General features: G+C 49.7%; 1 protein-coding gene and 2 pseudogenes across 2 annotated transcripts; 1 reads left to right on the forward strand and 2 right to left on the reverse strand.

Annotated features, from left to right (window-relative positions):
- Positions 1–6,916: 6,916 nt before the first annotated feature.
- MYBL2 (MYB proto-oncogene like 2) lies at positions 6,917–58,042 on the reverse strand. Of its 2 annotated transcripts, XM_058433042.1 has the most exons (15): positions 57,936–58,042; positions 55,554–55,691; positions 47,149–47,242; positions 39,960–40,031; positions 38,930–39,022; positions 34,716–34,936; positions 29,523–29,685; positions 21,331–21,618; positions 18,175–18,588; positions 16,923–17,062; positions 13,406–13,505; positions 11,864–11,977; positions 10,370–10,474; positions 8,126–8,275; positions 6,917–7,447 (listed from the first exon to the last, which is right to left on the reverse strand). In XM_058433042.1, exons 2-15 carry the CDS (start codon positions 55,586–55,588, stop codon positions 7,319–7,321), a joined length of 2,118 nt encoding a protein of 705 aa, XP_058289025.1. In that variant the 5' UTR covers positions 55,589–55,691; positions 57,936–58,042; the 3' UTR covers positions 6,917–7,318. The 2 variants fall into 2 exon arrangements, with proteins under 2 accessions (XP_058289025.1, XP_031999175.1); XM_032143284.2 differs by lacking the exons at positions 55,554–55,691; positions 57,936–58,042 and adding an exon at positions 53,922–54,135.
- Positions 28,585–28,983, forward strand: LOC116461502 (large ribosomal subunit protein eL30-like; annotated as a pseudogene).
- Positions 58,043–68,749: 10,707 nt separating the features above from the next.
- On the reverse strand, positions 68,750–69,392 carry LOC116461412 (large ribosomal subunit protein uL15-like; annotated as a pseudogene).
- Between the last annotated feature and the right edge of the window lie 1,764 nt (positions 69,393–71,156).

The following is a 71,156-nucleotide window of genomic DNA, read 5'->3' on the forward strand; positions in this document are numbered from 1 at the left end:
TTCCACTCCTAGATATGTATAAACCAGATGTGCACGAGAGTTCACCAAAACCTGAGGATGAGATGTGCATAACAGCTCTATTTTTTTTTTTAATGTATAAGTAAACTTTAATTTCGAAAATGCAAACTTGGAGAGGGCAGACAGATCACACACAAGGCTACCACTTCACACTTGGAGGGTGGCACAGCAGCCGGGCAAAGGTGCTCCTCACTTCTCAGATGGTATGGCAGCCAGGGAGAGGTGCTTCTTACTTCCCAGACTGTGGGGTGGCTGGGCAGAGGTGCTAACAGCACTACGTGTAATAGCCAGTCTGGAAGCAATCCACACGTCCTTTGAGATAATGGGTAAATTGTGGAAGTCACACAATGAAAAATATTGTAAATTTCAAAATTGAGAAGAGTAGACTTTAAATGGTCTCACCACAAAAAAATAAGTATGCGAGGTAATATGTTAATTAGCTTGGTTTAATCATTCTACTATGTATGTATAAAAGTATCAAAACATCACATCATACCCCATAAACATATACAATTATTTGTCAATTAAAAATAAAATTGGCCAGGTGTGGTGGCTCATGCCTCTAATTCATCCCAGCCCCACTTTGGGAGGCCGAGGCGGGAGGATCACTTGAGCCCATGAGTTCAAGACCAGCCTGGGCAACAGTGAGACCCTGTCTCTATAAAAACATTAAAAAAAATTAGCCGAGCATGGTGGTGCACCTGCAGTCTCAGTTATTCGGGATGCCTGAGGTGTGGGAGGATCACTTGAGCCCAGGATTTCAAGGCTGCAGTGAGCCGAACTCACATCACTACACTTCAGCCTAGGTGACAGAGTAAGACTATGTATAAGATAAAATAAAATATAAAAATATATATATAAAATAAAATAGAAAATAAAACAAAACGGTCATGAGAATGAACAAATGATAACTACCCATATCTACTTGGATGAATCTCACATAATGTGAAATTCTGTTGACATAATATTTAATGAAAATAAAAAGGTAAAGCAAAGCTGGTGTTTGATGTCAGGATGGCGGTTACCCTTCGTGGGTGGAGAGGGGGTTTCCAGTGCTGCTCTTGTTCTGTTGTTTGATCTGGGTGCTGGTTATGCGAGTCTGTTCACTTTGTGAAAACATATCCACAGCCACGTGGGATTCATGTACTCTTCTGTAGGAATATTGCACTCCGATGGAAAGATTTTAACTGAACCTCTATCTAATGCTTATGGTTTTTTTCTATGGCACCATACTCCTACCCTGGCTGACAGGTATTGTCAGTGGCCTCTGCCATCACATGGGCTGCAGCAGGGAGGCACCTGTGGCAGGGAGGCGCACGGGAGCTGCACACTCCATGGATCTGGTGCTCCCCCGGGGCCGCTGCAGCTGCCCAAATCTCAGCTGCCGACCCAGGCCTCCGGCTCCACAGAGCAGGCAGGAACTCTGCCCCACTGCAGCTGCCCAAACTGCAGCTGTGGATCCAAGCCTTCCCCTGCTCTTAGGGGGGCTGGGAGCAGGGAAGATCTGCCTGTCTGGGTGCAGCTGCAGCCACCTGACTGGCGACTGCAGACCCGGGCCTCCTGCTCCACAAAGTAGGCAGGTGCTGGGGACAAGCAGGATCCCCACCCCTTCCAAGTTGGCGGGGTGGGAGCTCCCTGGGTACAGCTGTAGTGGCCCTTCCAGGTGCAGGACCTGGGCATCTCTGCAGCCTGCATTCTCAGGCGGGGAATGCTCCCCATCCCTGCAGGCTCAGGGGTGTCTGCTCCTGCTGCCTGGACTCTCTCCTCTCCCGGCGCCTGCTCCATCTGGGAGCAGGGTTGGGGCCGCACCCCAGGGGCCATGAATGGCAGTGGGAGTCAGATTCCTGGGCAGAAGGGGGCGGGTCCCCAGTAAGGCCCCTCCTTCAGGCCAGGGAGGCCTAAAGGCCGGGAGCCAGCTGCCAGTCCCGAGGACCGGAGTGGGGACTTGTGGTGCCCCCTCCCTGCTGCCCATGGCCACCCACGGAGCAATCAGCATGCACTTCACCCCCTCTGAGGTCTATAAAATCTTGAGCTCAGCCAGAGCAGGTGAGAGGACAGAGAAAGGGATGACCAGCTGCAGAGAGAAGCTACTGTCTATGCTGATAACTGGAGATAACGGGACAAACAGTAGCAGAGAGGAGCAACCTCCTCCAGGGACTCCTCTCTGCTGAGAGTTAACACTGCAGACCATCTGCCTACAGAGAGAAGTTACTCACTGAGGGTCTCCTGTGAACTGTTGTAACACTCAATAAAGCTTCTCTTCATCATGTTCACCTTCCACCTGTCTGCATACCTCCTGGACACAGGACAAGAACTCGGGTAAAGGTGCCATCAGCCACAGATGTTTCTGGCCAGAAAAGTGACAACCCAAAGATCCCTTAACAGTATGTCACAGAGGATGGCATGGAATGGGGCATACTAAAATGCCAGACTTGCTGTCCAGGATTGGGCTCAAGTCCTGACTCAACCACTATCTACCATCTTCCCTCCCAGCACTCACCTACGTGGGTACTAATTTCTCCTTTGCAGGGTATATTGTGTGTAACAAAGAAATGAGAAACTAACATCTAAAAACATACTAAGTAATAACATACTAAGAGCCCATGTTATCTGAGCACCAAGTATGTGCCATGTTCTTCCCAATCCCTTCAACAAGTCTGAAGTTGAAGGATTCTCCCTATTTTACAGCCAAGGAGCCAAGGCTCAGTGCATTAAAGAGACACACAGCTCCCAAGAGCTAAGCTGGGTTTACACCCAAGTCTGTCTGATCCAAAGTAAGAGCTCTACCCAGGACTGCAAGAGGACCTGGGAGAGTCTGCCAGATGCCATGAGCCACATCTCTCCCCAGTGCCTTCAGCTCTGGGGAACAAGACACAGGTATGGTCACAGTGGCTTTGAACTCCAGAATCCTTCACCCCATTCATTTCCCGCAAAGTTCCTGGAACCCTAGGTCTCCTGTTTCTCCCCAACCCTGTTGAGCCCATGGCTCAGTGTTGATTTTCCTCAGTGATACACCAAGGTCTGCTGAGAAAGTGGCTAATTAAGACTCCCAAACTACTCCTGGCCTATCAAAACAGGTTTACGGCCTGCTCCTGCCCCAGTCCCTGCCTTGCTCTGAGAAGCAGGACACTTTATCATTTATCCTGGACCACACAAGTACTCACATATCCCAGTTCCTCATGCCAGCATCTGTATCAGTCAGGTTCTGCTGTGTAACAAACCATCCTCAATCTTAGGGATTAAAGCAATACTGATTTATTATTCTCATGACTCTGTGATCAGATGGGCAGTTCCTCCAGTCCGGGCCAGATCAGGTGAGGCTAGATGGTTTAGGGTGGCCTTACTCACATGTCTGGAGTCTCAACCAGAACAACTAGAATTCTCACCTCCTTCAGCAGATTCTCCCAGAGTCCCACAGAGGCAAAGCCAACCACATGACCCACTCATGGGAATAGCTACAGGGAGCAGTGATCCCTTGGGAGCCATTGCTGGAACAATCTACCACAGCCTCTATATCTGTGAGCCTCTCACCTCCAGGCCATGCTGGCCACCAAATGCCAGACAATCATCTGGATCTTGCCAGAACATTCACCCTCTGCCATTTTTTTTTTCCAAGATAGTTTTGCTCGTTGCCCAGGCTAGAGTAAGTGCAATAGCGTGATCTCGGCTCACCACAACCTCTGCCTCCTGGGTTCAAGCAATTCTTCTGCCTCAGCCTCCCAAGTAGCTGGGATTACAGGCATGCGCCACCATGCCTGGCTAATTTTGTATTTTTAGTAGAGACGGGGTTTTTCCATGTTGGTCAGGCTAGTCTCAAACTCCCGACCTCAGGTGATCCGCCTGCCTCGGCCTCCCAAAGTGCTGGGAGTATAGACGTGAGCCACCACGCCCAGCCTCCCTCTGCCATCTTAAGTAAGCCTCATCTTTCCCTCCTGCCTGTCCCTCTCCCAGGCTGACCGCAGCGCCTCCACTCCTGTACTACCATCCTGAACTCAGGCCCTCTGCCCCTCAGCGCTATCTGGCTAACTCTCTCTTGCTTGCCACACTAGTCTGGGAAACATCAGGCCTGGATCAATCCTCATGACCAAGTTCCCCAAACTCATGATCAAACAGCAGCTGGGCCCCCAGCACCTCCTGAGTGGCAACCAATCTGCCTTCCCATGTGGGCTCTCCCTGTCCCCATGATGGCCAGGAGCTGTGTCAAATCTGACTCCTCTCCACTTTCTCTGAGCAGATGACTGGCCTCATGGTACCCCCTGCTTTACTTCAAAGTTTGTGTTCCCTCTGGCACATTTTATATCGATTGGTTGGTTTATATCTGTCTGCTTTTTAGAATTTAAGCTCCATGGGCGGGCGCAGTGGCTCACACCTGTAATTCCAGGACTTTCGAAGGCTGAGGCACGCGGATCACAAGGTCAGGAGATCGAGACCATCCTGGCTAACACGGTGAAACCTTGTCTCTACTACATATACAAAAAAAAAATTAGCTGGGCATGGTGGTGGGTGCCTGTAGTCCCAGATACTCAGGAGGCTGAGGCAGGAGAATGGTGTGAACCCAGGAAGCGGAGCTTGCAGTGAGCCAAGATGGCACCACTGCACTCCAGCCTGGGCAACAGAGCAAGACTCCGTCTCAAAAAAAAAAAAAAAAAAAATGAAGAATTTAAGCTCCATGAGAATAAGGTAGTTTTTTTGGTTTTTGTCTTTTGAGACAGGGTCTTGCTTTGTCACTCAGGCTGGAGTAGAGAGGCACAACCACAGCTCAAGAGATCCTCCCACCTCAGCTTCCTGAGTAGCTGGGACTACAGGCATGAGCCATCATGCTACGTTTTTAACATTTTTTGTAGAGATGGGGTTTCACCATGTTGCCCAGGCTGGTCTCAAACTCCTGGGCTCAAGTGATCCTCCCACCTCAGCCTCCTAAAGTACTAAATTACAGGCATGAGCCACCACACCCGGTCTGGTTTCTATCCTTTACTGCTGTACCTTCAGCACTACAACTATGCCAGACATGTGGGGGTAGGGTTGGAGGGTCCCTCAGTAAGTGTGGTTTTGTTTTTGTTTTTGAGACAGTGTCTCCCTTTGGTTCCCCAGGCTGGAGTGCAGTGGCATGATCTCGGCTCACTGCAGCCTCCACCTCCTGGGCTCAGGTGATTCTCCCACCTCAGCCTTTCGAGGAGCTGGGACTAAAGGCACATGCCACCATGCCCAGCTAATTTTTTGTATTTTTTTTTTAGTAGACAGAGGGTTTCATGATGCAGCCCAAGCTGATCTCAAACTCCTGGACTCAAGCAATTTGGCCTCCTCGGCCTCCCAAAGTGTTGGGATTATAGGCATGAGCCACCATACTCGGCCTAGTAAGTATTTATTTAATGCATGAACCAAAGAACAAGCCCACAGCACACAGAGCTCAGTGAGGATGGTATGTTAAGCTTGCTGTTACCTGCAGCCACTCTGTTCTTTACAGTCTCCTCCCTCCAGGACAGGAAACGGACTCAGGGCAGTCCCTGGGAATGAGCAAGACCTCAGGCAAGACAGGGCATGGGGTACAAGCCCCTGGAGCCTCACAGGCGTCAGCTCAGAGTGTAGCCAGTCAATGCCCTGCATGTGAATCACCCACTGGTGGTTTGTTAAAAATCCCTTTTTGCAGGCTCCATCCCAGGTACCTGACTCAGAGGGCCCAGGAATTTTCATCATTAACCTGCAGCGTACTGCATTTGAGTTTGACAAAGTTGTTCCACCGAGTCTTGGTGTGAGCTGTAGGAGACAAGGTAATGCAGTCTCCATCCTCACCGTGGGGCATAGGTCATCCACCTTGGGTGACCAAGGCCTGTAGGGAGCGGCCAGTGACAGAGCCTGGGGAAGAGGTTGGGGAGGGGACAGGCTCCAGGCTGACAAATCACAAAAGCTCAGGGCATGAGTTAGGTGTGGTTCATCTATGGAACCTGCAGGAGCATGCGGCCCAGCCACATGGGCTGCAGGGTGCTGGGTGGGAAGCACAGAGTCCCCGCTCCTCCTCGGCTTTAGATCAAGAAGTGGGACACTGCCAGGACCAAGCATGGCATGCCTGCATGTGAATGGACAGGAGTAGGGGGACCGTAGGTGGGAGCTCAGCAGGGAGAAAGGGGTGTGTCTGAGGCCAGACACATCTGAACTCTGGCACCCTAATTAACTCAGTCTCCATCCCTCTAGAGTTGGCCGCATCTCTTGCCCCAGGTGAGGACCTGCCCCAAGTCCGCTCAACCTCTGCCCACAGGGATGGCTGTGTGCCTGTCCCATGAAGTCTGCTGCTGAAAACATCACTTCCTCATTTAGACATTCTCAGACTTGGCATCTCCCCCTCTTCAATCCCCAGTGACTCTTCCCAACCACCTGCCAAGCACTGTGCTCTGTAGCCACAACCCTAGGGATTTAGGGCCACAAGGGCAGAGGCTCTGGCCCATCCTGGCCTCCTGCTCAGCCTTGCCCAATGGGGCTAGAGGGTTCTGCCCAGCTGCCTTCACCCCTCTTCCTTGCTTACTAGTCTGACCTGGGGGCCAGGCTCAGCTTGAGGCAGGGGCTTGTTAGTGGGCAGGTGAGCCACCCAAGGCAAGGGCCAGACAAAGCCCTACTGCACCAACCCATCGTCCTCCTCCACCCCCAGTCTCTGCCCACCCCTGCCCAACCCCATGGCTAATAGTACTCAGAGCTTTGCAGAGATGCCCACTGGGTGCAGAGATGAGAGAAATTGCTCTCAGCTCACTGTGCCCCTCTGTGGAAACAGGGTCAAGGGCTTAGGCCTGGGCTGTGCCGATAAGGCTGGCCTCTGAGGATGAGCATTCAGGTCCCTATATCCCAGAAGAGGCCCCTAGGTCACCAGGGAACCATGAGCAGGGCCCAGTAGAGAGGCAGAGTCCAGATCAGCACAAAGACAGAGGCAATTTTATTCTTCCAAAAAAAAATGCACCAAGACAGGGTGAGCACAGGAGCACCCCTGGCCACGTCCCCCATCCTAAGCAGGGTCTGAGATGAGGCCAGGCCTGACCTGGGCTTGGGAGAAGCTGACTGAGCTCCCTGTGGCCTTGGGGAGGGAACCAGGCAGACCTGGGAGTGGAACTTTGTTGTTAGCACCAGGAGCTGCCCACAGCTGGGCTCGGCGACAGGGCAGAGCACGGCCCTGTTGCCTCCACCTGAGAGTCTGGGGAGGGGCTGGTGGCAGAAGGCTCCCTGCAGGAGGTCACCTGAATGACTCTCAGATTCATAGACCCCCTCCGCCCCCACAACCCCTGTAAACATGAGAATGGGCTCGTGACACCCCAGCACCTCAGGACAAGATGAGGGTCCGAGATGTGTGGCTGGGCTTCAGGCGGCCCAGGAGCTGCCGGGCTTTCTCCTGCATGAAGAGCTGGTCCCTGGTCCCCCCGCAGGCCACCGTCTTCCAGGCACTGGACATCTGGGAGGAGGCAAGAGGGTTACCATCCAGGCAGGGACTATGTGTTCCCAACAGACCCTGATGATCCTGGCCAGGGAAGGGTGGAGTTATAAGCCTCCTTCCCCTAAAAGCCAGAGCCTTCTTATTTTCTCTCCACATTCCCTGTGACCCTGGACAAGTCAATTCCTGGCTGTGGGCTTCCTCAACTGTAAGTAGGAAGCTGGACAAGGAGACATGGCCATGCACTGCCCGCCCCCGCATGCAGCACCACCCTCGAGGAGAAGCCACAGCCAGGAGGTGGGTGAGAAGGAGCAGTGAGATGGGTCAGCAGCCTGAAGCCAGCCCCTGCCTAAGGACAGACATGTACTCAGCAAACCAAATACAGGGATAATGACTTAGTTACAAGTGAAACCCAGGCCACAAAAGAGAGAGTGGCAGAATGGGGGTATCTCTACAGAATGTAGGGCCAGGGAAGGCTTCCCCCTAAGGAAGCAGCATTGAGACTGAGATCAGAAGAGTAAGTTAAGCAAATGCAGCCACGGGAAGTAGCAGGAAGAACACCCAGGCAGAGGAACAGCCTATGCAAAGGCCCTGAGCTAAGAAGGCGGGCACTGCAGGACCCCCAGGGATGGCCAGCACTCAGCCCTGAGCTAAGAAGGCAGACACTACAGGACCCCTAGGGATGGCCACAGCACTCACGGGGGCAGGTGTCGTGAAGTGGCTTCGGGGCTTCTGGGCCACTGCTGCCTTCTCAGGCTTGGCCTGCAAGAAGCCCTGGTTGAGCAGGCTGTTGTCTTCTTTGACACCTGACAGGGTGAGGCTGGAAGAGTTTGAAGGGGCAGTTGTCGGCTGAAACCAAAACCAAGTCAAGGAGTCACCATTTTGCCAGAAGCTGTGAGAGGGAAAAAGAAAACCCGCAATCCCACCCCAGCACCACCACCTGGCTGCTGAGACCTGAAAGAGGATACACACTTTTCCAAGCCTCAGTTTCTGCTTTCAGATGGGGAGTTTACATGAGCTTAATCTTACTTTATACTTAAAAGATTAATTAAAGGGCCAGGAGTGGTGGCTCACGCCTGTAATCCCCGCACTTTGGGAGGCCGAGACAGGCGGATCACGAGGTCAAGAGATCGAGACCATCCTGGCCAGCAGGGTGAAACCCCGTCTCTACTAAAAATACAAAAATTAGCTGGGTGTGGTGGTGGGCACCTGTAGTCCCAGCTACTTGGGAGGCTGAGGCAGAAGAATGGAGTGAACCTGGGAGGAGGTGGAGCTTGCAGTGAGCCGAGATCGCACCACTGCACTCCAGCCTGGGAGACAGAGCGAGACTCCATCTCAAAAAAAAAAAATTTAAGCAAAGAACTTAATCTTGTTCTAAAGAACTTTCTTACTTAAAAAAAAAAAATCAAGTAATCAAGTAAAGAAACATTTGTGTGCATTTCAGAGCCTGATTCAGTGATGTGTCTGGAGGCACAGTCAGGTACTTGGGGGCACACCAGCCCTGGGATGGGTGCCGTGCAGCTCCCAGGCCATAATAACATAATCAATAAATGTGGAGTATTACTGAGCATTATCGAGTAATAACATACTCAATAATGCTGCCTTTGTCACATAAAGCCTTAGGAGGAGCCAAGGCTGTTCCTAGTTTTCCTGCCACCAGAAACATCCACAAGCATCATAAAGACGCAGCTTTAACCCCAAGCACAGAGGAGTTGCACAAAGCCCCTCCCACGCCTTTCCAGCCTCTCTGCTCTGCTTGGCACTGTGCCCTCCTGACTTAGGCTTGGCACCCCTTTTATAGGCTTTTAACTGGGGCTCAGGGAACCTGAAAGATCCCAGAGAGCAGTGATGGTGTCAGAACTCAAACCCAGGCCCACCTGACTCAATCTGTGCTCTTCACTCCCTGCAGTGACGTTTTTTTCTTTGCAGTAACCTGGCTGCAGGTCCCCAGCCTGTCAGGGACCCCTAGCCAGGACAAGGCTCTGCAAGGACCATGAGGGCAGCAGTCTACTTGGAAGATCAGGCAACCCTTAACCTTTGTTCATGACGCCGCCATGCCTCTCACTGCCTCCCCGCTCTGAGCCAGGGCAAGCCAACTCACCCCATTGTGAGCAGAGAGAGATCAGGAGCACACCCTGGCTTCTGGGGACCCAGGCTCTGCACAGGCAACAACCCCCTTTCTGAGGTCGACCTGACTGTAGCACCCGGCATAGCAAGTGCACTGGCCTGGGGGCCGTATAGCACCCATCCTAGGACTGATGTGCCCAAGTGCCTGGCTATACCTTAAGACACATTACCAGGCTGGGCACGGTGACTCACGCCTGTAATCCCAGCACTCTGGGAGGCCGAGGCAGGCCGATCACCTGAAGTCGGGAGTTCGAGACCAGCCTGAGCAACATGGAGAAACCCTGTCTCTACTCAAAATACAAAATTAGCTGGGCGTGGTGATGCATGCCTGTAATCCCAGCTACTTGGGAGGCTGAGGGAGGAGAACCACTTGAACTTGGGAGGCGGAGGTTGCGGTGAGCCGAGATGGCACCATTGCACTCCAGCCTGGGCAACAAGAGCAAAACTCCGATTAAAAAAAAAAAAAGAAAGAAAAAAAAAGACACATCACTGACCCTCTCTGGGAGGATGCTGGAGACCCAGACACATGGTTTTAAAACATGTCCTAGCCGCGCAACTCTGCCAAACAAAACCTTCTGTGAGAGACAAGCAGAGCTGCTGACTGAAGCCATGAGTGGGTGCCCAGACGCACCCTCCCTGATAGCCCCTCCCTGCAGAGCCCAGCGTTCCAGAAGCCCAGTTGGAGGGTCACTACACTAACTCTACCTTGAGGGTCCTCTCCAAAACTCAACAGTTCCAAGGGGCAGAAACCTTCCAGGGAGAACTCATCCTCCTGGGGGCAGCTCTGGAGTGGGATGGGGGTGGCTGAAGCCTTACCAAGGACAGAGACTTGGGCAGTGTGGACATCATCAGCTTCACATCCTCATCCACAATGTCAAGAGCCAGAGACTTCCGGACCTTCTTGATGGGGCTCCGCCGCAGCTGGGGGTTTGCAGATAGAAGGGGGTTAGGGTGAGTGTCTGGATTCCCCATGGTCAGCGCCTGGATGGTCATGGCCATGGATGGTCACAAAACCATGCCCTGCTGCAGTGCAGACTGGAGCAAGGCCCAGCTAGTGGGAATCTGCTGTCAAAAGAATGGGGGGGGCTGGGAAAGTTAGGCCTCATGGCCCCATTAGACTCTCTACCCAAGGTAGACCCTGTCCTGCCAGGTGCTGCAACAGTGAACAGGAACACAGCATGAACCTCCACCACAAAGTGACCTGTTCTCACCCTAAATGGACCAGACACAGCCCCTCAAACAGGCCCAGCAGAGAATCATCCCAGTAACACCTAAAATACCACCCACAGGCCAGTAATATGGGAACACAAACCCCTCTACAATGCCTAATACAAGCAAGGAATGCCCCATTCCTAACCATGCACCTCACAGAAGCAGGTCCAGGGTCTGCTCCGATACCACGAAGCAGCTCTGAGAGTCACACCCCCACTCCACCCAACAGTGCACTCAGCAGGAGCTGCCACGGCTCACAACCATCCCCACCACCAAGGAGAGGCCAGGGAGGACCCTGGAGGCCAGAGGCCAAGTTCTCTCCACCTGCACATGGGATGCCAGCTCGGGCAAGTCCCACCCAGGCTGACCGCCCACCTCCCCTCCTTATCTAACACCCTATACATCCCACCGTTCCCAGCTCTCCCTTGAGGAGAGCAGTCTGGGAAAAAGGAGCACAAGGAGACTCGAAGGGATAGCGCACTGTCATGAAAGCTAACAACACAGTGGGAGAGAGGCTGGCATAGAATGGAGGCTTGGGACAGTCCCTTCCCTGCTCCCCTGCCCAGGAGTCCCTGCAGACTCCACCTCACCTGAACCCATCCCCCCACCCCCAGCTCATACAGCCTGACACTCAGCCCAGCGCTGCCTGGCCTGACTGGCTCATCCTGACCGCCTCACCTCCATCCAAAGGATTCCCTTGGAACCTCCCTTTCTGTGGCCCTTGGTACCCTGTAAATTCAGTCATGGTGTGTCTGTCTAGCATCTGTCTCTGCCCCCTGACCACTAAGGGGAGATCCAGTCTGGGTCGTAATCGCTGCTCCATCCACCACATCCAGCCCAGCCCCACTTGAGCAGGGTCAGAACACAACGCTGGAGAAGTAAGTGAATCCTTCAAAGCGGAGCAGGGGAGGGTCCCAGAGACACTGTCCTTATCTTGTCAGTTTCCTCGACAACCACCGTGAGAAAGGGGGCAAAGGGGACATGCTGTGCCCCCATTCTCCCCAGAGCCTCACTTTCTACAACCTGTCCCCAGATGCCTCCCCCATGCCACGGCTCCAATTCCCCCTGCCCAGGCTCTTCCACCCCCAGCCTACTCACCCCAGGCTTCCTCTTCTGCTTCTCAGGCCTGACGTCGTCCTCGATGATGAGTTCGATGCCAGCCTCAGAGCGCAGCACCTCCTTCAAGTCCTCCTCCAGGTGCGGGGTCTGCGGCTGTGGGTAGGCATGGGGCAGCCCACGTAAGGCACCATACTCGGGCTGTATGTGTGTGGGACTGTGGGACCAACCCAGCTGCAACTGGGCTGTCCTGGGTAAGGCAGGAAGAAGCCCTGACGCCAGGATGCAGATCTCACACACACCATTCACAACCACTAACTTCTGCCTTGGACAAGCAGCTGATGACCTTGATTCCCGGGGGCCTGCCATGGCTGGGAGCAGCCCAGAGATGCACAGTAACCCTCACACAGCCCTGTGCAATAACTGTCATCTTAAGCAAGTAGAAACAGAGGCTCAGAGATCAAGAGCCTGGCACACAGTCACACAGCTGCTGAATTAGGACCCCGACAGCTCAAAATCCCAGGCTCACTCAACCCTTTGTTCCACACTAATGGGGGCTCTCAAACCCATTTCCCTTTCTCAGTCCCGGGGGTTCCAAGGACCTCTCCAGCTTCAGGCAACAGAGAACAGGGGAGGGAGAGTGCTACTAAGAGCAAAAGGTGCAAAGCACAGCCACTCCTCATAAGTCATCCGAAAAGCCCCCGCAAACTTTTAATTACAGCTGCCAAGGTCATGAGATTTGCCCTCATATCTGTTTGGAGAGCATGCAGATATTTTAGTACAGAGGAGCCGAATCTCCACTGCAACAGGAAAGGAGCACTAACTAGTGCCTCACCTCGGCTCATGTAGCCTGGTCCGTGGAAAGTCTGCTTGACTTAGAATCAGTTTCATGGCAGGCCCAGGGGAGCCTCAGCCCCCAGCCACCTTGGGCTTCATAGGAGGCTCCACGCAGTGGAGAGAAACAGCAGGGGGACCCACTGCAGACCTTGTTCACAGTCCAGTGCCTCCACAACCATGCCTTTCTCTCACCCTCCACTGATTTCTAAAACACCTGTGTGTTTCAGAAAGCCCAAGGTGCCAACTCCTTTTTTCATAGAGAAAACACAACCATCCCATCAACTGGGAAGAGTAGGGGAGAAAGGCAGCCTGCACACTGCAGGAAAGATGTCCCCCAGGGGCTTTCCGGTGCTCTGTAGAGAACTGGGAGTTGGTCAGAAGACAGGCCAGAGCAGCAATTTGCCACTTCTCTGAACTAGGCCCAGCGCTTATCTTTGCCTGAAAGTGTTTAAGTTATTTGTATTTCACATCAGTCTCCCCCATCCTGAGGCTGAGTGTCACGGGATACCACCACGTCTCCAGCACCAGCCAGCGCCTGCTTGCACACTCAGGTGCTCAGGAGCAGTCCGAGGAAGTGACAAGGAGCAGCCTCGGCTTCCCCATTTATACTATCAGGATCTCTGCATCTTATCAGGAGGAAGAATCAAATGAGACCTCAGAGGGAAGGGTCCTGTGGACTGAACATGGTTGGATGAACCGAAGGGATCCCACTGTGCAGAGATCCGTGGCAGCGACCACACCACGTACCAGGGGCTTCAGGGGTCCGTACTTCTCCAGGGCGTTCTTGAACGGGGTTGGCGTGTGGGGAGTGTTGTCCATGGAGTACTTCTGATCTGGGGTTACAAACCTGCCAGGGGCCAGAACGGGGGAACCAGTGACAGGATAGGGGCCGACGCCAGGCACTCTGCTGCCCTGGCTCCACCTTCCCCCAGTGTGACCTCTGGCCACAGTACAGGTTCTCTTCCCATCCCTCTCCCCACCCTGCAGGTCAAAGTCAGGGGCTCAGGGGAAACAGAAGGGAGAGGGGAGTCTAAGAGGGGCCAGGAGCCCCAGACGGGTGGCAGATAGCCGAGAATGCTGCTCAGTCATGGTCCAGACTTGGGACTTTCCAGATAACAAGGCAGTCCGTGGCCACACTTCAGGAACAGTGAGAGGGGCACGGAGCAAGTTGGGAACCCAGGAAGATCCCATCCTGCCCAGCTCTCCCTGGAGAGCCTGTGTGAGAAGGATGGTGGCAGCACAATGGGGAAAGGAGGGGTGAGAGGTGAGGCCAGCATCTTCCCAGGTATCCTGAGAGTTCACCAAGGTGATGGACACGTGGAGGGAACCCTTCAGCAGAGCAGAGAAAAACCCAGGATGGTTTGGTCCAGAAACAGAACTGTAAGATGCTTCTATCAGATGTAGACCCACCATGGTTTATTTCCGCCTGCCCTGGAGCAGGGGGGCAGAAAAGGCACCTCGCGCCCCAGAGCGCCAGGGCTGGTGGTACGGGGCTGGGCCAGGCTGGCTGTGGGCAAGTGTCAGCTCTGAAGGAAGCTACCAGGTTCCACAAACATGAGCCCTTGTGTGCTGGTATGTGACCTTAGTCACCTGGAGATGCCACCATGGCTGACTCTCATGGCATAACCAGGGCACTTAGAGGATGAGAGAAACACCCCAGGTAGCCAGGGACTTGGGTGATGAGGCCAACTCCTAGAAACAGCAGCCTGGGGCCTGGCTGCCTCCACTTCCTGCAGCTGGCCAGCCACTCCACGGGGAGATAAAAAACTAGAACAAGTGCAGACCATTCTTTTCTTCCTTCCTCAGGACCTAGAGATTAGTCAGGGATCCACAGTCTCTTCCCAAACCCTTGTTATCCCCCATCTGGGACACACAGAGATCCCCCTCTGTAAGGAAGAGTGAAGACAGATAAGCACAAGTTAAATGTACACATCTTACAGTTCAAACCCCAACTCACAGGGGTGAATCTGAGCCACTCAAGCATCTCCATGGGACATGGGAGTTTCTGAGGAACATGAGGAAATTCCAGAACCTCTCTAATTCGTGGCATCAACAAGGACTAAGAGCACACATGTGGCCAAAGGCGGTGGTTCACGCCTGTAATCCTAACGCTCTGGGATTAGTGTTAGGCTGACAGGAGAGGATCACTTGAGGCCAGGAGTTAAAGAACAGCCTGGGTAACACAGACTCCACCTCTACTAAAAATTAAAAAATCAGCCAGCCATGGTGGTGCTTGTAGTCCCAACTACTCCAGAGGCTATGGTAGGAGGACCACTCAAGCCCGGAATTCGAGGCTACAGTGAGCCATGATTGCACCACTGCACTCCAACCTGGGTGACTAAGAAAGACCTTGTCTCGGAAAAAAGAAAAAAAGAGTGTATATACACACATTAGAAAACTCAGGGAGAGGCCGGGCCTGGTGGCTCACCCCTATAATGCCAGCACTTTAGGAGGCTGAGGCGGAAGGACTGCTTGAGTACCAGAGTTCAAGACTAGCCTGGGCAACACAGTGAGACCCTGTCTCTCAAAAAAACAAAAAAATTAGCTAGGCATGGTGGTGCACACCTGTGGTCTCAGCTAGTTAGAAGGCTGAGGTGGGAGGATCGCTTGAGCCTGGGAGGTAGAAGGTGCAGCGGGCCATGATCACACCACTGTATTCAACCTTGGGGACAGAGTAAGACTGTCTCAAAAAGAAAACTCAGGGAGGCAGGGAGGCTGACTTGAAAAGAGAATTCAAAAGATTGCTTGGAGATAAAAAATGCAGCTCTGTAAATCAGAGAACTCACCAAGTTGGAAACCACAGACAACCAAACTAGTGAATCAGAAAACAATCCCATCATGTTCTCCGCAGATTAAGGAAATGGCTTAAGATGACGAAGAGGTGTATGAAGACGAAAAAGACACAGAGACTAATCCAGCCTATATATGAAGGAATTCCTAAGGTAGGAGAAGGGGCAGACAGGGAAAGAAAAACTAAAGAAATAAACACTTCCTCAGCTCAAGGTTTGAATCTTTAGTCTCATAATGAAAGCCGGGGGGAGAAAAATAGAGAAATAACACACCACCATACAGCCTGTCAAATTTGAGGGATAACTAAAGAGACTCTCTACAAAGCAATAACAGCTGGATTACAGCTCACGCCTGTAATCCCAGCACTTTGGGAGGCCAAGGCAGGCAATTTGAGTCAGGAGTTCGAGACCAGCCTGGCCAATATGGCAAAACCCCATCTCTACAAAAAAAATAGAAAAATTAGCAAAAAATATAAAAATTAGAATTCATCGTCAGCAGGCTCACACTACATGGTTAAAGGATGGCCTTCAGAAGGAACCAGATGGAAATATGGATCTAAAGAAGAATGAAGAGCACTGGAGATGCTTCTTCCTATAGAAAAAAGGAGTTGGAAGGAGGCAGCAAATGAGGCCACATGGATGAGAAAGAAAGGGAGAGAGAGAAGTATCAATGCCTTTTGTAGTGACAGCATGTGTTTAAGGGCTTAGATGCGAAGTCCAAGATTCTGATTTGAACGGACAATCATTTCTCACGAAACCTATCTAAGTCACGCTTTAGATCATCTCTTTAGACCGATTTTTTTTTTTTTTTTAAACAAACTAGAAAGAGAGTCACACTTTGTCACCTAGGCTGGAGTGCAGTAGCCAATCATAGCTCACTGCAGCTTCAAACTCCTGGACTCAAGCAATCCTCCCACTTCAGCCTCCCGAGTAGCTGGGACTACAGGCACACACCGCCATGCCCAGCTAATTAAAAAAATTTTTTTTGGCTGGGAGCAGTGGCTCACGCATGTAATCCCAGCACTTTGGGAAGCTGAGGCAGGTGGATCACAAGGTCAGGAGTTTGAGACCAGCCTGACCAACATGGTGAAACCCCGTTTCTACTAAAAATACAAAAATTAGCTGGGTGTGGTGGCGCGTGCCTGTAATCCCAGCTACGCAGGAGGCTGAGGCAGGAGAACTGCTTGAACCCAGGAGGCAGAGGTTGCAGTGAGCCGAGTTGCACCATTGCACTCCATCCTGGGTGACAAAGCAAGACTCCATCTCAAAAAGAACAACAACAAGGTGGAGCCCGAAACTATATTGATAAAAATGATAAATCGTGGTGGCCAGAAAGGAGAGGGCTTTCTTAAAACAGTCTTCAGTGTTATTCCAAGGGTGCCCCCTCCCCACCGTTCCACCAGTGGTCCTGAGGCCTATGGTCTGGTGTTGCTGAGGGAGAGGACGGCGAAGGTGGGGGGCACTGCAGCACTCACGCAGCATGTTTCTGGTGCAGGGGTGTCTTGTCCCGGTGCAGTGGTGTGGTGACCACCACCTTCTGGCTGCACACTGGGGTGGATGTCAGCGAGGGGCTCTCCAGCTCCAATGTGTCCTGTTTGTTCCAGAAGTTCAGAAACTGCCAAAGAAGAGAGAGGGAATGAGACAAAATGATGTCCTTATAACATTATAAAATAAGAGGTTTTACAAGAAAAAATAATAGATTAGGACACAGGTGACCACGTGAAGACACAGGAGCCGCCAGCATCTATAAGCCAAGGAGAGAGGCCTCAGAAAAAACCAACGCTGCTAAATTTCTTGTCGAATCCACCGAGTCTGTTGTACTCTGTTAAGCAGCTGGAGCAAACCGACACAGGGTCTCTCTCAAAATGCCACTAGCCATCCTGACCCGTGATGAGAGGGTCGTCTCCTGCACCGGGCCACCTCAGGGCCTCGCTCTCTCCCACAGCCTCACAGGAAGAACAGAGCTAATGAGAGCCAAAGCCCTAAGTTATACCTAGGCCCACCAAGGCCCTGCACCACCCCCCACCACTCCACACATCCACTCTGCCCTTCCTTTTCTGTGCCTTTGGTCAAGGTGCTCAAGGAGACCCAGCCCAGACACCTCTCTGCAGGAAGGCCAGGTGCCCCCTACGACCTCTATCTCAGAGAGACCCTGGCACCCATCCCGGTTCCCGAGGCTCTGTGTGTTACTAACAGAGCACCCAGGGGCAACACCCAGAACAGTACGTTCTCAGTGACTTCGCAATTGCTATCACATGGCACTTCCCACACTCTATTCTGTTAATTCATTACAAGCCCATCCCCAGCACTGGCTATCCCAGGTCTTTCCAGGTCCAGGCAGGGCCAGCCAGTGCTGGGGACAACCCATCATCTTCATCTTTGCTCCCCAGTGCTGGCAAGTCAGCTATGAAATAGGTTCCACACATGGACTGAACAAACACGACAGTTCTCTTTCTCTCCTTCATTACCCAGTTACCAGCATCCTCCTCCTCCTCCTGGCAGTCTTCCTGAACTTGCCCAGACTAGATACACATATGCAGCACCATAAACCTTCTCTTTCATCCTGATTATCACATTTTCTGGGTCTTTTTTAGTTAACTGGTCTTCCTACCAGAGCATAAGCTGCATGAGGGCAGAGCCAGGTGTGGTTTTGCTCACCCTTGCCCCAGCACTGAACACTAGGTGTCTGTACCGACCCAATAAGCAGCCAGAGTGGGGTCCACGCACCTGGGAGGGCGAGAAGGGCAAGGTCTTAACAGGTGTGCTCTTGGGTGTGAGGCTGTTACAGGAATCCAGGAAGGACAGACTGGTGCTATTCTCAGTGACAGGGGACAGAGCCACACGCCTCTTCCTCTGCCGCTTGAGCACCGAGGGTGGCGTGCCAATGCCAGAGCCCCCGACTTCAGTGCTGGGGGAAATGGGGATCAGCTCGCCCCGGCTGCTCCGGCTCAGGTCTGAGATGGTGTGGCCATCCAGGCGGTACTCGGTCACGCTGGGCACCGGGGTGGCAGGCTGGCGGGGTGGCAGGACCTGCTGCTGATGTGACGCTTGCAGCTGCACTAGGCTGTTGTTGATACTGTCCTCTGCAGATGGTTCCTCAGGGAGGTCAAATTTACTCAGGTCACACCAAGCATCGGGGTCCTGTCCAGGGAGGGAGGTTAGGAATTGCAATTACTATGCTCTTAATACAAGAGGACTCATTCATTAAGGGAAATACGTAAGTGTCAAGTCTGATCCCACAGCCCAGGACCAATCATTAATATTTCATGCATTTCCTCAAAGTTTTCTATGACTACACATCTGTATTTTCATAGATTCTTTTTTTCTTTAAAGAGACAGGGTTTCACTCTGTTGCCTAAGCTGGAGTACAGTAGCACAATCACAGCTCACTGCAGGCTTGAACTCCTGGGTTCAAGTGATCCTCCCGCCTCAGCCTCCCGAGTAGCTGGGACTACAGACATGTACCACCATTCTCGGCTAATTTTTTATTTTTTATTTTTTTTTGAGACGGAGACTTGCTCTGTCGCCCAGGCTGTAGTGCAGTGGTGCAATCTCGGCTCACTGCAACCTCCGCCTTCCAGGTACAAGCCAATTCTCCTGCCTCAGTCTCCTGAGTAGCTGGGACTACAGGCGTGTGCCACCATGCCCATATTGGCCAGGCTGGTCTTGAAGTCCTGGCCTCGGGTGATCTGACCGCCTTGGCCTCCCAAAGTGCTGGGATGACAGGTGTAAACCACTGCACCTGGCTTCAGCTAATTTTTTAAAATATTTTTTATAGAGACTGTGTTTCACTATGTTGCCCAGGCTGGTCTCAAATTCCTGGGCTCACGTGACCCTCTCACCTCAGCCTCCCAAAGTGCTGGGATTACAGGCATGAACCACAGTACCCAGCCTGCAGATATTTTTATAGAACGAAATATAGAGCATTGAATGGGATGTAACTCATCATTGATCCCTCCTTGGGGCAGCTCACAAAAGTTGTTTCCAATCCCCACAATTCTGCTAGGGAAGCATTACTTTCCCTTTCATACCAAGGAAGCTGAGCTAAGGGGATTCAGTCTTCCCGAAGTTACTCAGCTTCTAGAACAAGCCCATGAGTCACTACAGGTTTTCCCTCCTTTACCCAATAAATCACAACACAAACCAAAAGACTTCTGGACACAGAGGCTTCCACTTTGGTCTTTGGGTTCTGGCCTCTGAGTGGACCCAGACACTAAAGCCGAAGTCTGGTTCCCTAGAGTAGTTCACTCCTGAGGGTGGAGGCCAGCTGGGGGCAGGACCGACCTCAGGCCCACACCCCAACTCAGGGAGGACCCAGCACTGACACTGTCTGGTAGACCAGAAGTACATCCTACAAGGACCACTGAAGTGGGCAGAGCAGAGGAGGGAAGACAGGATTTCCACACATGCAGTAATTCCCCCAACAGGCGCTGAAGGTCATCATGGAAAGAGCCTGAGCTCTGAGCCGGACAGCAGGGTCTAACTCCTGTTCCTGGAGGTCACCGGCTGTGTGAACCTGGCCAAGTCTCCTAACCTCTCTGAGCGTGGGGTGCTCTCACTGTTGATGAGTCCACTACCCACCTCACAGGCTGTTAAAGACCAACTAAGAGCCTACACATTAGTTAGCAAGTGATGGGCCTGGCACGTGGCAAGCACTCCAATGTTAGGTACTGTAATTACTCATTAAGCACTGGCTCCGGCAATCAGTGGGTGCTCAATACAAGCGAGCTGTGCCTGCCAAGCAAAAGAAAACAGAACAGTCTGGGGTAAAGGGAGGTGATGCTGTGGTACACACAGTGTGCCAGGCATAGAGGGACCAACTCTCATCTCAACACTCTCCTCAGGGCTGGGGGGAGAGATGGGGCCCAGTGCTTGCTTCAGAGCTGTGCTGAGAATCTAAGAACGTGCTGGTGCCTCTGACACTCCCTGGAGGTGGGGGCACCACAGACAGACCCTGCAGCTGGGTCCAGTCCCAGCCACTGGGGTCAAGAGGTGAGACTTAGAGTAAAAAAGGCCTGAGTAGATGGCCCCCCAACCCTTCATTAGGTAGTAGCAGGAGCATAGCATGGCAGTCAAGACCACCAAGTATACTTGCTGTGCAACCTTGGGTTCACTACTTGACCTCTCTGAGCCTCAGTCTCACCTACAAAACAGAAATGACACACCTCACAGGATACCATGCAGACTGTATGTTAAGCTCAGACCCTGGCAGTTAGATGTTCTAGGATGGGACACCTGGGTGGGAAGGCAAACACGGACCCCCATAATGAACTCCCCACCCTAGTGACCAGGGCTCTGGTCTTTCACCTCCCAAAACCCGCTCTATACAGCAGGCCAGGCCGATGCAGCCAGGAGCTGGGGTGTCACACCAAGAAGCCCTCCTCAAAGGACACAACCCCACAGCCAACACAGTAACCACAACACGGGCTCAATGGCTGCCCCAACCCTGAGTAACCAGAACCCACTCACCACTCCAAGACCAGCACAAAGCCTTGGCATTTCCTGGGCTCCTCTTCAGGGAGACCCAACCATGTGTGATGCCACAAATACCACGCTGTCCTGTGCTGTCACCTGCCAGTCAACCTTTAGGACTCAGTGCAGTGCCGCCTCCTCGGGGCAGACTTCCCACCCCACCCTGTACCATACATAGAGGTCAGATGCCACCACAAACTCCTGCTGCACACACCGGGAGCTCCCCAAGGATAGGGACTGCATGGTGACGACCCTGGTGTCCCCAGCCCTTGGGTCAGGGTTGGGCACTCAGCATCAAGTCAGTAACTGTTAGCAGGGCGATGGAATGAGCAAAAGGATGTGGGCCTGCGAGAGAAGCACTTCCTGCTAGGGATGTTCTGTGTCCACTGTGAAGTGTTGTGACCAACATACCGACTCGATCAAGTCCAAGGCTTCAGAGAGGCTAGAGCCCACAGCAGGGATGAGGAGGTTAGCTGCCTCCACCACCCACTTGTAAGGCAGGCTCGTTTCCGGCGGGGAGCCTTCCTGGTCCTCACGCTTCGGGAATTCCTCCAGCGGCTCTGGCGTTCGCACTGCATCCAGATCTGTAGGGATGGGCTCCTGCTCCTTCGATGTGGTGCCTGCTGCAGGTTCCTCCTCACTGCTTTCCTCCTCCTTTATGGTAGGAGGGACGGAGGGCCAGTTGGTCAGAAGACTTCCCTGTAAGACACAAGAGTACACCATTTGGATTTCGCTGAGATATAGGCTATATAGTAGTTTCCAGCTAAAGCACACAACCTGAATCTAAGAAGGAAACTGTGATGAACCCAAATAGAGAAACATTCTACAAAATAATTAGCCATACCATATACTTCAAAAATGTCAACATCATGAGACTAAGTAAGGCTGACTAAAGGGAAAGGACAACTAAATGCAATGTCTGGTCCTAGATTGCATCATGGGCAGGGAAAAATGGAATATAAACTGTAGATAAAGATCCTGAATTAGGCTTAAATTCCCTGGATTGAATATAACTTTATTGTGGTTATGTAAGCAAATGGCCTTATTCTTAGGAATCTATGCTACATAACTAATTCTCAAATGGCTCAGATGAAAGAAGTAATACACAGAGGTTGGGTGCAGAGGCTCACGCCTGTAATCCCGGCACTTTGGGAGGCCGAGGTGGGTGGATCACCTGAGGTCAAGAGTTTGAGATCAGCCTGGCCAACATGGTAAAACCCTGTCTCTACTAAAAACAAAACCAAAAAAAATTAGCCAGGTGTGGTGGTGGGCACCTGTAATCCTAGCTACTCGGGAGGCTGAGGGAGAATTGCTTGAACCTGGGAGGCAGAGGTTGCAGTGAGCTGAGATCGCATCATTGCACTCCAGCCTAGGTAACAAGAGCAAAACTCCGTCTCAAAAAAAATTAAAAAATAAATTTTTAATGCTTAATAAACATTAAAAAATTAAAAGACCAGGTACAGTGGCTTATGCCTGTAACCCTAGCACTTTGGGAGGCTGAGGCAAGTGAGTCCCTTGAGTTCATAAATTCAAGGTTGCAATGGGCTATGATCACACCACTGCACTCCAGCCTGGGCAACATAGCAAGACTCTAATAAAAAAAAAAAAGCGGGGGGAGGGGGCTGGGTATGGTGGCTCACACCTGTAATCCCAGAATTCTGAAAAGCTCAGGCAAGAGGACCCCTTGAGTTCATGAGTTCAAGGTTGCAGTGAGCTATGATCACGCCACCGCACTACAGTCTGGGGTACAGAGCAAGACCTTGACTCATTAAAAAAAAAAAAAAAAAAAATCACGCCTGTAATCCCAGCACATTGGGAGGCCAAGGCAGGCAGATCACGAGGTCAGGAGATCGAGACCATCCTGGCCAACACAGTGAAACTCCATCTCTACTAAAAATACAAAAAATTAGCCAGGCGTGGTGGCAGGCGCCTGTAGTTCCAGCTACTTGGGAGGCTGAGGCAGGAGAATGGTGTGAACCCGGAAGAAGGAGCTTGCAGTGAGCCGAGATCACGCCACTGCACTCCAGCCTGGGCGACAGAGCAAGACTCTGTCTCAAAAAAAAAAAAAAAAAGGCGGGGCGTGGTGGCTCACACCTGTAATCCCAACACTTTGGGAGGCCAAGACAGACAGATCCCTTGAGCCCAGGAGTTCAAGACCAGCCTGGGCAAGATAGGGAAACCCCATCTCTATAAAACAAACGAACAAACAAAAAGTGAATTTTACTGTATGTAAATTATACCTTTATAAAATAAAGAAAAAAGCTACCAAACTGGGAAAAAATAGTTACTACATGATAAAGGAGTAACATCCTTAATATACAAATAAAATGTACAAACCAGTAACAAGACCAAAAAAAAAAAAAGACAACCAAGCCAAATAACAAATTGAGGGGTAATTTGTTTGTTACTCACCCTCATTAATAGTAAAAGAAATGAAAACCAAAACAATGAATCAAAACATCACATTGCACACCATAAATATATGCCATTTTTTTTTTTTTTTTGAGATGGAGTCTCGCCCAGGCTGAAATGCAGTGGCGTGATCTCGGCTCACTGCAAGCTCCACCTCCCGGTTCACACCATTCTCTTGCCTCAGCCTCCCTAGTAGCTGGGACTACAGGTGCCCGCCACCATGGCCGGCTAATTTTTGGGGTTCTTTTTTTTGTATTTTTAGTAGAGAAAGGGTTTCACCATGCTAGCCAGGATGGTCTCGATCTCGTGACCTCATGATCCGCCTGCCTCGGCCTCCCAAAGTGCTGGGATTACAGGCATGAGCCATCGCGCCCAGCCGTTGTTGTTTTTTGAGACAGAGTCTTGCTGTCGCCCAGGCTGGCGTGCAGAGGCACACTCTCAGCTCACTGCAACCTCTACCTCCCGGGTTCAAGTGATTCTCATGCCTCAGCCTCCTGAGCAGCTGGGACTACAGGCGTGCACCACCACACCCGGCTAATTTTTTATATTTTTAGTAGAGATGGGGTTTCACCATATTGGCCAGGCTGGCCTCAAACTCCTAGCCTCAAGTGATCCGCCCACTTCAGCCTCCTAAAGTGCTGGGAATACAGGCATGAGCCACAGCCCCTGGTCAATATATGCAATTTATTTGTCATTATATTTTAATAAAGCTGAAAAAAAAAGATCAACTCCAAAGTAATTCAATCAAATAAGAATATGATAATGCATTTGTTGCTCATTAAAATTGGCAAAGTTTTTTTTTATATAACCATAGCTGGTATTGACAATAAGGCTGGAAACAAGCAGTCCCATATATTGCTGACAGCAGGATTAAACAGTACAATCCCTTTGATAGCAATTCAGCAATGCTTATGAAAACTTCACATGTCCACGCTATTTTACCCAATCATTCCACATCTATAAAATCAACCGGCCGGGCACAGTGGCTCACACCTGTAACCCCAGCACTTTCGGAGGCTGAGGTGGGCAGATCACGAGGTCAAGAGATCGAGACCATCCTGGACAACATGGTGAAATCCCGTCTCTACTAAAAATACAAAAATTAGCTGGGCATGGTGGTGCATGCCTGCAATCCCAGCTACTCGGGAGGCTGAGGCAGGAGAATCACTTGAACCTGGGAGGCGGAGGTTGCAGTGAGCCGAGATTGCGCCACTGCACTCCAGCCTGGCGACACAGCGAGACTCCGTCTAAAAACAAAAAAAATCAACCACACAGTTCAGCAAATGTACAAAGAAACTGAACAATGATGTTCATTATAGCATTGATGGAAATAGTAACAGATGTTCAACAATATAACGGTTAAATAAGATACGGCAAATTCAGGAATGCTGGAGATCTGAATACACATAACAACATGGAAAGATATGTTAAATAGAAAAAGAAAGTTGTAAAACAGTAAGACATCATCTAATTTTAGGCCCGGCACGGTGGCTCACGCCTGTAATCCCAGTATTTTGGGAGGCCAAGTGGGCAGATCACCTGAGGTCAGGAGTTTGAGACCAGCCTTACCAACATAGAGAAACCCCAATTAGCCAGGCATGGTGGCACACACTTGTAATCCCAGCTACTCGGCAGGCTGAGGCAGGAGAATCACTTGAACCCGGGAGGTGGAGGTTGCAGTGAGCCAAGATCATACCACTGCACTCCAGCCTGGGCAACAAGAGCAAAACTCCGTCTCAAAAAAAAAAAAAAGTTGAGATGAGCAGGCTCAGCCTTCTGCATTGCCCAATTCTATACGGTTGTTAAGTTTTTGCAATGATCACGCATTACTTCTGAAGCAGAGGAACCAATTTTATAACAGCAAGCACTGACCAGTGAGTGGAGGAAGTTGGGAGTGGTCCCATACACGAATTAACAGGCAAAATTCTTCTGGCAGCAATCTAACAAAATGTATTAAGAGGTTTTTTTCTTTTTAAGACAGAGTCTTGCTGTCACCCAGGCTGGAGTGCAGCAGTGCGAACTCGGCTCACTGCAACCTCCGCCATGCCAGTTCAAGTGGATTCTCAATTATCATGCCTCAGCCTCCCGAGTAGCTGGGATTACAAGCCTGTGTCACCATGACCACGTCAGCCTCCCAAAGTGCTGAGATTACAGGTGTAAGCCACGACAACTGGCCTGTTTGCATTTTCAAAGACAGAGCCTCACTCTGTTGAAATCCTGGGCTCAAGTGAACTTCCTGCCCTAGGCTCCAAAGTAGCTGGAAGTACAGGTGTGTGCCACCACATCAGCTTTTTTTTTTTTTTTTCTGTAAAGACGGAGTCTCCCTATGTTGCCCAAGCTGGTCACGAACTCCTGGTCTCAAGGAATCCCCCCACCTTGGCCTCACAAAGTGCTGGGATTACAGGAATGAGCCACCATACTCAGCCAAAAGGGTTCCCCCCACCACCATATATATTTGTCCATCTCTAGGAATTTCTCAAGAAATAACTGCACAAAGAAGCAGTCATTTGGCCACAAGGGTGACTATTAGCGTTTTATCTCTAATAACAAAATACCAGTAATATCCTTATCTTCATCAGTAAGAAACTAGTTAAATAAATAGCACACCAGAAAGACAACACTGGAGAGAAATGGGTAAGGCTGAAATCAACACAGTCCAGGCACGGTGGCTCATGCCTGCAATCCCAGCACTTTGAGAGGCTGAGGCAGGTGGATCACCTCAGGTCAGGAGTTTGAGACCAGCCTGGCCAACATGGCGAAACCCCATCTCTACTAAAAATACAAAAATTTGCCAGGCATGGTGGCAAATGCCTATAATCCCAGCTTCCCAGCTACTCAGGAGGCTGAGGCAGGAGAATCACTTGAACTCAGGAGGTGGAGGTTGCAGCAAGCAGAGATGGCACCACTGCACTCCAGCCTGGGCAACAGCAAGACTCTGTCTCAAAAAAAAAAAAAAAAAAAAAAAAAACTGACCTCCTGTGCTCAGGGTTATGGTTATGGTCTGGGGCTTGGTCCCAGCCCAGCACAGCCAGCACTCCAGACACTCAGTGTCAGGGGACAAAAGCCAAGTCAATAACTGGCTTTCAGCACAGTAGAGTTTTTAAGAGACTAGAGATCTGTTCACTCTGTCCTATGCTGAAAGTCTTCTATGAGTCGGCTGATGCCCACTGTTTCTCTTTGTGGAATGGAGACCTTTTCTTCAATCAGAAGTAAAAGATCAAAAGCATACTACTCAGATGTACAAGAAATTATCAGAAGTAGACTCCTCTGGTTAAGAGATGCACATGGAGTTGAAACTAGAAAAAGAAGTCGTTTTACTTTTCATTTTATACCTTTCTCTACCATTTGAAAGTTACCTCATAGGTGCATTCATATTGGGAAATCGAGAGATATTCTCTAAAATTGAAAAATCAAGAAATAGAGGCAAAAACACAATATATCACTCTAGCAGGGCACTGTGGAAGAATTGTAGCTGTCAACAAGTTATCTCTACTCAGTAAGAAGAGGGAAAAAGATTTTTTTAAATTATTAAATAGTTCACACCATGACAGAAAAGATTAGAAAATAACAAAGGACAATTGTGTTACCTACCACACATCCGGCATCATCAAATCTTAATGTTTTGTCATGCTTGCTTCAAATGTTTATTTATTTATTATTTTATTTTTTTGTGACAGAGTCTCACTCTGTCACCCAGGCTGGAGTGCAGTGGCGTGATCTCGGCTCACTGCAAGCTCCGCCTCCCGGGTTCACGCCATTCTCCTGCCCCAGCCTCCCGGGTAGCTGGGACTACAGGCACCCGCCACCACGCCCGGCTAATTTTTTGTACTTTTAGTAGAGACGGGGTTTCACCGTGTTAGCCAGGATGGTCTCAATCTCCTGACCTCGTGATCCACCCGCCTTGGCCTCCCAAAATGCTGGGATTACAGGCGTGAGCCACTGTGCCCGGCCTTCAAATTTTTATTTTATTTATAAATAAAAGCTGGAGTGCAGTGGCGGGATCTCCACTCACTGCAACTTCCACCTCCCAGTCTCAAATAATCCTCCCACCTCAGCCTCCCAAGGAGCTGGGACTACAGGTGCACAAAATCACACACAGCTAACTTTTTTTACTTTTTATAGCAATGGGGTTTCACCATGTTGCCCAAGCTGGTCTTAAACTCCTGGGCTCAAGAGATCCATACGCCTTGGCCTCCCAAAGTGCTGGGATTACAGATGTTAGCCACCACGCCCTGCCCAAATTTTTATTTTGAAAAATAACCTTTAGAGATATAGTTAAAAAATATAAATAAAAACTTTGCTCTGGTGTATAGGACAGTGGATGTTAACATAAGTATATACTGATTTCATTTTTAAAACTGCAAATGTAGCTGGGGCATGGTGGCTCACGTCTGTAATGCCAGCACTTTGGGAGGCTCAGGTAGGTGGATCATTTGAGGTCAGGAGTTTGAGACCAGTTTGACCAACATGGTGAGACCCCATCTCTAAGAATACAAAAATTAGCCAGGCATGGTGGTGTGCACCTGTAATCCCAGCTACTCGGCATACTGAGCTAGCAGAATCGCTTTAACCTGGGAGGCGGAGGTTGCAGTGAGCTATCACATCACTGCACTCCAGCCTGAGCGACAGAGTGAGACTCCACCTCAAAAAAATAAATAAAAACTGCAAATGTAGTGCCAGATATGGTAGCTCACATCTGTAATCCCAACACTTTGGGAGGCCAAGGAAGGTGGATCTCTTCAGGCTAGGAGTTCAAAACCAGCCTGGCCAACGTGGTGAAACCCCATCTCTACTAAAAATACAAAAATTAGTCAGGCGTGGTGGTGCATGCCTGTAATCTCAGCTACTCAGGTTGCTGAGGCATGAGATAACTTGATCCCAGGAGGCAGAGGTTGCAGTGAGCCAAGATCACACCCTGCACTCCAGCCTGGGCATCAGAGCAAGACTCTGTCTCAAAAATAAACAGCCTGCAAATGTAATACTATAGGATTTTAATTGTTAATTTCTAGAAAAGTCAAAATTATAGAGACAGAAAACAGATCACAGTGCAAGGAGCTAAGGGCCGAAAAAAGGCTAGAAAAGGAGCACAAGGGAATTCTGGGGTGATGGGATCGTTCTATACCTTGACTGTGGCAGTGGTTACATGGCTGTATGCTTTGTCATAACTCAAAACTGTTTATTAGAGTATGTAAATTACAACTCAATACATTTTTTAATTAAAAAGATAGAGACGCCTTTCTCGCTCCCCGGCCATCTTAGCAGCTGCTCTTGGTTGGGGGCCGTCCCGCACCTAAGGCAGGAGGATGGTGGCCGCAAAGAAGATGAAAAAGTCACTGGAGTCTATCAACTCTAGGCTCCAACTCGTTATGAAAAGTGGGAAGTAAGTCCTGGGGTACAAGCAGACTCTGAAGATGATCAGACAAGGCAAAGCGAAATTAGTCATTCTCGCTAACAACTGCCCAGCTTTGAGGAAATCTGAAATAGAGTACTATGCAATGTTGGCTAAAACTGGTGTCCATCACTACAGTGGCAATAATATTGAACTGGGCACAGCATTTGGAAAATACTACAGAGTGTGCACACTGGCTATCATTGATCCAGGTGACTCTGACATCATTAGAAGCATGCCAGAACAGACTGGTGAAAAGTAAACCATGCAAAATTTTCCTTTAATAAAATCTGCTTGTTAAAAAAAAAAAAAAAAAGATAAGAGACAAGGTTTCACCATGTTGCCTGAACTGGCCTCCAACTCCTGGGCTCAAGCAATCCGCCCGCCTCGGCCTCTCAACTTGCTGCGATTACAGGTGTGAGCCGATGCACCCAGCCACCTCTGATTTTTTTTTTTTTTTAATTGCAAACATGCTTTCAGTTTTAAAAAATTAAAATGAGCAACAGGTAAGAAGGAGGCCACCAGCAAGGAGAGATGGAGGCTGACCAGCAAGGAGAGATGGAGGCTGAGGATCTCCTTAACTAATTCACAATTTTATATAATCCGCTTGCTCTGCTATCCTTCATCTGCAGGCAGACAAGTGCCAGTTATGTGCAGAAGTGTCACAAGGCCCCAGAAGCACATGGCCCACTTTTAGACTCTGTGGTAGAAACTGACCAATAGCTGTGGACAAGGTGTTCAATGAGATGGTGTCAGATGAATGTGAAATCAAACCAAGCCAAAGGCTGAGCAGCTGTCTCACCTGGCCTTCCGTGGGCTGGGCACTCTGGAGGCCGTCCTTGTCCTCGAGCTCCAGCAGCAAGTACACTGGGGGCTTGCAGTCTTTGGACTCACTCAGGAAGCCTCCTGTGTCCACCTTCCTTTTGATGGTAGAGTTCCAGTGATTCTTCACAGCATTGTCTGTCCTGCAGGGGGCAGCAGGGGGCCTTTGAACCCCAGCTCTGTGGGTGGGGTGCCACCAGGCACATCACTAACCTCCCTAAGCCAAGTTCCTGCTCCTGTAAATGAATCTTCCACTAGATGAACTCTAAAGGTCTCTTTCAGTTCCAAGATGAAGTCTCACGAGTCTCTAGCCCTAATAATTTACAAAGCATTTCCACGAAGCTCTGTGAAATAAGCAACTGAATCTCTCAGGCTATGGCAAAAATTATAAAACGACATCAGCTATTGTCAGGTTCAGGTAAAAAAAAAAATTTTTTTTTTAATTAAAAAAAAAATGGCCGTGTGTGGTGACTCACCACGCCTGTAATCCCAGCACTCTGGGCGGCCTAGGCGAGCGGATCACCTGAGATCGGGAGTTCGAGACCAGCCTGACCAACACAGAGAAACCCTGTCTCTACTCAAAATACAAAATTAGCCGGGCATGGTGGTACATGCCTGTAATCCTAGCTACTTGGGAGGCTGAGGCAGGAGAATCGCTTGAACCCAGGAGGTGGAGGTTGTGGTTAGCCAAGATCATGCCATTGCACTCCAGCCTGGGAACAAAAGTAAAACTCCATCTCAAAAAAAAAAAAAAAAAAAAAAAAATTATAAGGCCAGGAACAGTGGTCATGCCTGTAATCCTGGCACTTTGGGAGGTGCTGGGCGTGATGCCAGGTACCTGTAATCCCAGCTACTTGGGAGTCTGAGGCATGAGAATCGCTTAAACCCAGGAGGTGGAGGTTGCGATGAGCCGAGATCACGCCACCGCACTACTGCCTGGGCAACAGAGTGAGACTCCATCTCAAAAGTAAATAAAAATAAATAAATAAAAATGAAAAATTTTTAAAAAATTATAAAACTGAAGATATGTGCTTGGAACTCTCATCCCCTTCCCTGCCCACTTCGAATGTGTAGAAACCATAAGCAAACACTCACTGCTCATTTCCACTGAGTCTCACACTGACCTCAGATGCAAGGCCTGTTCACCTCCCACAGACTGATAAGTGGCCAAAGAGGGCAGAAGGCCCACAACTGTTCACCTCCCTGAGCCTTGGTTTCTTTATCTGGAAGGTCAGAAGACTACGTCATACTCTATCACTCACTAAAGATTCAGGGAGGAGACACATCTACAGTAGAACAGTAGCATAAAGCACAGAGTAGATTAGCAGAGAAACATGTAGTAATAAAGGCATAGAGTAATACAGGAGGATGGCATAGTACCACAAAAGTGTATAGAAGTATAGTGGTGAGAAGCAAGCGGCAGGTCAGGTGCGGTGGCTCACACCTGTAATCCCAGCACTTTGGGAGGCTGAGGCAGGTGGATCACCTAAGGTCAGGAGTTCAAGACCAGCCTGGCCAACATGGTGAAGCCCCATCTTTACTAAAAATACAAAGGTACTGTGCTGACACACAGTAGTCACCACCTTCTTTGGAGTGCCAAGCAGAATGTTCTTCCCTTGAAAAGTGAACAGAGAGTAACAGCTTAACTGAGCACCCAGTCTAAGAAGATATCCTCGGATCATTTGCACTCTAAGCCCTCAGGGACGCAATGCTCCTGGGCAAAGGTGTAGGGTAAGGGGTGCTCCTGGTGCTTTGCCCAGATCCTCTGTCCCTACAGCGAATCCAATTCCCCAGCTGCCGGGCATGCTGCCGACGGCTTCTACTATGACTTTATCTGCATAACAGCCCTTGGAAGCAGATCACCAGAGGTCAGGAGTTCAAGATCAGCCTGGCCAACAAGGTAAAACCCCATCTCTACCAAAAATACAAAAATTAGCCAGGCGTGGTGGTGCATACCTGTAATCCCAGCTACTCAGGAGGCTGAGGCAGGAGAATCACTTGAACCTGGGAGGTGGAGGTTGCAGTGAGCTGAGATCACGCCACTGCACTCCAGCCTGGGCGACAGAGCAAGACTCCGTCTCAAAAACAACAACAACAACAACAAAAAAAACGAAAAACAGCCCTTGGAAGGCACAAACAAAGATGCCCCTGGAGTTCCCCGACCCATGTACACATGTGCCCTCCTCACACATACATACCTCACATGTATACATGTGAACACACACCCCTTGGCCTTATAGCAGGCCAAAGCTGGATTTTCCAAGACCCTGTCCCTTGTTTGGCCCTTTCCCTACTTTTCTCCACTCCTTCCCTCACAGGTGAGAACCTTTCCAAGAGATCCCATGCACCTGAAACTGAGTCACAGGTTCCACTTCCAGGGAACCTGACCCAAAACACCTTCCCAGCCCTCCCACTCCCCAAGACCAGAGTCTGCGGTGCCCCAAGCTATAGTGAGACTCATTCTTTTGCTCGCAAACAAAAAGCACCACTATGTGCCTGGCATTATTGTAGGCACTGGGGATCCATCGGTAAATAAGACAGGTGGCTGCCACTGACAGTTAAATCTAGCAGGGGAGATGAATGTTATCTCCAGCTACAGTTGGGGTACACAGTACTCTGCAGACAGGTGTGGGCACAACACAGAGGTCACCAGGGACCAACCACAGTCTGGGAGAACAGAGAAAACTTCTCTGAAGAAATAGCACTCCCACTGAGAACTGAAGGATGAGAACACATTAGCTACACAATAAGCACAAGCGGGAGTGCACTGCAGGCCGACAGAGTAGCACTAGGAGCTCTGAGAAGAGCTCAGGGTTCGAGGGACTGAAAAGAGGCAAAGCAGCTAAAACCAAGTGAGCAGGAGTGACAATGGATCAACGTGAGGCTGGTGGCACCTGTGAGCCAAACAGGCCATGTGGGGAAAGAAGCCAGAGTTTCCAACCCAAGTGGCAGGGGAAGCCCCAGAAAGATGACACATTCAAGCTTGAGCTTTGAAAAGGGATCATTTCAGACTTTGGGGAAAACACACCATCTGGCATTTTCTCTCCCTGCCAGGACCACACTGCCATGACAAAAAAAAGGATTCAAAATAAAGCAAGGCAAAAATTCACAAGGACAAAGAAAAACAGGTAGAAGACAGCCACTAGTAAGAGATTTTTTTTACAAGTTTTCAGAAGATGGAAAACAGGGGAACAATATCCAGCTTAGGGCCAGGTGCAGTGGCTCACACCTGTAATCTCAGCACTTCGGGAAGCCCAAGGCAGGCAGATCACCTGAAGTCAGGAGTTCAAGACTAGCTAGCCTGGCCAAGATGACAAAACCCCATCTCTACTAAAAATACAAAAATTAGAGTCAGGTGTGGTGGCGAGCGCCTGTAATCCCATCTACTCAGGAGGCTGAGGCAGGAGAATCACTTGAACCCAGGAGGCAGAAGTTGCAGTGAGCCAAGATCATGCCACTACACTCCAGCCTGGGCGATAAGAGCAAAATTCGGTCTTAAAAAACATAATATTGACAGAGAGGTAAGCTATTGAAACCACAAAATAAGAACAGGGTGCCAGGCCAGGTGTGGTGGCTCACGCCTATAATCCCAGCACTTTGGGACCAGCCTGGGCAACACAGGGAGACCCTGCCCCTACAGAAAATTTCAGAACTAGCTGGGTATGCTGGCATGCACTTGTAGTCCCAGGTCCTTGGGAGGCTGAGGCAGAAGGATTGCTTGAGCTCAGAAGGTTGAGGCTGCACTCCAGCTTGGGTGACAGAGTGAGAACCCCGTTTCAAAGAGTCTGGGCATAGTGGCTCATGCCTATAATCCCAACACTTTGGGAGGCTGAAGTGGGCAGGAGGTCAGGAGTTCGAGACCAGCCTGGCCAACATGGTGAAACTCCATCTCTACTAAAAATACAAAAATTAGCCAGGCATGGTGGCACACACCTGTAGTCCCAGCTACTTGGGAGGCTGAACCAGGAGAATCGTTTCAACCTGGGAGGCAGAGGTTGCAGTGAGCCCGGATCACACCACTGCACTCCAGCCTGGGTGACAGAGCGAGACTCTGGGCTCCCAAAAAAAAAAAAGAGTGCCAGAAAAGGGAAGAGCCCTTAGAAAGTAAAATTTTTAGTGAAAATAATTTCAAAAAAAAGAGAAGATAAGAAGTCTCCCGGAAAATGAAGCAAAAGAGATGAAAACTAGGAGAAAAGATCATGGAATGCTTTCAGTATTTAGAAAAAAAAATTTCTTTTTTTTTTTCTTGAGACAGCCTCGCTCTGTCACCCAGGCTGGAGTGCAGTGATGTGATCTCGGCTCACTGCAACCTCCGCCTCCCAGGTTCAAGCAATTTTCCTGCCTCAGCCCCGCAAGTAGCTGGGATTACAGGCTCACCACCACATTCACCTAATTTTTTGTATTTTTAGTAGAGACGAGGCTTCACTGTGTTGGCCAGGCTGGTCTTGAACTCCTGACCTCAAGTGATCCACCCACCTCAGCCACTCAACGTGCTAGGATTACAGGCATGAGCCACCATGCCCGTCCATAAACATTATTATTTTAATAACTATCATACATTATTGGAGCAATAGGGATGTATGGGGAGTGGGAAAGCCTAAGAAAGCTAATCTCCTGTAGCAGAGGATCAATATGTAGAATGGCACATCACTTCAAGAGATAATGAACTCAAAAAGATGAGTCTGTTTTAGTAGAGTGATTTAACAGAGTGGTAACAGAGGCTGATGTTTTTCATTATAAACCTTTTTAAAAAAAAAAAAAACACCTTTTAGTAGATTATAGTACTACCTCATTTTTTATCATTTTCTTCTTAAAGAAAGCCCATCTACCCCACATCTCAAGCCTATTCTGTTAGAAGAAACTGAAGTCGAAGAGAAGAGGCTAACCAAGAAGACACAGTGAGCTAGGAACAGGATGAGAACTAGACTCTGGGGTATCCAACTTCTTGCTGAGGTCTCCCTTATCTGTTCTTTTAAGCTGACAGAAGACAGGGCCTTCCCTGGGGAACCACCCTTCCTCCTGACTATGCATGCCTCTAGGAGCCCTGGAGCCAAGGCTGGGTGTTAGAGAACAAGAGCACAGAACCACAGTACCCACCCAGGAACCCTCCTCCATTAGAAACACGGGCCTGGCCTCCTGGGAACCTGCCCCAATCCCCAAGAAGACAGCTTACCTCCCTGGCAACATCTTGGCGATCTCAGCCCAGCGGTTGCCTAGCACCTTGTGGGCCTCGCAGATGATGCGGTCCTCCTCCTCGGTCCAGCAAGACTTCTTCACCTCAGGGTTGAGGTGGTTGTGCCAGCGTTCACGGCACTGCTTCCCCAGCCGGCCCTTCAGGTGCTTGGCAATCAGTGTCCACTGCTTTGTGCCGTACTTCTTAACCAGCTCGATGACCTTAGAGAAAAGCCTCTGGGTAGCCAGTTGCACCAGCCCCTCTCACACCCCCACCATAGCCCTTCACATCCACCTGAGCCTTGCCATGGCCCTGAGAGGTGCCATCTACCACATCCCCTCAGGCAACACTGAGCGGGCTGCAGGGGATGCCACCCAGGATGACTTTGTGTAGCCCACAGGGCCTACCTGAGGATCTGACCGCATCCCTCTCATTTATTGCCTGGAATAAATCTAGGCCAAGAAGGCCAGACACTTTCTAGAGTAGAGATCAAGTGGGGGTAAACAAGGTGCCAGAGTCCTGCTTCCCTCTTCAGGGCTCAACCCAATAAGCTAAGTAGAAAAGAGCAGAGGGATGAGGAGGAACAACACACAGGCAGTCCAAACTAAAGGTGGGAAATAGACTTTCCCACCCCAGCCATGCCCCAGGCTGCCGCCAAGACCCTCCAGCACTTCCATGGAAATTGGGAGGGCACAGGCTGAGCCATGGTAGCAGGCATGGTGGGCTGACCTAGCCAGACCTGAGTCCCCACCTGCCCTCAGTCAGGCTTCCTAGTTCAGGACACAAACCACAACATACGCAGCCATAAGAGCCAGGCCAGGCCCCGCCACACAACAGACACACACATTCTCGCGTGCACACAGACCACGAGAAACTGGGAAGAGTGGATGCTTCTTTTGGCAAAGATTTTGGTGAAGAAATATTTGACCTCATTTCTGTATGGTTTAAATTTTTATAGCAACCACATATCACTTTGATTTTTTTTTTAAAGATTTTATGTTTTTACTTTTTATTTTATTTTTTATTTATTTATTTTTAGACAAAGTTTCGCTCTTGTTGCCCAGGCTGGAGTGCAATGGCACGATCTTGGCTCACGACAACCTCTGCCTTCCAGGTTCAAGTGATTCTCCTGCCTCAGCCTCCCAAGTAGCTGAGATTACAGGCATGCACCACCACGCCTGGCTAATTTTGCATTTTTAGTAGAGACGGGGTTTCTCTGTGTTGATAAGGCTGGTCTTGAACTCCCAACCTGAGGTGATCCGCCCGACTCAGCCTCCCAAAGTGCTGGGATTATAGGCATGAGCCACCGCGCCTGGCCTGATTTTATGCTTTTACTTTTTTTGAGACAGGGTCTCACTCTGTTGCCCAGGCTGGGGTGCAGTGGGGTGATCTCAGCTCACTGCAACCTCCGCCTCCTGGGTTCAAGCGATTCTCCTGCCTCAGCCTTCCGAGTAGCTGGGATTACAGGCACACCAAAACACCTGGCTAATTTTTGTATTTTTTGGTAGACGGGGTTTCACCATGTTGGCCAGGCTGTTCTCAAACTCCTGGCCACACCCAGCCAAAAAAGTATTTTCAAACTAAATTTTATTTTATTCTTAAGAGACAAGGTCTCAGGCTGGGCCCAGTGGTTCACGCTTGTAATCCCAGCACTTTGGGAGGTCGAGGCGGGTGGATCACCTGAGATCAGGAGTTCCAGACCAGCCTGACCAACATGGCAAAACCCCATCTCTACTAAAAATGCAAAAATCGGCCAGGCGTGGTGGCGTGCACCTGTAATCTCAGCTGTTCGGGAGGCTGGGGCAGGAGAATCACTTGTCCCTGGGAGGAGGAGATTGCAGTGAGCTGAGATCATGCCACTGCACTCCAGCCTGGGCAACAAGAGGGAAACTCTGTCTCAAAAATAAATAAATAAATAAATTTTATTTCATTCTTTTTTTTTTTTTTCGAGACAGTTTCGCTCTTGCTGTCCAGGCTGGAGTACAATGGCACCATCTCGGCTCACTGCAACCTCTGCCTCCCCAGTTCAGGTGATTCTCCTGCCTCAGCCTCCCAAGTAGCTGGGATTACAGGTATGCGTTACCACACCCGGCTCATTTTTGCATTTTTAATAGAGATGGGGTTTCGCCATGTTGGTCAGGCTGGTCTCAAACTCCTGACATCAGGTGATCCACTCACCCTGGGCTCCCAAAATGCTGGGATTACAGGTGTGAGCCACCACGCCCAGGCGTTGTTGTTGTTGTTGTTGTTGTTGTTGTTGTTGTTGTTGTTTTTAAGAGACAGGGTCTCACTCTGTCACCCAGGCTGGAGTGCAGTGGTGTGATCGTAGCTCACTGCAGCCTTGAACTCCTGGGCTCAAGCAATTCTCCCAACTCAGCCTCCCAACTACAGGCACCTCACCACCACGCCGAGTTAATTAAAAATTAATTTTAAGGCAAAGTGCCAGTCATGGCTCATGACTGTAATCCCAGAACTTTGGGAGGCCAAGGCGAGAAGATAGCTTGAGCCCTGTAGTTCAAGACCAGCCTGGAAAACTTACAGGAAGACCCCGTCTCTACAAATAAAAAAATAAAAAAATAAAAAAATGGCCGGGCACAGTGGCTCACACTTGTAATCCGAGCACTTTGGGAGGCCAAGGTGGGTAGATCGCAAGGCCAGGAGTTCAAGACTCGTCAGGCCAACGTGGTGAAACCCCGTCTCTACTAAAAATACAAAAATTAGCCAGGCGTGGTGGCAGGCGCCTGTAATCCCAGCTCCTCGGGAGGCTGAGGCAGAGAATTGCTTGAACCCAGGAGGCGAAGGTTGCAGTAAGCCAAGATCGCACCATTGCACTCCAGCCTGGGCGACAGAGCAAGACTCAGTCTCAAAAAAATAAAAAATGACAGGAATGGTGGCTCATACCTACAATCCCAGCACTTTGAGAGGCTGATGTGGGAGGATCATTTGAGCCCAGAAGTTCAACCAGCCTGCACAGCAAAACACTCTCTCTACAAAAATTTTTCAAAAAGATTAGCCAGACATGGTGGCACATGTAGTACCAGCTACTTTAGAAGCTGAGGTGGGAGGATTGCTTGGGCCTGGGAGGTCGAGGCTGCAACGAGCCGTGATTGTGTCACTTTACTCCAGCCTGGGTGACAGAGCGAACCCCCGCCTCAATCAATCAATCAAAAAAATTAGTCAATGCTTTCCAGCCAGTGCAACAGAGTAAGACTCGTCTCAAAAAAAATTAATTTAAAAATGCTTACTTCCAGGCCAGGCACAGTGGCTCACGCCTGTAATTCCAGCACTTTCGGAGGCTGAGGCGGGTGGATCACGGCGTCAGGAGTTCGAGACCAGCCTGACTAACATGGTGAAACCCCCATCTCTACTAAAAATATAAAAAAATTAGCCAGGCGTGGTGGCGCGTGCCTGTAATCCCAGCTAATCAGGAGGCTGAGACGGGAGAATCGCTCAAACCTGGGCGGCGGAGGATGCAGTGAGCTGAGATCGCACCACTGCACTCCAGCCTGAGTGACAAAATGAGACTCCATCTCAAAAAAAAAAAAAAAATGCCTAGTTCCCTTCATCTCCCTCTTTCCCATGAGCCACGCCTGCCTCGGTGGAATGGCATCCTCTGGGCTGGTATCAAGGAGAAGAGATGAGGGAACTCCCAAGGTAGCCCCGGGCAGTCATAGCACTTACTGCCTCTTCTAGGTTGGGGACATCCCCAGCCTCTCTGAGCCTTGCTCTCTCCATCTGTAAAATGGGACTAACAACTTCTGCCCACCTCACAGGACTGCTATGGCGATCAAAAGAAGGCATCTGTGCCCTGTGAAGGTCACAGGGTGCAATCATCATTAAATCAGGGATAGCAGCAGCTGCCATTTGCTGAGAGCAAATGTACAGGACCTGCAAGCCCCCTACAAGCATCACCTGCTTAACTCTCATGACAACGTTGCACTGCTACTGCTCCCCTCCATGGGTGGAACAAGAGAAGCCAAGTAATCAGCCCAACAGCCCTCGGACCATGAGTAGGGAAGCCTGGAGACACTCTGAAACTTGGAATCTCAGGCCTGGTGCCAGGGCAGCATAAGAGTGTCCAGACTGGCTGGTAGACAACTCACACCCAATGCTCAGCTTGACACCCCCAACACCAACACAAAGCAATCTCACAGTCCCCAGGTACACTGGTGAGTGAAGGCCCACTGTGTGCAAGGCACTGTCCCAGCAGTTACCTTTTGGTCTTCCTCCTTGGTCCATGGCCCCTTGACAAGGTCTGGATTCAAAACTCTCAGCCACCTGTACTGGCATTGCTGGTCAGTGCGGTTCTGGGAAAAGAACAGAAGAACAAACCAATCTGTGAGAACTTCTGGGACCTCAGGCCGGGAGCCTGGTTAAGTACTAGGCTCAGGGGCCCATGGCCTGGGACTAGGCACACCTTGGGTAGGTGTGCCCTGTTCCATGCAGCCACCACACACTGCAAGCCCACATGCCAGAACATGGGCGGTTTCCCTTTGCTACACGAGATGGCAAACTCGGGCCCCTGTGGGAAGCCACCCCCTACCAACCAAACACAAGGGGCCACCATCACAAGTCTTTAATTCCTTGTATGTCAGGGACCCCTGCTTTTTTCTAGGAGACCATTTTTATTCCCTGAAGAGTTCAGATTACACAGAAGAGGGGGAGATGAGGAAATGGGGCAGGAAGGGATCTGGTGATGTGCTTTCTGAGCAGCCCAGGCAGTAAGACATATGGCAGCTCCTGCCACACCCCCTCCCTCCCAGACACCTGTGGGTCAGGGGTGGGAGGGCCTGAGAAGGAGGTCCTGAGGGGAACCCCCTCACCATCAGGAGGCTCTAAATACTCGAATGTGGTAGCACCTGCCAGCCCTGCAGGGGCCTCACCATGAAGCCTGCTGAAAGCATCGCTTCCCCTCAGTTTCAGTCTCACTGTTGAGAAACCGAACACCTGTTCACTCCTGACTTACAGGAAGAAATGCAAATATGCACCACATGCTGCAAATGTCTCAGAGCCTGAAGACCACCAGGCATGCTGAGGAGCTGGGAGATGTTTACAGCAGTGTACCCTGAATGCCAGTTTGGGAAGAGAGATCCTACAAAGGTCCATTTGCCCTGTTTTATTTGGTTTGTTTTCAGGGGCTTAGTAAGGAGCTCCCTTTTCTCCTCCTTGGCAAAGTCTGTCGCAGGCACACTGTTCTCCCAGAGCCCTTGCCCCGAGGGAGGGCCACAGGGGGACTGTACTCACAGGGAAGTGGCTGGCCAGGAACTTCCAGTCCTGCTGTCCAAACTGCCTCACCAGGGCCCTCAGCTGCTCGTCCTGCCAACACCAGAAAGACAGGGGCTCAGCACACATACATGCAGAAAACCTCAGGGCTGCCCATGACAGAGCCCAATCTAAAAGGAACAGCCTCGTTCATCCATTCCGTCATGAAGTGAATACGTACAAGGTGCCAGGCGCTACAGCTGCAGCAGCAGGCAGCAAAAGAGCTGCCCCTGATCTCATGGGAGGGAGCCAGCTGGCAATAGAAGGCTCACAGGAACAAAAGCAAAGCCACACCCTGCTGGGAGATATGGAGAGGTACGTGGTGACTGCCTACTCAGGGACACTAAGGGACAGGTTCCAAGGAAATGCCGAATAGCTAAAAAGGAGGAAGCAAAACAGATCCAAGATGATTTTGGAGGGAACCATAGGGGCCAGACCATTCGCAGCATCAGTTCAACCATCTATCATGCAAAACCACTGATGTGTTTGAACAGTGGGTGGTCACAGTCAAACGTGCTTTTTATAAAGTTCTCTTTGCCTGCTACAGGGTGGGAAAGGGGCTGGAAGGCAGCAGAGTCGACATAAGGAGGTCATTACTGAACTCGGGCCAGAGTTGACAGTGATTCAGCACTAGAAGCAGGAGGCCTGGGCAAAAACAAGAGTAGTTAGAAGACAGGCTAGTATCTATCAAAATAGCCTCCCGAAATGAACTACCAATTCACGCGATAACATGAATCTCAGTGTCACTATGATGTGTGAAAGAAGCCAGACACAAGAGGGTACACACCCTATGATTCCATGCATATGAAATTCTAGAAAATGTAAACTAAGCTATAGGGACAAAAAGTGGTTGTCTGAGGCCAGTAGTGGAAAGGGATGAACAGCAAAGGGGGGCAAGGAACGTCTTGGGGACAATGGAAATGTTCTATAGCCTGGCTGTTCTGGCGGTTCTACTGAATTGTACTACAAATGGTTGTAGTTAATTATATATAAAGCTTTCCTCAGTCAAATCGATTAATATATAAAGAAAATGTCAAGCCAGGCACGGTGGCTCACACCTGTAATCCCAGCACTTTGGGAGGCTGTGGCGGGCAGATCACGAGGTCAGGGGTTCAAGACCAGCCTGGCCAATATGGCAAAACCCCATCTCTATTAAAAATACAAAAATTAGCCAGGTGTGGTGGTGGGTGCCTGTAATCCCAGCTACTCGGGAGGATGAGGCAAAAGAATTGCTTGAACCCGGGAGGCAGAGGATGCAGTGAGCCAAGATCGTGCCACTGCACTCCAGCCTGGGCAACAGAGCAAGAGTAAGACTCCGTCTCAAACAAAAGAAAAAAGAAAATGTCATGCATATAAACAATGGATATTACTCAGTCAAGGGCATTCTGACACATGCTACAGCATGGATGAAATGAGGACACTATGCTAAGTCAAATAGCCAGACAGGGCAAATACTCAGGATTCCACTCACAGGAAGCATCTAAAATAGTCAAAATCAGGCAGGGAGCGGTGGCTCATGCCTTTAATCCCAACACTTTGGGAGGCCGAGGCAGGTGGATCACCTGAGCTCAGGAGTTTGAGACCAGCCTGGCCAACATGGTGAAAGTTCGTCTCTATTAATACAAAAATTAGCCCAGCATGGTGGCGGGCGCCTGTGATCCCAGCTACTCGGGAGGCTGCAGCAGAAGACTCACTTGAACCCGGGAAGTGGAGGTTGCAGTGAGCCAAGATCATGCCATTGCACTGCGGCCTGGGCGACAGAGCAAGACTCTGTCTTGAAAAAATAAAATAAATAAATAAAATAGTCAAAATCACAGAAACAGAGTAGAAAGATAGCTGCCAAGGGCTGGAGGGTGGGAGGAGAGTGAATTCATGTTTAATTAGTTTCAGTTTTCCATCCTTTTTTTTCGTTTTTTGAGATAGGGTCTCTCTTGGTCACCCAAGCTAGAGTGCAGTGGTGCAAACACAGCCCACCACATCCTCAACCTCATGGGCTCAAGTGATCCTTCCACCTCACCCTCCCAAGTAGGTGGGACCACAGACACACACCACCATGCCTGGCTAATTTTTGTTTTTTTGTTGTAGAGACAGGATCTCACATGTTCTTCAGGCTGGTCTAGACTGCCTCAAGCAATCTCCTGCCTCCGCCTCCCAAAGTGCTGGGATTACAGGCCTGAGCCACCGTGACCCACCAAGTTGGTGGGTATTTTTTGTTTGGTTTTTAATGACAGGGTCTTGCTATGTTTTCCCGGATGGTCTAGGACTCCTTGCACTCAGGCAATCCTCCTGCTTCGGCCTCCCACACTGCTCAGTTTACGGGCATAAACCACCGCACTCAGCCAATTTCAAAGATGAAAAAGTTTTAGAGATCTTTTGCAAAACAATCTGAAAATACTTAACACCACTGAACTACAAAGTTAAAGATGGTTAAGGGGTAGATTTAAGGGGGAGGAAAAGGGGATAAACTTAAAGTGAGGTGGTTTTGTCACACACACAAATTTATATGTGTATATATGTATACATGCTCCTAGACAGAAAAATTGGTCACAATGTGGCCCACGACAGGTATCAAAGCCCTCAACTATAGCTTGGCCAGAACCAGTACAGGCTGGGCAAAGTCACCGTAAATTCTCTGGGTGAGCCAGCCTAGGACACCCTTCCCTACCTATTCCATGCCCCCTACCCGCCCTGGCCAGGCTCTCACCTGCTTCCTTCTGTGTTCCCCAGTCCATCTCCGGCACCACCACCCTCCCTGACAACTGACCTGGATACTATCGTTCCCAAACTTACACTCTTCCCACCCACCCTGGGACTCCCCAACGTGGTCAGCTCCATCCCCGCACTGCCCTCTCCACAGCCACCTCTTGCTTGCCTGGCACAGCGCCCTCTCCCACTCCCTCAGCACTGGTCTCTCAGCCCCAGCCTGTGCTCTATATCTTTTTTTTTTTTTTTTTTTTGAGACGGAGTTTTGCTCTTGTTGTCCAGGCTGGAGTGCAATGGTGCGATCCCAGCTCAATGCAACTTCCGCCTCCTGGGTTCAAGTGATTCTCCTGCCTCAGCCTCCCAAATTGCTGGGATTATAGGCGCCCACAACCACACCCAGCTAATTTTTTTGTATTTTTAGTAGAGACAGGGTTCAGCCATGTTGGCCAGGCTGGTCTCGAACTCCTAACCTCAGGTGATCCACCCGCCTCAACCTCCCAAAGTGCTGGGATTACAGGCGTGAGCCACCGCACCAGGCCACCCATCTCTCTTATCAATCCCCCACACAGCAGATGAACTCCCCTGAAGCCCAGCTACATTCACATCACTCCCGGCATTAAAAACCTTCCATCTTTGTCCAGTTCAGAGTTAGAAAAAAACAAACCAAAAACCAAGCTAACCTGGCTCTGTTCTGCATTGAGAGCTGAACAATCCTACAGCTTCTAAGCCCAACACTCAAGGCCCTAGAAGAATCAGCCCCAGTGTATCCTTTCATCTCCGTCAACCATTTCTCCCCTTCAAGGACCCTTCCCTCCAACCAAACTGGCCTCCTGTACTGGCTTTTCTCCACCTACAGCCCCTTTCCTGATCTGACTTACCCACCTTTTTGCACACTGTAGGTCTTCCCTTACTGCTAAATTTCCAAATCCTCATCCTTAGCTCAAAGGTCACTTTCTCCGCATAAGTTTCCTTAACCTCTTCAGGCAGCAGTAATCTCTCCTTCTAAAGGTACTTGCCACCCACTCATCCTACAATTATCAGGTGCCCAGAGCTACAACAGTGACCACCAACAGACACTGATCCTACCGGTGCCACGGATGACCACAGCACATTCCAGGGACCTGTACACGGTCTTATCTCTCCATTCCAGAGAGAAAGCTGCTCTGGGGTAGGAACTTGGTCTTGTTTATTCTTCTAAGCCCACAAGAGCCAAATATAGTCCCTGGTCCACAACAGGATGAGCAGAAAAGGTTTGCTTAGCACGCATCTGGAAAAACATCTTTCATGATTTAAAAGGGTTTTACCACTCACACAGCAAGTTTTAGAAAAAAACAAAACAAGCTAGTCATGGTGGCTCCTATCTGTAATCCCAACACTTTGGGAGGCCAAGGTAGGAAGATTGCTTGAGCCCAGGAGACCAGCCTGGACAACACAGCAAGACCCTCTTCTCTATTTAAAAACAAAAAACAAAAGCAATACAAATAATACAATACAAAAAAAAAAAAAAACCCAATCCTAAAATTAAAGACATCTATGATGTTAACTATGGGTTGAAACAAAACAAAACAAAAAACACTTAAGAACTGAAGACACTAAGAAAAATTGAGGTAAAATAAAAAGGCCAGTAGAAGTCTAAAATGGTACAATCAATTAAGAAAAAGGCAGTTTCTGTAAAACTAAACATACACCTACCCCATGACCATACCTGTCTTCCCAAAAGAAAGGGAAACATGTATTTGCAAAAAGACTTATGCAAGAATCTTCAAGGTAGCACTATACATAATAGCCAAAAACTGGAAACAGTCCAAACATCCATCAACAGGTGAAACGCTGTGTGGTATACCCATACAATGGACTACTATCCAGTGATAGAAAAGGACAAGTTACTGAATCACCCAACACAATGCTGAGCAAAAGCCAGATGCAAAGAATGTAACCGTATGATTTCATTTACAGAAGATTCAAGAACAGGCAAAACATACTATCCTAAGCAAACACTGGAACAGAAAACCAAATACCACATATTCTCATCTATAAGTAAAAGCCAAACACTGAATACACATGGACACGAAGAAGGGAACAAGGAGACCAGGGCCTACTTGAGGGTGGAGGGTGGGAGGGGGGTGGAGGGTGGGAGGAGGATGAGGATCAAAAAACTACCTATTGGGGCTGGGTGCAGTGGCTCACACCTGTAATCCCAGCACTTTAGGAGGCTGAAGTGGGAAGATCACCTGAGGTCAGGAGTTCAAGACCAGCCTGGTGAACATTTTAGTAGAGACAAGTAGAAACCTTGTCTCTACTAAAAATACAAAAATTTACCAGGCATGGTGGCACGTGCTTGTAATCCCAGCTACTTGAGAGGCTGAGGTAGGAGAATCGCTTGAACCCAGGAGGCGGAGGTTGCAGTAAGCTGAGATCGCACCACTGCACTCCAGCCTGGGCAACAGAGAGAGACTGTCTTAAAAAAAAAAAAAAAAAAAAAAACTACCTATTGGGTACCATGCTTATTACCTAGGTAACAAAATAACCTGTACATCAAACTCCCACGACATGCAATTTACCTATATAATAAACCTGCACATATATCCCTGAACCTAAAGTTAAAAACAAAACACACACACACACACACACACACACACACACACACACACACACACACACACACACACACACACACACACACACACACACCAGAAAGAAACAGGCAAAACAAATCAAATCAGCAACTGCCTGGAGCTGGGGAAACCTGACCACAAAGGGCCACAGAGAACTTCTTGGGATAATCAGGGTGGTGCTTACATTGGTATATGCATTTGTCAAAAGTCGTCAAACTGGCTCACCGTAGTGGCTCACGCCTGTAATCCCAGCACTTTGGGAGGCCAAGGTGGGTGGACTGCTTGAGGTCAGGAATTCAAGACTAGCCTGGCCAACATGGTGAAACCCCATCTCTACAAAAATATAAGAATTAGCTGGGCATGATGGCGGGTGCCTGTAATCCTAGCTACTCAGGAGGATCAGGCAGGAGAATCGCTTGAACCCAGGAGGCGGAAGTTGCACTGAATGGAGATCATGCCATTGCACTCCAGCCTGGGAGACAGAGACTCCATATCAAAAAAAAAAAAAAAAAAAGGAAAAAAAACTGATCAAACTGTTCACCATAAAAAGGGGCATTTGGCCAGGGACAGTGGCTCATACCTATAATCCTAGCACTTTGGAAGGCTGAGGTGGGAGAACTGCTTGAGCCCAGAAGTTTGAGACCAGCCTGGGCAACATGTTGAGACCCTGTTTCTACAAAATACAAAAATTAGCCAGGCGTGGTGGTGCATGCCTGTGGTTCCAGCTACTCAGGAGGCTGAGGGGGGAGGATTGCTTCAGCCCAGAAAGTTGAGGCTACAGTGAGCCATGCTAGCATGGCACTCCAGCCTGGGCAACAGAGCAAAAACCCTGTCTCAAAAAGGAAAAAAAAAAGGGCATTTGATTGCATATGATTACATATAAATTATATTTCAATCACATTTATTATAAAATAAAAAGACGGAGCTAGAAAGAAACCAATTCAGGGCTTGATGTCAGAAGGTTCAATACAGTTAATTTTTTTAGAAAAAGAAAGTGGGAGTTGGCAGGGTGCAGTGACTCACGTCTGTAATCCCAGCACGTTAGGAGGCCGAGGCAGGCGGATCACCTGGGGTCAGGAATTCGAGATTAGCCTGGCCAACATGGTGAAACTCCATCTCTACTAAAAATACAAAAATTAAGGCCGGGCGCAGTGGCTCACGCCTGTAATCCCAGCACTTTGGGAGGCCAAGGCGGGCAGTTCATGAGATCAGGAGTTTGAGATCAGCCTGGCCAGCATGGTGAAGCCCCCGTATCTACTAAAAATACAAAAAAAAAAAAAAAATTAGCTGGGCATGGTGGCGCATGCCTGTAATCCCAGCTACTCGGGAGACTGAGGCAGGAGAATTGCTTGAATCCGGGAGGCAGAGGTTGCAGTGGGCCAAGATCGTGCCACTACACTCCAGCCTGGGTGACAAAGCGAGACTCTGTCTCAATTCTTGAGGCAGAGAATCGTTGAACCAGAGGGAGTTGCAGTGATGATTATGCCTTTGCCTCTACCTGGGTGACAAATAAAAAAAAGAAAGGGGGAGTTACAGACTTGGCCAAACCTCCTAGCAGTCAAAAGGCAAAAAGCACAATCAATGTCCACGACATAGAACATGCCAGCTGCTCAGGAGACACGATCGGCCCTGAGGTCTAGGACACACATCCCCTTCCCACCCGCTGAGTCTTCAGAATTGAGAGTCCCCCAGAATGCTCTGAGAAGAGGCATGAGGACAATCAGTGGACCCAACCCTTCCTTTACCGGCTCCTCCTCTTCATCCCATCTGATGAGACATCAGGTAGACACTCCAGGCTCAGCTCCTCTGGACAGCCCCCAGCTGCCATCAACCCTCTTCCCCATGGCACTCACCTCCTCATGGGTCCATTTGACCTTGCACTTGCTATCCCTCTGCTCCGGCACATCTGAATCTGTGTCCTGGTAGTGCAGCTCATCCAGATCCTCGCTATGGGGAAAGCAGGCCAAGGGTAAAGGATGGTGTGTCCATATGTTTTACATAATGGACAACATGTAGGCAGCGGCCAGCCCACCCTGGGGAAAGGTCTGGGGGAGAGAGGCTCTTACTTTTTCTTCTTTTTAAGACATAGGCACTTCTGCTTCACTTATTTTTATTGAGACAGGGTCTCACTCTGTCACTGGGCTGGAATTCAGGGTGGCATGATCGTAGCTCACTGCAGCCTTGAACTCCTGGACTCAAATGATCCTCCCGCCCCAGCCTCCTAAGTAGCTGGGACTACAGGGGTATGCCACCACGCCCGGCTAACTTTTGTATTTTTTGTAGTGACGGGGTCTCACCATATTGCCCAGGGTGGTTTTGAACTCCTGGGCTCAAGCAATCCTCCCACCACGGCCTCCCAAAGTGCTGGGACTATAGGCATGAGCCACCACGCCTGACCACACCTCTTTTTAAATTTTTTAATGAAATAGGGTTAAGAGCTACTTTCTTCTTTTTTATTTTCAGGAATGCCCTAGTGATTTCAAAAGCTGTATAAAAAAAAAAAAAAAATGAGGCCAGGCACAGTGGCTCAAACCTGTAATCCCAGCACTTTGGGAGGCCGAGGTGGGTGGACTGCTTGAGGTCAGGAGTTCAAGACCAGCCTGATCAAACACAGTGAAACCCCATCTCTACTAAAAATACAAATATTAGCTGGGTGCGGTGGCGCATGCCTGTAATCCCAGCTACTCAGGAGGCTGAGGCAGAAGAATTGCTTGAACCCGGGAGGTGAAGGTTGCAATGAGCCAAGATCATGTCACTGCACTCCAGCCTGCGTGACAAAGCAAGACTGTCTCAAAAAAAGGAAAAAGAAAGTTAAGATTTCACCAAGAATATTATGTTCAAAATCAGACTATCACTTTTTCCTTTCAGTAACCAACCTGCATGGATATTTTAAGGAATAAAGTTGATGAAGTAAGTTATCAGGCATCAGGATTTTAAGAGGTATCAGTTATTTGGAAAAAAAATTCTAAATATATTCTCTATGTCCATTTGTTGTTTTTCTTCTTTTAGGGACAGAGTCTGGCTCTGTCACCCAGACTGGAATGTAGTGGCATAATCATAGCTCACTGCAGCCTCCAACTCCTAGGCTCAAGCAATCCAATCCTCCCACCTCAGCCTCCCAAGTACCTGGAACAACCAGCATATGACACTATGCCTGGCTATTTTGTATTTTTTTGTAGAAACATCTCACTATTTTGCCTAGGCTCATCTGGAACTCCTGGCCTTAAGCAATCCTCCCACCTTGGCCTCCCAAAGTGCTGGTACTACAGGCCTGAGCCACTGTGACTGGCCAAGTTGTTTTTTCGTGTGGGGATTTTTTTTTTTTTTTTTTTTGTAATGACAGGGTCTCAGTATGCTGCCCAGACTGGTCTTGAACTCCTGGGCTCAAGGGACCCTCCTGCCTCAGCCTTCCAAAGTAACTTGGATTACAGGTGTGCACCACTGTGTCCGGCTTATGTCCATTTTTGCAAATCCCTTTTCAATCCTTGCCTACACACAGGCATAATTAATGGAGAGAAAAATCAGTGTACAATTGCCTACACACAGGCATAATTAATGGAGAGAAAAATCAGTGTACAGTATCTTTTTTCTTTTTTTGAGATGGAGTTTCACTCTGTTGCCCAGGCTAGAGTGAAGTGGCGACATCTCAGCTCACTGCAACCTCTGCCCCCAGGTTCAGGCTATTCTCCTTCCTCAGCCTCCCAAGTAGCTGGGATTACAGGCACCTGCCACCGCGCCTGGCTAATTTTTTTTGTATTTTTAGCAGATATAGGGTTTCACCATCTTGGCCAGGCTGGTCTTGAACTCCTGACCTTGTGATCCACCCGCCTTGGCCTCCCAAAGTGCTGGGATTACAGGCGTGAGCCACTGCGCCTGGCCCAGTGTACAATATCTTCTAACGCAGCTGTAGGGAAAAAAAAAACAGTACGAGCTGCTTTGAATTCTGAGTGTTTTTACTCTACCAGGCAATCTTCCAAGTTGCTCCAAAAAATCCTCGTATTTATCCAGTTTAATAGTTACAAAAACGGAAATCAGGCCAGGTGTGGTGGCTCACACCTGTAATCTCAGCACTTTGGGGCCAAGACAGGCAGATCACCTGAGGTCAGGAGTTCGAGACTAGCCTGACCAACATGGAGAAACCCTGTCTCTACTAAAAATAGAAAATTAGCCAGATGTGATGGCGCATGCCTGTAATCCCAGCTACTCAGGAGGCTGAGGCAGGAGAATCGCTTGAACCTGGGAGGCGGAGGTTGCGGTGAGCTGAGATCAAGCCATTGCACTCTAGCCTGGGCAATAAGAGCGAAACTCCGTCTCACAAAAAAAAAAAAAAAATGGAAATCAGCCGGGCACGGTGACTCACACCTGTAATCCCAGCACTTTGGGAGGCCAAGGTGGGTGGATCACAAGGTCAGGAGTTCGAGACCAGCCTGGTCAATATGGTAAAATCCTATCTCTACTAAAAATACAAAAATTAAGGCCAGATGCAGTGGCTCACGCCTATAATCTCAGCACTTTGGGAGGCCAAGGCGGGCGGATCACGAGGTCAGGAGATCAAGACCAGCCTGGCCAACATGGTGAAATGATGTCTCTACTAAAAATACAAAAAAAATTAGCTGGGTGTGATGGCATGCACCTGTAATCCCAGCTACTCGAGAGGCTGAGGCAGGAGAACTGCTTGAACCCAGGAGGCGGAGGTTGCAGTGAGCGGAGATCAGAGATCGTGCCACTGCACTCTAGCCTGGGCGACAGAGCAAGACTCCACCCTAAAAAAAAAAAAAAAAAAGAAACCACAAAAATTAGCTGGGCATGGTGGCATGTACCTGTAGTCCCAGCTACTCAGGAAGCTGAGGCAGGAGAATTGCTTGAACCCAGGAGGCAGAGGTTGCAGTGAGTCGAGATAGTGCCACTGTACTGCAGCCTGGGCAACAGAGGGAGATTCTGTCTCAAAAAGAAAAAAAAAAATGGAAATCATAGGATCCACCTCCAGAGACGTCAGGTGCTTGAGGAAGGTGAGTAATCTTTCCCCAACTCCACCCGACAGGACCTGCATCAGGTCACGTTGGTCAGGTAAGTTGCTAGGTCAGACATTTGTAAACTGGAAAAAGCTTACAGGTTTCCAAACAAGGCAAGTCTAGGTCTTGTGACCAAATGAAAGGCCTACTGTGCTATCCACATTACCTTCTCCTTGTTCTCCAGAGCTCACCGTTGCTTCCTAGAGTCACTCCTGTACTTCCACAGCACATGGGAAACCTTCCTGTCTCGGGCCCTTACACTGCAACTGCCTGTCTCCTCTACATCATCTACAAAGGTCAGCTCCACCTTGGTATCCCAGGGTTTATCACCAAAAGGCCTTAAGAAATGTTTGCCCAGGGACTGACTGAATACACAAATGAATGAAAAAATGTGCAAAGCTGCTGCCTATTAGTCAATAAGAAATACTAATTAAATTTTTTAGGCCAGGCAAGACCCAATTTCAAAAGAAAAAAATTTTCAGAAATAGGAAAGGAAGGGACGGTGTCTACAGTCAGCAATACAGAAGGATCTGGAATTCATTCCTGACCCAGTTCATGGGTCCTCCACCATTGCAATATAGAAGGCAAAAATCCAGAAGATACTAATAACAGAATGAAGCTGGCTTTAAAATCAACTGCCCCCAGACAGCTCGTGACAGAAACCATCTTTGCTTCTCCAGCATCCAGCACAAAGAAGGCCTGGCTTCTAACAGGTCAGCAAATATTCTTTTAAGGATGAAAAGATGTCTGCATGGACACTCCCTGGTGCTCCAATGCTGTTTATTTTTTTATTTTATTTTTTTGAGATAGAGTCTCGCATTGTCACCCAGGCTGGAGTGCAGTGGCATGATCTCGACTTAGAGCAACCTCCACCTCCTGGGTACAGGCGAATTTCTCCTGCCTCAGCCTCCCGAGTAGCTGCGATTACAGGCGCCTACCACCACGCCTGGCTAATTTTTGTATTTTTGGTAGAGACGAGGGGTTTCACCATGTTGGTCAAGCTGGTCTTGAACTCTTGGCCTCCCAAAGTGCTGGGATTACAGGAATGAGCTACCACACCCAGCCTCCAATGCTGTTTGATAGGGTCAGCATCTCAGACAACTGGGGCATTTCTGTGAGATGATATATTTTACCGTATGTGCTGGCCATCAACTTCACCCACATTCTCATTATCCCCCTTAACAGATGCGGAAATTGAGGCTCAGCGGGGGTGAGGCCACCTGCCAAGTTCCTAGAGCCAGGCTCTGAACCTTCCTAACTCCAGACACCTGCAAGTCCTCACATCCTAATCCCGGCTGAAAAAGCAGAGGTTAGTGGTGGCAACCACATTTTGGTCCAACATACCCTACCTTTTGCCCTTCAACGTGCTGGGCTCTGCTCCAGGACAGGGGTGAGTCAGAGACAAAGCGGGAAGTGGGACACTAGGGCAGAGGAGAGTTACAGCAAGTGGACAGGAAATGGGCTGAGGGCTGTGGAGCTGCCATCCTTCACATGGGAGGGGTTCCTCCACTGAGCCCCTCGTGGGAGAAGTAGCCTAGGACCTGGGGGTGGTCTAGGGGCAGTCACTCCTGGAATAACTCTTCCTGAACAAAAAATCAGGATGGGGCCAGGCAAGGTGGCTCACACCTGTCATCCCAGCACTTTGGGAGGCCAACGGGGGGCGAATCCCTGGAAGCCAGGAGTTCGAGACCAGCCTGGGTAACATAGTGAGGTGAGACACGACGCAAGGCCACCCCCCGCTTCCATCTCTACAAAAAATAAAACAGGCCAGACGAGGTGGCTCACGCCTGTAATCCTAGCACTCTGTGAGGCCAAGGCGAGCGGATTGCCTGAGCAACACAGTGAAACCCGTCTCTACTAAAAATCCAAAAAATTAGCCAGGTGTGGCAGCATGCACCCATAGTCCCAGGTACTTGGGAGGCTGAGACAGAATTCCTTGAACCCAGGAGGCAGAGGTTGCAGTGAGCCGAGATTGTGCCACTGCACTCCAGCCTGGGCGACACAGAGTGGCTCTGTCTCCTAAATAATTAAATAAATTAGCCAGTTGTGGTGCCCGTGCCCATAGTCCCAGCTACTCAGCCTGCAGTCCCAGCTGGCTGAGGTGGGAAGATCACTTGAACCTGGGAGGTTGAGGCTACGGTGAGCTATGACTGCACCACAGCACTCCAGCCTGGACTGCAGAGGGAGACCCTGCCTCCAAAAACAAAACAAAACAAAACAAAACAAAACAAAACAAAACAAACAAACAAAAAAAACCAGGGCAGGGTCTGATAGGTGCCTGAACAGAAAACTCTTCCTGGACATTGGCGCTGTCCTGGGAAAGTGGGGCCTGAGGAACACAGTCCCTGTGCTCAGATCCCTATCCTCAGCCTGAAAGGGCAAAAGTCTAGAGGGATGGAAGGCTTCATCTTCAGATGAGGCTATCGTCTAAAGAAGGACCGAAGGTTGGCCGGGCAAGGTGGCTCATGCCTGTAATCCCAGCACTTTGGGAGGCCGAGGCGGGCCGAACACACAAGGTCAGGAGATCGAGACCATCCTCGCTAACATGGTGAAACCCTGTCTCTACTAAACATACAAAAAATTAGCCCGGCGTGGTGACACGCGCCAGAAGTCCCAGCTACTCGGGCGGCTGAGGCAGGAGAATCGCTTGAACCTGGGAGGCGGAGGTTGCAGTGAGCCAAGATCGCGCCACTGCACTCCAGCCTGAGCGACAGAGCGAGACTCCTTCTCCAAAAAAAAAAAAAAAAAGAGGGACCGAAGGTTATCTGAGCTGCAGCGATCCAGGCAGGGAAGAGGTCAGGACCCCACTGTCCTGTCTCCCAGGCAGGCTGAAAAGCTTGGAGCTCAGGCCCCAGGCGCACAGGTGTAAGACAAGGATCTGGAGCCACAGACCTGGCTCCGGGCTTGGCTCTGCCACTTAAGTCTCTGGGGAAATAAGTAAAATGGAGACCGCAGTTCCTGCCTTTGCCCCAGGGACTCTCTCTCCCCCGCACCTTCAACCCCAGCTGCCCAAAGCTCCTCGTGGGAAGAGGAAGAGAGGTCTCAAACCGAACCAAGATGGGGTGCGGAACCCAGGTGGGAGCACCCTTCTCAGTCCAGGAGAGAGGGCTTGGGGGACTCTGTACTCCCCGGAATGTTAAGGAGCCAAGCCCACCCACCAAGTTGACCCAAAACTAGGCTGGAACAAGTGCCTCCCAGGCTCAGTCTCCCACTGGCTGGGACTTGAAGACTCCCTCTCGCTCCCAGGGGTCGCCTCCCTCCCCGGCGAAGGCCCTGCCAGCTGACACCGGCCGGCCCACCCCCATCCCGCAATTAGGCGGGAGACAAAATGACATCATGCAGGGCTTGGCCCGGGTCCCAGGAGACCCGCCCGACCCAGCTCCGAGGCCCAGCAGGTCCGGGGAGCCGCGAGGTACTCCCAAGAGCCCCCCAGCTCTACACGCGCCCCTGCCTCAGAGGGCCCAGGACGCAGCATTTCCGCGGAAACACCCCGCCCCCAAAACACACACACACCTCAGCTTGGAGGGAGCCTGGGGAGGGTCGGGGGGAGCTGGGTGGGGGAGGGGTGAGTTAAAGGGAGGGGGAGGGGCCCAAGCCCACCCGGCTCGTCTCACCAGCGCGTCCGCCGAGACATCCCCCCGGCCCGGACCGCGCCGCGCTCGCCCGCCCGCCGGCAGAGCCCGGAGCGGGAGCCGGGCCGGGGTCAGGACGCGGGCTGCTCCGGCCGCTCCGGGTCCCGGGCCGCGCTCGAAGGCGTCAGCGTGTCAGCAGGTCCCGCGCTCCCCGCTCGCAGGAACTGCAGTCGCCGCCGGCGCGGGTTGAAGCACTTTTCTATCTCCCGCCAAGCGCGTCGGCGCCGCCCGGGCCTGGCGCGCGGGCGCCGGGGGGAGGGGCCTGTGGGAGGGGCGGGGCCTGCGGGGGGGGCGGGGCCTGCGGGGAGGCACCTGCCCAGACCCTCCAGGGCCGGCTGCCGGACAGGGGCGGCGGCCGCGACTTGGGAGTTGTGGAGCGGGCTGGGATGTGACCGAGGCCTGGCTCAGGTGTCAGTCCGGGGCGGCCCAGGAGTATCCCACATAGCGAAGACCGAGGAAGGGGAGCGAGGCGCGAGCATGGGAGAGCCAGCCAGGGAAAGCGCCAGGGCGGAATCCCCCACGCTAGTCCAAGCCACTCCTACGTCCCTAGAGCCCCACCCTAAAGCGGCCCCTCACCCTACCTGTGCCTCTCCCTGCTTCCTCTCCCTGCTTCCTCTCCTACCTCCGAGAGACCCTCCTTAATAGACTTCATTTTTTGTTGTTCATTTTCTTAGAGGCAGGTTCTTGCTCTGTCGCCCAGGCTGGAGTGCAGTTTCGCGATCATAGCTCACTGCAACCTCCACCTCCTAGGCTCAGGCGATCCTCCCACCTCAGCCTCCCGAGTAGCTAAGACCGGGCACTCGCCACTACACCCGGCTGATTTTTGTTTTGTTTTTTTTTTTGAGACGGAGTCTCGCTCTGTCGCCAGGCTGGAGTGCAGTGGCGCGATCTTGGCTCACTGCAACCTCCACCTCCCGGGTTCAAGCGATTCCCCTGCCTCAGCCTCCCAAGTAACTGGAACTACAGGCGCGCGCCACCACGCCCGGCTATTTATTTTATTTTATTTTAGTATTTTAGTAGAGATGGGGTTTCATCATGTTGGCCAGGATGGTATCGATCTCCCGATCTCGTGATCCGCCCGCCTCGGCCTCCCAAAGTGCTGGAATTACAGGAGTGAGACACCTCCCTTTTTTTTTTTTTCTTTTTTTGGGGGGGGGGGTCTTGCTATGTTGCTGTTGCCTAGACTGGTCTAGAAACTCCTGGGCTCAAGGGATCCTGCCGCTTTGTCCTCCCAAAGTGCTGGGATTACAGGCGTGAACGCTTTCCAGAATTTAAAACCATCCTCCTCTCCCTCAGGGTAAATTCCTTACTCCACAATCACATTTATCTGATCTTCCAGACCACCCAGCCCTGGCCAAAAGAAACGGCCTCTTTGCCTTTGCCTGAGCCATTACCCAGGGCAGGAACACTTCCTGCCCCTCCCACGTGGCTGATTCCTATTTAATTTGGGGTCCACTGCCCACAATCTGCCTGTAGGCTTCTGCATTTCCCCCTTTGAATTGGGAGCATCCTGAGGTCCAGGTGGCCTCTCAATGCACCCCAGTATCTCCAGGGCCCAGAAGAAGACCTGACATAAGCCCCAGGCAAAGGTTTGTTGAATTGAATTCAGTTTACCTTGGATTTAAACTCCCAGAGATTAGGCCAGACATAGTGGCCCACGCCAGTAATCCTAGCACTTAGGGAGGCTGAAGTGGGAGAATTGATTCAGTCCAAAAGCTTGAGACCAGCCTGGGGATCACAGTGAGACCCTGTCTTTACAAAAAAATAAGAAAAAATAAGAAATTACCTGGCTGTGGTGGTGAATGCCTGTAATCCCAGCTACTTGGGAGGCAGAGGCAGGAAGATTGCTTAAGCCCAGGAGTTCGAGGGGCTCAAGCCCTCATCATCCCGCCACTGCACTCCAGTCTGGTGACAGACAGTGAGACTGTCTCTCCTTGAGATTTAGCAAAGGTTTTCTATTTTAGATTGACATTTACCAAGTACCAAGGATCAAGCCACACTGGACTTCCTGGGAGCAGTGCTGAGAGGAAGATAAATGAGCTCTGAGACAGGATGCTGAAGAGACCAAGCCAAACCCCAGCCTTTTAGCCCCTGTTCAGGCCTCAGAGCCCCCTTCCAGAAGCTGCTGGCCACCTGGGGACAGTCCAGCCACCAGCTGCTGCAAACTTCACTTACCACAGAAGAAGGAAGACTAACTCACATCTTAAGTGCTAGAAGCTTCCACATCACTTAACTCAGGGTTTCTCCCGCCCACTCCCCTTATAAAGTAATTAATGTGGACATGCCCACTTCATTGAAAGCACAGCCTCCATAGCCAAACTTCCTGGGGTTTAAGTCCCAGCTCCACCATTCAGTTGCCGTATCTTAGGCAAATTACCTAACTTTTTTTTTTTTTTTTTTAGACCAAGTCTGGCTTTATCGCCCAGACTGGAGTGCAGTGGCGTGATCTCGGCTCACTGCAACCCCCACTTCCCGGGTTCAAATGATTCTCCCACCTCAGCCTCTCGAGTAGCTAGGACTACAAGAACGCGCCAGCATGCCTGGCTAATTTTTGTATTTTTATAGAGACGGGTTTTCATCATGTTGGCCAGGCTGGTCTTGAACTTCTGACCTCAGGTGATCTACCCGACTCAGACTCCCAAAGTGCTGGGATTACAGGCATGAGCCATCATGCCCAGCCAATTACCTAACTCTTCTGTGCCTCAGTTTTCTCACCTGGAAAAATGGGATTTATCAAAATTTTAGATAGCTTTTAAACTATCAGCCTCCCAAGTAACTGGGGTTACAGGCGCACGCAGCCATGCCCGGCTAATATTTCCAGCCAGCATTCTGTTTATAAATTGTAACTCATTTAATCCTTGTAACAACTCTATGAGGTAGATACTGGGATTATCCTCTTTTAGCAGATGGGAAAACTGAGGCACAGACTTCCCCAAGGTCACACTGCTAGTAAATGGCAGAGCAGGGATTCAAACCTGGCCTGTCTGGTTCTAGAGTCTATGCTCTTAATCACTATACTTTGTAGGTAATTATAGGATTAAATAAATTAATACGTGTAAAGCACCAAAAACAGTTCCTGGCACATAATGAGAGCTATATTGGCCGGGCACAATGGCTCATGCCCGTATTCCCAACACTTTGGGAAGCTGAGGTGAGTGAGTCACCTAAGGTCAGGAGTTTGAGACCAGCTTGGCCAACATAGTGAAACCCCATCTCTACTAAAAATATAAAATATTAGCCAGGCATGGTGGCGTGCACCTGTAACCCCAGCTCCTCAAGAGGCTGAGGCAGGAGAATCACTTAAACCCAGGAGGCGGAGGTTGCAGTGAGCCGAGATCGTGCCACTGCACTCCAGCCTTGGCAACAGAGCAAGACTCCATCTCAATAACCCCAGCCTCCCGAAGCTAGGGTTACAGAAGCACTCCGCCATGCCCGACTAATTTTTTGTATTTTAATAGACATCGGGGTTTCACCATATTCCCCAGGCTGGTCTCGAACTGCTGATCTCAGGCAATCCACCCACCTCGGCCTCCCAAAGTGCTAGGATTACAGGCATGAGCCACTGCGCCCAGCAAAAAAAGAACTATATTACTGTTAGCTATTATTACTACTGTAATTCTTCAGCTGCCCTCACTCTTATCCTTTGAGGTCCACACATTAGTCATCCCATTTCAGGGAGAGGCAGGACCTGACAGCTTGGGCAAGGTATCTGCCCAAAGCAAGAGACAGGGAACAGCTGCAGAGTGCACTTGCAACCTGGAACTGGGGCCAGTTAACCAATGCCCTAGAGCCAAAGAAGCCTGGAGTCAGTGCTGCGAGTCAGGCAGCAGGGAGATCACCCTAGTGCCAGATGGAATCTGATGATCTCCACACATTTCCTCTCCAGTTATCATCATACCAACAGATATCCTCTGGAGAGAGGATTCCCAGTGTCCCGAGTGAAACCACATCTGGAAGTGGTCCCTGGACTCTTGACTAATAACATACAGAACTTACCTCTGCTGGGAAACTTTTCCTGAAAACGCCCTCCTTGGACAGGGAGGCTCCAGGTATTTGGTTATTCCACAATTTGCCCCAACCCCGGCTCCAGACCGAGGCCTTGACCCTATGTTGGGAAGATACAGGATCAAATCAACTTATTAAATGCTCTGGGCTCAGCACCAGCTTGGACACCAAACAAACACTGATTGATGATAAGTAGAATCACATGGCCCTTCTGGCTGGAGTCTTCCCCCTCCACCTCCAGAGCATCCTCCTTATCATTCTTGTCCTCATCACACTTCCTCCACCCACTATTTTATTTCTCTCTCAACAGAAAGGACAGCCTGTGCACATTTTAAGCTTCAGAACTCAGAACTTTGCTATAGCTTGGCTTCTGGTAGGTACTCATGGAAGGGTTTTACACATTCCATTTAAATTGAGTGGATGCAATGTTACAAAGCTAACATTTGGCCTGGAGAGTTAGAAAGGCTTGGACCTCAAGTGAGAAAGCTGGGAGTGCTAGAGTTTGAATTATATCTTATAAAATATGGGACATCAAAAGAGATTCAGGCTGGGCACGGTGGCTCATGCCCGTAATCCCAGCACTTTAGGAGGCCAAGGCAGGTGAATTACTTTGAGGTCAGGACTTTGAGACCAGCCTGGCCAACATGGTGAAACCCTATAATTATTAAAAATACAAAAATTAGCCGGGCATGGTGGCACAAACCTGTAGTCTCAGCTACTCAGGAGGATGAGGCAGGAGAATCACTTGAACCCAGGAGGAGGAGGTTGCCGTGAGCCCAAACTGTGCCACTGCACTCCAGCCTGGGTGACAGAGCAAGACTCTGTCTCAAAAAGAGATTTGGGGCCAGGTGCAGTGGCTCATACCTGTAATAATCCCAGCACTTTGGGAGGGCTAGGTGGAAGGATTGTGTAAAGCCAGGAGTTCGAGACCAGCCTGGGCAACATAGTGAGATCCCCTGTCTGTACAAAAAAAATTTGTTAAATCAAAACCTAAATATCAAGTCTCCTTAAACTATTACATACACCTGTTGGCTGGGTTCAGTGGCTCACATGTAATCCTGTAATCCTAACACTTTGGGAGGCCAAGGTGAAAGGGTAGTTTGAGGCTAGGAGTTCAGGACCAGCCTGGATAACACAGCTAGACCTCGTCTCCACTAAAAATAAGAGAGAGAGATTTTGAAACAAAGGGGTGTTTTTCAGACTCTTCTGTCCCACTCCAGGGCATCAGTGTAGAGAACAGAGACATGGTAGCAAACAAGTGGCCATATAGGCATAAGAGGCCAAGGACTCAGCCTGGAAAGGGACACTTTCTACAACAATGTGGATCTCAGTGGAAGGAGGAAGGAAAGCAATTCAAGGAAATAATTGATTCAAGGAATCAAACTAATTCAATACCTGCTTTTTTTTGAGACAGAGTTTCGCTCTTTGTTGCCCAGGCTGGAGTGCAATGGCGCCGTGATCTTGGCTCACTGCAACCTCTGCCTCCCGGGTTCAAGCAATTCTCCAGCCTCAGCCTCCCAAGTGGCTGGGATTACAGGCATGCACCACCACACCCGGCTAATTTTGTATTTTTAGTAGAGATGGGGTTTCACCATGTTGGTCAGGCTTGTCTCGAACTCCTGACCTCAGGTGATCTGCCTGCCTTGGCCTCCCAAAGTGCTGGGATTACAGGCGTGAGCCACCGTGCCCGGCCCCCAATGTCAGCTTTTACTACTCAAAAGATTGAGATTACATTAATAACCATTTGCAAAGCACCTATCTTTGAGTTCCAGAAATGGACTATCAAAGTATTCAGATCAGAAAATAATAACAGCTTGGGTGGGCAAGGTGGCTCACGCATGTAATCCCAGCACTTTGGAAGGCCACGATGGGCAGATTACTTGAGGCTAGGAGTTCAAGACCAGCTTGGCCAACATGGTGAAACCCCATTTCTACTGAAAATACAAAAATTAGCCAGGTGTGGCCGGGCGCGGTGGCTCACGCTTGTAATCCCAGCACTTTGGGAGGCCGAGGCGGGCGGATCACGAGGTCAGGAGATCGAGACCACGGTGAAACCCCGTCTCTACTAAAAATACAAAAAATTAGCTGGGCGTGGTGGCGGGCGCCTGTAGTCCCAGCTACTCGGAGAGGCTGAGGCAGGAGAATGGCGTGAACCCGGGAGGCGGAGCTTGCAGTGAGCCGAGATCGCGCCACTGCACTCCAGCCTGTCTCAAAAAAAAAAAAAAAAATTAGCCAGGTGTGGTGCCGCTCGCCTGTAGTCTCAGCTACTCGGGAGGCTGAGGCACAAGAATTGCTTGAACCTGGAAGGCAAGGGTTGCAGTGAGCCCAGATCTCACCACTGCACTCTCAGCTGGGTGATAGAGTGAGACCCTGTCTCAGAAAAAAAAAAAAAAAAAAAGAATAACAGGATGATTTTTCTAGAGAAGACACTATGTGCCTGGCACCATATTGAGTTTTACATTCATTTTGCCTTTTTTTTTTTTTAGAGATGGGGTCTCACTCTGGTTCGAGGCTGCAGTGAGCTATGATGGCACCACTGCACTCCAATCTGGGGAGCTGCAGTGCAATGGTGCCATCATAGCTCACTGCAGCCTCTAACCCCTGAGCTCAAACAAGCTCAAACTCCTGAGTTCAATCCTCCCATTTCAGTTTCCCAACTTGCTGGAGTTACAGGCATGAGCCACTGTGCTGGCTTATTTTGCATTTAATGCTTATTACTCTGTGCGGCAGGTAACATTTTAACAACAAACAAATTAAGACACAGAGATATTAAGTAAATTGCACTGATCACACAGCTAAGGGCGGGTAGCTTGAAGCAAAACAACCACAACTTGATATTAGATTGGAGAGTACCATTTGTGATGTATACTGAAAGTCTGAGTCTGGGCTACAACTAGAGGTTAGTCATAATGAGAAAATCCAACCATCCGTATTCTCAGGAAGCTCACCAACTGGTACAGAAGATAATGAGTGGAAAATTAGCTCTGTACAGGTGAAGATCAATTGCCAGGACTGTGAGTGCCCACCCAACAGGATCACTGAAGGCTCTTTAGAGCTGGATGATTTAGGAATTTGCAATGCAGGGAATGGCACAGGAAATAGCCAGCGCATGGCAAGGAGGAGGGGGATTAGGAAGTACTCAGGGATTGGCAAGGGTTCAAAATCATTCTTAGGCCGGGCGCGGTGGCTCACGCTTATAATCCCAGCACTTTGGGAGGCCGAGGCGGGCGGATCACGAGGTCAGGAGATCGAGACCACGGTGAAACCCCGTCTCTACTAAAAATACAAAAAAATTAGCCGGGCGTGGTGGCGGGCGCCTGTAGTCCCAGCTACTTGGGGAGGCTGAGGCAGGAGAATGGCTTGAACCCGGGAGGCGGAGCTTGCAGTGAGCCGAGATTGCGCCACTGCACTCCAGCCTGGGGGACAGAGCGAGACTCCGTCTCAAAAAAAAAAAAAAAAATCATTCTTGACTCCTCTCACACCACGTATCTGATCCACCTGCGAATCCTATATCCAGTGGCAAAAGCACATGAAAAGATGCTCAATACCATGTAATTAGGGGAATGTAAATTAAAACCACAATGAGATTTACATGCCTATTAGAATGGCTAAAATTAAAAAGACTAATGATACCAAATGTTGATGAAGATAGGGAGCAATTAGAATTCTCAAATACTGCTGGTGGGAATGTAAAATTGTACAACCACTTTGAAAACTGTTTTTTTTTTTTTTGAGATAGAGCCTCACTGTGTATCCCAGGCTGGAGTGCAGTGGCGAGATCTAGGCTCACGGCAACCTCCGCCTCCCAGGTTCAAGTAATTCTTCTGCTTCGGCCTCCCGAGTAGCTGGGACTACAGGCACACGCCACCACACCTGACTAATTTTTGTATTTTTAGTAGAGACGGGGTTTCACCATGTTGACCGGGGTGACTCAGACTGGCTGGTCTCAAACTCCTGACCTCGTGATCCACCTGCCTTGGCCTCCCAAAGGCTGGGATTACAGGCTTGAGCCACCATGCCCAGCCTGAAAACTGTTTCTTAAAAACTTAAATAGGGCCAGGCACAGTGGCTCACGCTTGTAATCCCAGCACTTTGGGAGGCTTAGGCGGGTGGATCACGAGGTCAAGAGATAGAGACCATCTTGGCTAACACAGTGAAAACCCATCTCTACTAAAAAATACAAAAAATTAGCCAGGCGTGGTGGCAGGCGCCTGTAGTCCCAGCTACTCGGGAGGCTGAGGCAGAATGGTGTGAACCCGGGAGGCGGAGCTTGCAGTGAGCCGAGATCGCACCACTGCACTCCAGCCTGGGTGACAGAGTGAGACTCCGTCTCAAAAAAAAAAAAAAAATTTGGCTGGTCATGGTGGTGCGCACCTGTAATCCCAGCTATTCGAGAGGCTGAGGCAGGAGAATCACTTGAACCTGGGAGGTGGAGGTTGTACTGAGCCAAGATCACGCCACTGCACCCCAGCCTGGATAACAAAGCAAAACTCTGTCTCAAAAAAAAAAAGGAAAAAAAACCCTTAAATATACACCTGTCATATCATCTAGCCACTCCAAGAAAAATGAATATGTATCCCCACACAAAGCTTTTAGATAGCTTTGTTTGTTACAACCCCAAACTGGAAACAACCTAAATGTCAACAGGTGACTGAATAAACAAATTATAGATAAAAAACAAATATATCCATACAGTGGAATACTACTCAGCAAAAAGAATAAATTGATAAAATATAAATAAGTTACAAACTGTGCTAAAAGAAGCAAAAGAGAGCATACTGTATGATTTTTTTCTTAATTTTTAAATTTTTTAGAGACAAGGTCTGGCTCTATAGTCCAGGCTGGAGTGCAGTGGAGCGATCTTGGCTCACTGCAGCCTCCGTCTCCCAGGCTCAAGCCATCATCCCACCTCAGCCTCCTGAGTAGCTGGAACTACAGGTACACACCACCATGTCAGGCTAATTTTTTTTTTTTTTTTTTTTTTTTGAGATGGAGTTTCACTCTGTCGCCCCTGCTGAAGTGCAGTGGCATGTTCTTGGCTCACTGCAACCTTCACCTCCTGGGTTCAAGTGATTGTCCTGCCTCAGCCTCCCAGGTAGCTGGGATTATAGGCATGAGCCACCGCACCTGGCTAATTTTTGTATTTTTAGTAGAGATAGGGTTTCGCCATGTCAGGCTGATCTCAAACTCCTGACCTCAAGTGATCCACCCACCTAGGCCTGCCAAGGTGGTGGGATTACAGGCGTGAGCCACCGTGCCCGGCCTATAGGACTATTTATATAAAACTCTAGGCCGGGCACGGTGGCTCGCGCCTGTAATCCCAGCTACCTGGGAGGCTGAGGCAGGAGAATCACTTGAACCTGGGAGGCAGGGGTTGCAGTGAGCTGAGATCACGCCATTGCACTCCAGCCTGGATGACAGAGTGAGACTCTGCCACAAAACAACAACAACAACAAAAACTCTAGAAGTTACACACAAATCTAAAGTGACAGAAACCAATCTAAAGTGACAATGGTTGTGGAGAGGAAGGGATTACAACGAGACACAAGGACGTTTTGGCGCATAATGGATATGTTCCATTTGCATGACTCCAGGGGCTCGTTCTGAGTCACTGGAAGACATGTGGGCCACTGACTAAAGGACAGGGCCATTAACCCTGCCTGGGTTTTTCCAGGCTCATGCCAGCCCTAGCAGTTTCTTTAGGTATGCAATTGCAAAGGGGGATAATTTAGATCTCTAAGAAACCATCTAATCCAAATCCCTTCCATTCCTGAAGATACTCGGTGCCAGGACCCTGGGCTACATTATACATACCCCATGGCGAGGCCCCCACCCCTGACCTCTACTCTGCACCCTCTGGAGCATCAGCTTTCGCCAACACTTAGTTCTTCTGTCACTTGCAGTTCAGCAATCAAACAGGGACGGACTTGCGGGGTAGGGAGTTTGGGTTCAAAGTCAGGGAGAAACCGCGGGTGAACGCTAAGGCCTATCCAGAGGCGGGTGGACCCAACCGCAAGCTCCTCCAGCCTTACGGCAGCTCCTGGCAACATCCTCACCCTCCTCCGTGAAAACCGGAGGGGAATGTCAGGCCTTGGAGTCAACCCGAGAGTCTCGCCGCCCGGGGCAAGTGAAGTGCCCTGTTTCGAGGGGCCTCCCATGTAAACCGAGGCCAAAGGCTCCAGGCTGCCCCTGGGCAGCGCCCGCGCCCCGGGCCGCCAGACCGCACCGTCAGGAAGGCGCAGGGGAACTCCGAGATCCCAGGCTGAGCCCGCGCCTGGGATCAGGCGGCTCGGGGGGCATTGCGGGAGTCGCGTCCCTGACGTCACCGTGGGGCGCCTGTGCGCAGGGACATCTGGAGCCGGGCTGCGGGGGCTCTGGGGCTCTAACCAGCCCCGCGCCCCAGAGCGTTCTTCTCGGTGGCGTGGTCTGGTTCGTGTGGAGGACGGGTGAAAGAAAGTCGCAGTGATGAGAGGGAGCAAGGGAGGGACGTCGCAGGCCTCGGACATTGTGTCGCCCCCGACCCCTGAACCGTCCATGACTTCCCAGTGTGGGTCAGAGGCTCTGGACCAGCTCCTTACACTGCATGCCCGGTGTCCCGTTTGCAACTCTTATTAGGTTAATTTCTCTCAGCAATTAGACTGTGAGCTGCGGAAGGGCAGCCCTGTGAGGTTGCCTAAGGGGTTTCACCTTGCCCTCGGCCTGGACACGGCCGATTTATCAAGACAGGGCAATTGCAACAGAGAAAGGATAATTAACGCGCGGAGCGGGCTGTGCGGGAGACCGGAGTTGTATTATTACTCAAATCAGTCTCCCAGAAAACTCGGGGATCAGAGGATTTTGTTTATTTTTTTGTTTTTGTTTTTGTTTTTGAGACGGAGTCTGGCTCTGTTGCCCAGGCTGGAGTGCAGTGGCGCGATCTCCAGTTATTTTTACACTGTTACCTGCTAGGACTGGTATATATGTTTTCTTCTTTTGTTTTTTGTTTTTGGTTGTCGTTGCTTTTTTATTTTTAAGAGTGAAGTTGGAACACTTGTTCAAGTCGGCTATTTTTCATTTTCACTATCTTATGAACCAGGAAGTTTGTGCACATAGTGAATAGCAGCTGGGATAAAGGGGCATTCTTGTGGCTCATGTTTGAATTTAAAAACACCCCTGCGCCGGGCGTGGTGGCTCACGCCTGTAATCCCAGCACTTTGGGAGGCCGAGGCGGGCGGATCACGAGGTCAGGAGATCAAGGCCATCCTGGCTAACACGGTGAAACCCCGTCTCTACTAAAAATACAAAAAATTAGCTGGGCGTGGTAGCAGGCGCCTGTAGTCCCAGCTACTCGGGAGGCTGAGGCAGGAGAACGGCGTGAACCCAGGAGGCGGAGGTTGCAGTGAGCCGAGATCGTGCCACTGCATTCTAGCCTGGGTGACAGAGCAAGACTCTGTCTCAAAAAAACAAAAAACAAAACAAAAAAACACCCCTGCTCAACACTTTAGCTAGTTGATTAAGCTTAATTTTACTAATAAAAACTAATCTGACATCACCACCTATGAAATATTCTTGCCAAAAATGTTTAATTCACAGTCAAGCCTTCAGACCTAACTTCAGTTTACAGGAAATAAAGAAGATAAAGGAACAAGTTAATAGACACCATGATGAAGCAATGAGATAAATCCAGAATGTGAGATATTCTGCAAGACACCTAATTTGATCTTTTCAAAAAATCAGTGTCTGGTCAGGAGCAGTGACTCATGCCTGTAAACCAAATACTTCGGGAGGCCAAGGTAGGAGGATCACTTGAGCCCAGGAGTTCCAGACCAGCCTGGGCAACACAGTGAGACCCCGTCTCTACAAAAAATTAAAGAATTCGCTGGACATGGTGGCGCACACCTGTAGTCCCAGCTACTGTGGAGGCTGAGGTGGGAGGATCAATTGAGTCCAGAATGTCGAGGCTGCAGTGAGCTATGTATTCCATCCTGGGTAACAGAGCAAGACCCTGTCTGAAAAAAAAAAAAAAAAAAATCATTAAAAAAAAGAGATAGGGAGACTGTTCTGGATTTAAAGAGACAGTCAAATACAATGTGTGAACCCTGACTAAATCCTGGCTTGAAAAAAAATCTATAAAACACATTTTGGGGACAATTAGAGGACAGTCTGAATATGTATTAAACATTGGGTAGTAGAAATGATAATGGCATTATAGTTATACAATGAAGTATTTAGGGGTAAAATACTATTATGTCTGCAATTTCTTTTCAAATGTTTGGTAAAAAAGATTATACAGGGCCGGGTGAGGTGGTTCACGCCTATAATCCCAGCACTTTGGGAGGCTGAGGCGGGCAGATCCTGAGGTCAGGAGTTTGAGACCAGCCTGGCCAACATAGTAAAACCCTGTCTCTACTAAAAATACAAAAAATTAGCCAGGCATGGTAGTGCGTGCCTGTAATCCCAGCTACTCAGGAGGCTCAAGGATAATCACTTGAACCCAGGAGGCGAAGGTTGCAGTGATTGTGCCAGTGTACTCCATCCAGCCTCGGCAATAGAGCAAGACTCTGTCTAAAAAAAAAAAATTGATTATACAGGCCAGGGGCAGTGGCTCACAGCTGTAATCCCAGTTACTCGGGAGGAGAATCGCTTGAACCCGAGAGGCAGAGGTTGCCGCAAGCCAAGGTTGTGCCACTGCACTCTAGCCTGGGTGACAGAGCAAGACTCCATCTCAAAAAAAAAAAGATGACACATACATTGGGTTTTTTTTTTTTTTGAGACAGAGTCTTGCTCTGTCGCTCAGGCTGGAGTGCAATGGCACAACCTCAGCTCGCTGCAACCTCCGCCTGCCAGGTTCAAGCAATTCTCTTGCCTCAGCCTCCCAAGTAGCTGGGACTACAGGCGCCCGCCACCACACCCGGCTAATTTTTGTATTTTTAGTAGAGACAGGATTTTGCCATGTTGGCCAGGCTAGTCTTGAACTCCTGACCTCAAGTGATCCACCCGCCTTGGCCTCCCAAAGTGCTGGGATTACAGGTGTGAGCCACTGCGCCTGGCCTATACATTGGGATTTTAAGGTTTACATGTAAAAAAATAAAAATAAAAATGATTATACATACGGAAAGCATATATGGCAATATGTTAGCAATTTTTTAAAGTCTGATGGGCACACTGGTGTTTAATGTACTATTCTTTACACTTTTCTGTTTCAAAGTGGTTTTTTAATTTTTTTTTTTGAGATAGAGTCTTGCTCTGTTGCCCAAGCTGGAGTGCAGTGATGCAATCTTGGCTCACTGCAACCTCTGCCTCTCGGGTTCAAGGGATTCTCCTGCCTCAGCCTCTCGAGTAGCTGGGATTACAGGCGCACACCACCACACCTGGATAATTTTTGTATTTTTTTTTTTTTTTTTTTTTTTTTTTTAGGCTGGAGTGCAGTGGCGCGATCTCGGCTCACTGCAAGCTCCGCCTCCCGGGTTCACGCCATTCTCCTGCCTCAGCCTCTCCGAGTAGCTGGGACTACAGGCACCCGCCATCACACCCGGCTAATTTTTTGTATTTTTAGTAGAGACGGGGTTTCACCGTGGTCTCGATCTCCTGACCTCGTGATCCGCCCGCCTCGGCCTCCCAAAGTGCTGGGATTACAAGCGTGAGCCACCGCGCCCGGCCTAATTTTTGTATTTTTAGTAGAGACGGGGTTTTGTCATGTTGGCCAGGCTGGTCTTGAACTCCTGGCCTCAAGTGATCTGCCCGCCTTGGCCTCCCAAAGTGTTGGGATTACAGGCATGAGCAACCACGCCTGGCCCTTAAAGTTTTTTTTTTTTAAATGTAAACAGTTTTATTTAGAAACAGGTACCTGTTTGCATTGTAGAATATGAAACTTGGCTTATGCTCTATAAACAATAACCATTACCCCAATTCAAGAGAGCTAGCATTCACAGAACACACAATTACTTTAAAAGTTTTCACATAAATGGGAGAAAAAATATATCCTTGCCACAAGCCATCCATGGATGAAGGCGAAAAGCCTACTGACCCTGTGGCAGAGCAGGCCTTGCTTCCTCCAAGGCATCTCCTTGGTCAGGAGAGTGTGCTGGGAGAAACTCCTGGTTACTAGGCAGATTGCCAGTCTCTTCTGCAACTAGGCCTCAGTTATCCCTTTGAAAAGTGAAAGTGGAAGTTGGATTAGATTCAGATAGAACCAAAAAGTTCCTTGTAAGATTATAGGTGTTTATTCTAGTTACCTATTGCTGTATAACAAATTACTCCAAATCAGTGGCTTAAAACTGCCATTTTAAGGCCACGTATAGTGACTCATGCCTGTAATCTCAGCATTTTGGGAGGCCAAAATGGGAGGATCGCTTGAGGCTAGGAGTTTAAGACCAGCCTGGGCAATATTTATTTCTATAGGTATTTATTTATTTTAGGGGTAAAGTGCTATGATGTCTGCAATTTCATCTCAAATAAAAATAAATAAATAGAGATAGGGTCTTGCTATATTGCCCAGGCTGGTCTCAAACTTCTGGGCTCAAGCAATCCTCCTGCCTTGGCCTCCCAAAGTGCTGGGATTACAGGCATGAGCCACTATGCCCAGCTCCCCACACCCCCCAAAAAATATATATATATATAATTTTTTAAATTTATATTTATTTTTTGAGATGGAGTTTTCACTCTTGTTGCCCAGGCTGGAGTGCAATGGCACGATCTCGGCTCACCACAACCTCCACCTCCCGGGTTCAAGCGATTCTCCTGCCTCAGCCTCCCAAGTAGCTGGGATTACAGGCATGCGCCACCACACCCGGCTAATTTTTTGTATTTTTAGTAGAGACGGGGGTTTCACCATGTTGGTTAGGTTGGACTCGAACTCCCAACCAGGTGATCCGCCCATCTCGGCCTCCCAAAGTGCTGGGATCACAGGCATGAGCCACCAAGCCCGGCCTATTTGTTTTTTTTAAGTAGTTAGCATTTAATGAACCTCCCTCCATGTGGCCTGAAGCCACCAGGACACAGGCCCTGTCGACACCCTTAATCTTCTCAGCTCTTCTGCTGAAGAATTTGGCCTTCACAATGACAGGCTGCTTTGGGAGCTTTCCCTTTCCCAGAACTTTGTAGTAGCCAGATTGCACCACATCAATGAGGGGAGCTGGTTAGCAGCATTCACCTGTGTCTGCTCACTGACCAAAGTCCACAATTTGTCAAGGCTGACAGCTGGGCAGAAACTCTGGTTCCTCTTTAAGTGATAATGCCTCATACCAACTTTCCCAAAGTAACCTGGGTGGTATTTGATCCTGTGGTGATGCATTCCACCAGCATTACCGTGGCCTCCGGGGTGCTTCTGGAGCTTGCCTATGCGGCCATGGCCGTGGCTCACATGGCCCTGAAGTTTCTGGGTCTTCCTCAGTCTGGATGGCATGTTGGTGGCTCAGACGAAAGACTCTCTCTCCCTCTCTCTCTCTCTCTCTCTCTATATATATATATATTTTTTTTTTTCTTTGAGACGAGTCTCGCTCTGTGGCCCAGGCTGGAGTGCAGTGGCCCGATCTCCGCTCACTGCAAGCTCCACCTCCTGGGTGCACGCCATTCTCCTGCCTCAGCCTCCCAGGTAGCTGAGACTACAGGTGCCTGCCACCATGCCTGGCTAATTTTTTTGTATTTTTTAGTAGAAACGGGGTTTCACCGTGTTAGTCAGGATGGTCTTAATTTCCTGACCTCGTGATCTGCCCACCTCGGCCTCCCACAGTGCTGGGATTACAGGTGTGAGCCACCGTGCCCAGCCACTCAAAATACATTTTTTAAAAATTAGCTGGGTATGGTAGCATACACCTGTAGTCCCAGTTACTTGGGAAGCTGAAGCAGGAGGATTGCTTGAGCCCAGGAGGTTGAAGTTACAGTGAGCTATGATCACACCAGTGCACTTCAGCCTGGGCAACAGAGCAAGACCATGTCTCAAAAAAATCAAAAACAAGGCTGGGCGCAGTGGCTCACACCTGTAATCCCAGCGCTTTGGGAGGCTGAGGCGGGTGGATCACTTGAGGTCAGGAGTTTGAGACCAGCCTGGTCAACATGGTGAAACCTCGTCTCTACTAAAAATACAGAAAATTAGCCGGGCGTGGTGGCACGTGCCTGTAATCCCAGCTACTGGGGAGGCTGAGGCAGGAGAATCACTTGAACCTGGGAGGCGGAGGGTGCAGTGAGCTGAGATTGTGTCACTGCACTCCAGCCTGGGAGACAGAATGAGACCCTGTCTCAAAAAACAAAACAAAAAAACAAATCAAAAATAAAAATAAAAACAAATATAACAAAATGGCAGTGAGGGCACACCTTCACTCCCATTTTATTACATTCATGGATTCTGGGAGTCAGGAATTCACAAAGGTCACAGCAGGGATGGCTTGTCTCTGCTCTATGAAATCTGGGGCCTCAATTGGGATGACAAAAGGCTGAGGTGCTTGATGGCTGGGGCCAGGAGTCATTTGGAGGTATCATCATTCATGTTTGGCAAGCGATTTATACCAAGATGCTGGTATAGACTGAGATCTCTGGCTGTTGGCCAGAACACCTATACACGGCCTATCCACGTGGCCTTGAACTTCTTACATGGAGGCTTGTGCTCTAAAGGTGAATGTCCCAAGAGAACCAGGCAGAAGCTGTATAGCCTTTCATGAACTAGCCTCAGAGGTCGCCAGCATCACTTCTGCCATGGTGCCAGATTCAAAGATTCAGAGAAGAGAATAGAGACCCCACCTCTCAATGGGAGGAGCTTCAAGCCCACAGGATAAGAGAAGAGCATTTGGGTTGGGAGACAATCGTTGAACACATTTTGGGGATGTATTTGGAACACACTGCCACAGCACTCCCCAGGCCTGCCCTCTAGCTGCTTATCTCCCAGCTTTGAGCTACAGCCCCCAAATTCTGCCCCTGGAGTGGCCTCCCCGTTGCCCAGTGCTCTGCCCTGGCTGGCAACTCTGAATAAGCCGTGTACTAGGGCTTGAGTATGGGAGAGAATGGAAGCCTACGAACAGAGCTTTACCATGAAGAAATCATTTGAAATTCAGGATTTGACTTGAGCTGTTCTTCCCAAGCTTTTAAATTTCTAAAACTACTCTTTGACAAATGATTCTCATGACTTTAATTAACTACTCCATATGAACAACTCAACTCTTGAGACTGGACATCTTTTCTAAGCCTAAATTAGGGATTTCCAGCCATTTACTAGTTATTTCCACCTGTATTAATTGCCAT

Source organism: Hylobates moloch, unplaced genomic scaffold, assembly GCF_009828535.3.
Source record: "Hylobates moloch isolate HMO894 unplaced genomic scaffold, HMol_V3 SCAFFOLD_21, whole genome shotgun sequence".
NCBI classification, from domain to species: Eukaryota; Metazoa; Chordata; class Mammalia; order Primates; family Hylobatidae; genus Hylobates; species Hylobates moloch.

Coding starts and splice junctions, on each gene's coding strand:
- MYBL2 (XM_058433042.1), bottom strand. CDS start 55,588: ATGTCTGGCCTAATCTCTGGGAGTTTAAATCCAAG. Junction 18,589..21,330: donor CCTTGGACTTGATCGAGTCG/GTATGTTGGTCA, acceptor CTCCCTGGACAG/GACCCCGATGCTTGGTGTGA. Junction 13,506..16,922: donor CTGCACCAGAAACATGCTGC/GTGAGTGCTGCA, acceptor GGCCCCTGGCAG/GTTTGTAACCCCAGATCAGA.